This window comes from Sciurus vulgaris (genome assembly GCF_902686455.1).
Source record: "Sciurus vulgaris genome assembly, chromosome: 17".
In the NCBI taxonomy this organism is placed as follows: Eukaryota; Metazoa; Chordata; class Mammalia; order Rodentia; family Sciuridae; genus Sciurus; species Sciurus vulgaris.
The window spans coordinates 68542317-68603934 of record NC_136478.1 but is presented as its reverse complement, the minus strand read 5'-3'; the positions used below and the strand labels follow the sequence as shown (position 1 = coordinate 68603934).

Below are 61618 nucleotides of genomic sequence, written 5' to 3'. Positions count from 1 at the left end.
GTATTCATAGAGGCTATTTGGTCTAGGATTGCATAGTGTCTGATTTGGGCACAGCTAATATTGATATCCCCTTAAAGAAAGGGTTTTGGAAACCTATACGCCCACAATGAGCCTATAGGGGGAAATTTGCAATACCCAAGATCTGAACTGCTAAAGGGGAAGATACATGAACAACATGAAAAACAAGGGAAGAAAATGATCCAAACAAATCTAGATTCTATATTAATAGAATCCAATGACCATATGTTTGAAGAAATGTCAGAAAAGGACTTCAGATTATACATGATTAAGATGATTCGTGAAGCAAAGGATGAGATAAGAGAGCAAATGCAGGTAAGCTGAAAGAGCAAGTGCAGGAAGCAAAAGATCATTTCAACAAAGAGATAAAGTTTCTCAAAAAAAAAATAAATAAAACCAGAAATCCTTGAAATGAAGGAGAAAATAAACCAAATAAAAAACTCAATGGAAAGCATCACCAACAGAATAGACCACTTGGAAGACAGAACCTCAGACAATGAGGACAAAATATTTAATCCTGAAAATAAAATTGCCCAAACAGAGAAGATGGTAAGAAATCATGAACAGAATCTCCAAGAACTATGGCACATCATGAAAAGACCAAATTTAAGAATTATTGGGATTGAGGAAGGCACAGAGATACAAACCAAAGGAATGAACAACCTATTCAATGAAATAACATCAGAAAATTTTCCAAACCTGAAGAATGAAATGGAAAATCAAATACAAAAGGCTTACAGAACACCAAATGAACAAAATCACAACAGATCCACACCAAGGCACATTATAATGAAAATGCCTAACATTCAAAAAAAAAAAAAGATAGGATTTTGAAGGCCGTGAGAGAAAAGCATCAGATTACATATAGGGGGAGACCAATACGGATAGCAGCCGACTTCTCAATCCAGACTCTAAAAGCTAGAAGGGCCTGGAGCAACATATTTCTAGCTCTGAAAGAACATGGTTGCCAACCATGAATCTTTAACCCAGCAAAAATAACCTTCAGATTTGAAGATGAAATAAAATCCTTCCATGATAAACAAAATTTAAAAGAATTTACAAATAGAAAGCCTGCTCTACAGAATGTTCTCAACAAAATTTTGCATGAGGAGGCAATGAAAAACAACAATGTAGGTCAGCAAAGGGAGGAACTGCCTTAGAGAAAAACCACTCAAAAGCGAAACCAAGCCAACTTAAAAACCAAAAATAAGACAAATGACTGGGAATACAAATCATATCTCAATAATAACCCTGAACGTTAATGGCCTAAACTCATCAATCAAAAGACATATACTGGCAGAATGGATTAACAAGAAACACCCAACAATATGCTGCCTGCAAGAGACTAATCTCATAGAAAAAGACATCCACAGACTAAAGGTGAAAGGATGGGAAAAAACCTACCATGCACATGGACTCAGGAAAAGAGCAATGGTTTCCATCCTTATATCAGATAAAGTGAACTTCAAGCCAAAGTTAGTCGGAAGTGATAAAGAAGGACATATCATACTGCTTAAGAGAACCATAAATCAGGAAGACATAATGATACTAAATATTTATGCCCCAAACAATGGTGCATCCCTGTATATCAAATAAATCCTACTCATTTCAGGAATCACATAGACCACAACACAATAATTCTGGGTGAATTTAATGCACCGCTGTTACCACTAGATATATCTTCCAAACAAAATCCAACCAAAGAAACCATAGAACTCAATAACACAATCAATAACCCAGACTTAATAGACATATATAGAATATTCCATCCATCAACAAGTGTATTCATTTTCTTCTCAGTGGCACATGGAACCTTCTCCAAAATAGACCATATGTTATGCCATAAAGCAGCTCTTAGGAAATGCAAAACATTAGAGATACTGCCTTGTGTTCTACCAGATCATAATGGACTGAGAGTAGAAATCAATGAGAAAATAAAAAAGGGAAATTAGTCCAACACTTGGAGACTAACTAATATGCTATTGAATGAAACATGGATAACAAAAAACATCAGGGAGGAGATTAGAAAATTCTTAGAGGTCAATGAGAATGACGATACAACATATCGAAATCTCTTGGACAGTATGAAAGCAGTACTAAGAGGAAAATTCATTGCTTCAAGTGCATTCCGGAAAGGAATGAAAAGTCAACTAAATGACCTACCATTACATCTCAAAGCCCTAGAAAAAGAAGAACTGAATAACAGCAAATGTAGTAGAAGACAGGAAATAATTAAAATCAGAGCTGAAATCAATGAAATTTAAACAAAAGAAACCATTCAAAAAATTGACAAAACAAAAAGTTGGTTATTTGAGAAAGTAAAAAAAATTGACAAACCTTTAGCCACACTAACAAAGAGAAGGAGAGAGAAGATTCAAATTACTAAAATACATGATGCAAAAGGAAATATCACGACAGACACCACTGAGATACAGAACATAATGAGAAGCTACTTTGAAAATCTGTATTCCAACAAAGTAGAAACTACCGAAAACATTGACAAATTTCTAGAGACATATGCTCCTCCCAAACTGAACCAGGAGGACATACATGCTTTAAACAGATCAATATCAAGCAATGAAATAGAAGAAGCCATTAAAATTCTACCATCCAAGAAAAGCCCAGGACCACACGGATTCTCAGCCCAGTTCTACAAAACCTTCAAAGAAGAACTCATTCCAATACTTCTCAAAGTATTCCAGGAAATAGAAAAGGAGGGTACCCTACCGAACACATTCTATGAAGCTAATATCACCCTCATACCCAATCCAGGAAAAGACACATCAAGGAAAGAAAATTTTAGACCAATATCTTTGATGAATATAGATGCAAAGATCCTTAACAAAATATTGGCAAACCATATCCAAAAACATTCAGAAACTTGTGCACCACGATCAAGTGGGGTTCATTCCTGGAATGCAAGAGTGGTTCAACATTCATAAATCAATAAACCTAATCCATCATGTCAATAGACTTAAGGATAAGAATCATATGGTTATTTCAATTGACTCAGAAAAAGTGTTCGATAAAATACAACACCCCTTCATGCTCAAAATACTAGAAAATAATAGGTATAGTAGGAACATACCTGAACATTGTAAAGGCTATTTATGCTAAGCCCATGGCCAACAATATTCTCAATGGAGAAAAACTGAAACAATTCCCTTTAAAAATGGGAACAAGACAGGGAAGTCCTCTTTCACCACTTCTATTCAACATTGTCATTGAAACTTTAGCCAGAGCAATTAGGCAGACTAAAGAAATTAAAGGGATAGGAATAGGAAAAGAGGAACTTAAGCTGTCACTATTTGCTGATGACATGATTGTATATTTAGAGGATCCAAAAACTCCTCCAGAAAACTTCTAGACCTCATCAATGAATTCAGCAAAATAGCAGGCTATAAAATCAACATACATAAATCTAAAGCATTTGTATATGCTAGCTATGAAACAGATGAAAGGGAAATGAGGAAAACAACCCCATTTGCAATAGCCTCAAAAAAGATAAAATATTGGCAATCAATCTAACCAAAGAGGTAAAAGATCTCTACAATGAAAACTACAAAACATTGAAGAAAGAAATTAAGGAAGACCTAAGAAGATGGAAAGATCTCCCATATTCTTGGATAGACAGAATAAATATTGTCAAAATGTCCATACTACCAAAAGTGCTATACATATTCAATGCAATTCCAATTAAAATCCCAATGATGTACCTTACAGAAATAGAGCAAGCAATCATGAAATTCATCTGGAAGATTAAAAAAACCCAGAATAGCTAAAGTAATCCTTAGCAGGAAGAATGGAACAGGAGGTATCGCAATACCAGAACTTCAACTGTACTACAAAGCAATAGTAACAAAAACAGCATGGTATTGGCACCAAAATAGACAGGTAGATCAATGGTACAGAATAGAGGACACGGACACAAACCCAAATAAATACAGTTTTCTAACACTAGACAAAGGTGCCAAAAACTATGCAATGGAGAAAAGGTAGCCTGTTCAACGAATGTTGCTCGGAAAACTGGAAATCCATATGCAACAGAATGAAACTAAACCCCTATCTCTCACCCTGCAAAAAACTCAAATCACAATGGATCAAGGACCTTGAATGGATCAAGAGACCCTGCATCTTATAGAAGAAAATATAGGTCCAAATCTTCACCTTGTTTGCTTAGGATTAGACTTCCTTAACAGGACTCCCATAGCACAAGAATTAAAAGCAAGAATCAATAACTGGGATAGATTCATACTAAATAGCTTTCTCTCAGCAAAGGAAACTATCAGCAATGCGAACAGAGAGCCTGCAGAGTGGGAGAAAATCTTTGCCTTTTGTACTTCAAATAGAGCACTAATTTCCAGACTATATAAGGAACTCAAAAAACACTACACCAAGAATACAAATAACCCAATCAACAAATGGGCTAAGGATATGAACAGATACTTCACAGAAGAAGATCTACAAGCAATCAACAAACATATGAAAAAATGTTCACCATCTTTAGTAATAAGAAAAATGCAAATCAAAACTCCACTAAGATTCCATTTCACCCCAATTAGAATGTCAATTTTCAAGAATACAAGCAACAATAGGTGTTGGAGAGGATGTGGGGAAAAAGGTACACTCATACACTTCTGGTGGGGTTGCAAATTAGTGCAGGCACTCTGGAAAGCAGCGTGGAAGTTCCTTAGAAAACTCGTAATGGACCTATCATTTGACTCAGCTATCCCACTCCTCGGTCTGTACGCAAAGGAGTTAAAATCAGCATACTACAGAGATACAGCCACAACAATGTTAGCTGCTCAATTCACAATAGGCAGATTGTGGAACCAACCTAGATGCCCTTCAATTGATGAATGGATAAGAAACTGTGGTATATATACAATGGAACATTACTCAGCTGTAAAGAATAATAAAATTATGGCATTTGCAGGCAAATGGATGAAATTGGAGAATATCATGTTATATGTGATAAGCCAATCTCAAAAATCCAAAAGGTGAATGATCTCACTGATAAGCGGATGATGACACATAATGGAGGGTGGGAGGGGTGCAAGAATGGAGGAAGGAGGGATTGTATAGAGGGAAAAGAGCGGTGGAGGGGTGGGGGGAAGGAAAAATATAAAGGAAAGAATCAAACATCATTGCTCTATGTAAATGTATGAATATGCAAATGGTATGCTGTTACTCCATGTACAAACAGAAACAACATGTATCCCATTTGTTTACAATAAGAATAAATTTAAGAAAATATTGAACAGTGAGGCTTTGTGATAATGGAACTTTGGCTACTGGTGCAGAAATAAGAATACAGTTCCTTAGTGCTGAACCCGGTTCAGGTATACTCAACTCCCAATTTAAACCGAAATCTAATATGTCTTTCTCCAAGACCCTCTATCTCTTCCTAGACTCTGCGTCAATATCAACCACTACAGATCACTAAGTGACCCTACCTGACCCCTGCACTGGGGACGGTGCAATCACCGGTCAGTTGCGGTCGTAGAGCAAGCTGGCAGGTGAGTCAGGTCGCCTGCATCACCTATGTAGCAGGCTGACACCCAACCCACCTGACTTGCCGAGCTAGGTGGTGGGCAGCCAACCCACCCAACCACCAGGCCAAGCACAGATGCCATCACAGAGTGACCCCGCCTGACCACCACCACGCCAAGGTCTGTTGCCATGCGGAGCAAGATGGCAGACCAGTGAGCCCACCTGCATCACGGAGCTATCCAGAGGCTACTTTATAGGCTGGTGCAGACATTTTGAATTATTCATGAGGGTGTGACCATCATCATTGGAAGGGCAGGTTCCTTCCTGAGACACCTACAGGAGGCTAGCGAAACTTTGACAAGACCCAGGAGTCAATAAGAGGAGATATTGAGAGACTTGGGACCAACTCAGAGCCACCAGGTGAGTAATTCCTACTGATCGGGCTCCCTGGATGGAGCAGTAGTCCCAAAACACACGGAATTTCTTTGAGTAGAGTGACCCACTGAGACTCCCCTGCTGGAGCTGAGAACCCAGTCAACCAGGAGCACTGCAGAGGAAGGCCGACACCAAGAGGCTTCGATTCAGAGTGAGGGACCAAGGCCCAGGTGGTAGCTCCAGTCCCTAGGGAACATAGCAGAGGAGGGTTGCTCAGAGAGAGAGTCCCTCACAGGGACAGGCTCCCTAACCCTGGTGGTAGATCAAGACCCCTGGGAACATCACAGAGGAGGGCTTCCCAGTCCAGGTGGTAGTTCTGGACTGAAGAGAACTGCTCAGAGGAGAGCTGCCCAGGAAAACTTCCCAATGGGGGAGTCTTCCCTGCTGGATGAGGCTTTCCCACCAGGCAGTAGAGCCAGAGACACAGGCCCAGATCAGATGTGCCCAAGTCTGCAGTCAAGACCCGCTTTGGCTGACCATCAATCAACAAATGGAGGCACCTTTGCCCACTCACAGGGAATATACCCCAACTGAAGGCCACCACCACTAGAGGGACAACCTACAAGTGGAGCACAGCAGTATCAAGTTCCTCCAAGCCTTGAGGCTACTAAAGGCTAAGAGGTGAGTTACTAAAAATCTACAGAGAAAATATTAGTCAATAGAGGAAATCTGCAATATCCCAGAGTTTCACAACTAGAGGGATAGGTACCTGAGCAATATGAGAAAACAAGGGAAGGAAATGTCCCAAACAAATCTAGATGGTATAGCAATAAAATTCAATGACAGCATGGCAGAAGAAATGTCAGAAAGGGGGTGCAGAATGTACATAATTAAAACGGTCAGGGAAGCAAATGAGGAGATGAAAGAGCAAATGCAGGCATTGAATGATGAGATGACAGAGCAAATGCAGGCAATGAATGACTGCACCAATCAACAGTTAAAAATGCAAATACAAGAAGCAAAAGACCATTTCAATAGTTAGAGATATTGAAAAAAAAACAAACAAACAGAAATCCTTGAAATGAAGGACACAATAAACCAAATTTAAAACTCCATAGAAAGCATAACCAATAGAATAGAACACTTGGAAGACAGAACCTCAGATATTGAAGACAAAATATTTAATCTTGAATACAAAGTTGACCAAACAGAAATGATGGTAAGAAATCATGAACAGAATCTGCAAGAATTATGGGATATCATGAAAAGGCCAAATTTAAGAATTATTGGGATTGAGGAAGGCTTAGAGAAACAAACCAAAGGAATGAACAATCTATTCAATAAAATAATATGAGAACATTTCCCAAATCTGAAGAATGAAATAAAAAATCAAATACAAGAGGCTTATAGGACTCCAAATACACAAAATTACTACAGGGCCACAGCTAGGCACATTATGATGAAAATACTTAATATACAAAATAAAGAGAGAATGTTAAATGTTGCAAGAGGAAAGAATCAAATTACATTCGGGGGAAACCAATACAGATATCAGCAGATTTTTCAATCTAGACCCTACAAGCTAGAAGGGCCTGGAACAACATTTTTCAAGCCCTGAAAGAAAAAAATGCCAACCAAGAATCTTATATCCAGCAAAACTTACCTTCAGATTTGACAACAAAATAAAATAAATCCTTTCATGATAAACAAAAGCTAAATGAATTTGCAAAAGTAAAGCCAGCACCACAGAATGTTCTCAGCAAAATATTCCATGAGGAAGAGATGAAAAACAATGATGTAATTCAGCAAAGGGAGAACTACCCTAAAGGAACAGCCAAATAAAGGAGAAACCAAGTCGTGTCAAAAAAATGATTCAAATGACTGGGAATACAAATCATACCTCCATAATAACCCTGAATGTATGGCCGATTGGATTAAAAAGAAAGATCCAACAATTTGATAATGCAAGAGACTCACCTTATAGAAAGAGATGTCCACAACCTAAAGGTGAAAGGATGGGTAAAAACATACCATGCACATGGACACAGCAAAAACCCAGAATATCAATCCTCATATCAGATAAAGTGGACATCAAGCCAAAATTAGTCAGAAGGGATAAAGAAGGACATTTCATACTGCTTATGGGAAGCATAAATCAGCAAGACATAACAATCATAAATATCTATGCCCAAAAGAGTGGCTCATCCATGTACGTCAAACAAATCCTTCTCAATTCCAGAAACCAAATAGAATACAAAACAATAATTCTAGGTGATTTTAACATACCTCTCTCACTACTGGATATATCCTCCAAACAAAAATTGAACAAAGAAACCATAGATCTAAATAACACAATAATTTAGACTAAATGGACATTTATAGAATATACCATCCAACAAAGAGCAGATACACTTTCTTCTCAGCAGCACATGGATCCTTCTCTAAAATAGACCATATTCTATGCCACAAAGGTAATGTTACAAGTTCAAAAAGATAGAGATATTACCTTGTATTCAATCAGATCATAATGGATTGAAATTAGAAATAAGTGACAGAGTAAAAACCAGAAACTACTCCAACAACTGGAGATTAAATAATATGCTATTGTATGCTGAATGGATAACAGAAGACATCAGGAAGGAAATTTAAAAATTCTTATAAGTGAATTAGAACAAAGAAACATTATATCAAAATCTCTTGGAGAGTAGGAAAGCAGTACTTAGAGGAAAATTTATTTCATGGAGCACATTCAATAAAACAAGAAAAAAATCAACAAATAAGCGACCTAACACTACAGCTCAAAGTTCTAGAAAAAGAAGAACAGAGTAACAGAAAAAGTAGTAGAAGACAGGAAATAGTTAAAATCAGAGCTGAAATCAATGAAATTGAAACAAAGAAACAAAAAAAATTGACAAAACAAATAGTTGGTTCTTCGAAAAAATAAACAAAATTGATAAAGCCTTAACCACACTAACGAAGAGAAGGAGAGAGAAAACCCAAATTACTACAATTTGGAATGAACAAGAAAATATCACAACAGACATGATTGAAATACAAAATATAATTAGAAGCTATTTTGAAAATCTATACTCTAACAAAACAGAAAATCTTGAAGATATCAACAGGTTTCTAGAGACATATGAATTACCTAGTCTGAACCAGGAGGACATACACAAATTAAATAGATCAATTTCAAGTAATGAAATAGAAGAAGCCATCAAAAGCCTACCAACAAAGAAAAGTCCAGGACCAGATGGGTTCTCAGCCAAGTTCTACAAAACCTTTCAAGAAGAGCTCATTCCAATACTTCTCAAAGTATTCCATGAAATAGAAGAGGAGGGAACCCTCCCAAACTCATTCTATGAAGCCAATATCACACTGATACCTAAACCAGACAGAGACACATTAAGGAAAGAAAATTTCAGACCGATATCCTTAATGAACATTGACACAAAAATTCTCAACAAATTTTTAGCAAATTGCATACAAAAATGCATTAAAAAGATAGTGATCTCCCTGATAAGTAGATGATGACACACATAATGGGGGTGGGAGGGGTTAGTGTTAGGGTTAGAGTTAGGGTTAGGGAGGGAGGAAAGAATGGAGGAAGGAAGGAAAGTATAGAGGGAAAAGAGGGGTGGGAGGGGTGGGGTGTAGGGAAAAAATAACAGAATGAATCAAACAACATTACCCTATGTAAATTTATGACTACACAAATGGTATGCCTTTACTCCATGTACAAACAGATAGAATGATCGCACCAATCGACAGTTAAAAGAGCAAATACAGGAAGCAAAAGATCATTTCAATAAAGAGTTAGAGATATTGAAAAAAAACAAACAGAAATCCTTGACATGAAGGAAACAATAAACCAAATTAAGAACTCCATAGAAAGCATATCCAATAGGATAGAACACCTGGAAGACAGAACCTCAGACATTAAAGACAAAATATTTAACCTTGAAAACAAAGTTGAACATACAGAGAAGATGGTAAGAAATCATGAACAGAATGTACAAGAACTATGGGATATCATGAGAAGGCCGAGGAAGAGATGAAAAACAAAGAAGCAAATCAGCAAAGGGAGGAATTATCCTAAAGGAATTGTCAAATAAAGGAGGAAACAAGTTGTGTCAAACAAATAAACAAATAAAATTTAAAAAATGAACCAAATGACCGGGAAACCAAATCATATCTCTAAAATAACCCTGAATGTTAATGGCCTGAATTCATCAATCAAAAGACATAGACTGGCAGATTGGATTAAAAAGAAAGATCCAACAATATGTTGCCTGCAAGAGACTCACCTCATAGAAAAAGATACCCATAGACTAAAGGTGAAAGGATGGGGAAAAACATACCATGCACATGGACTCAGCAAAAAAGCTGGAGTATTCATCCTCATTTCCGATAATGTGGACTTCAAGCCAAAGTTAGTCAGAAGGGATAAAGAAGGTCATTTCATACTGCTTAAGGGAAGCATAAATCAGCAAGACATAACAATCATAAACATCAAACAGTGGCTCATCCATGCATGTCAAACAAATCCTTCTCAATTTCAGAAACCAAATAGACAATAACACAGTAATACTAGGTGATTTTAACACGCCTCTCTCACCACTGGACAGATCTTCCAGACAAAAATTGAACCAAGAAAACATAGATCTCAATAACACAATCAATTATTTAGACTTAACGGACATTTATAGAATATACCATCCGACCAAGAGCAAATACACTTTCTTCTCAGCAGCACATGGATCCTTCTCTAAAATAGACCATATATTATGCCACAAAGCTAATGTTAGCAAATACAAGAAGATAGAGACACTACCATGTATTCTATCAGATCATAATGGATTGAAGTTAGAAATAAATGAAAGAGTAAAACACAGAAACTATTCCAACATCTGGAGATTAAACAATATGCTATTTTATGATGAATGGATAACAGAAGATATTAGGAAGGAAATTAAAAAATTCTTAGAGGTAAATGAGAACAAAGAAACATCATATCAAAATCTCTGGGACACTATGAATGCAGTACTTAGAGGGAAATTTATTTCATGGAGCGCATTTAATAAAAGAAGTAAAACTCAACAAATAAATGTTCTAACACTACAGCTCAAAGCCCTAGAAAAAGAAGAACAGACCAGCACCAAAAGTAGTAGAAGACAGGAAATAGTTAAACTCAGAGCTGAAATCAACGAAATTGAAACAAAAGAAACAATACAAAAAATTGACAAAATAAATAGTTGGTTCTTTGAAAAAATAAACAAAATTGATAAACCTTTAGCCACACTAACAAAGAGAAGACGAGAGAAAACGCAAATCACTAAAATTCGGAATGAACAAGGAAATATCACAACACACAGGATTGAAATACAAAACATAATTAGAAGCTATTTTGAAAATCTATACTCCAACAAAATAGAAAATTTCTAAGACATCAACAGGTTTCTAGAGACATATCAATTGCCTAAACTGAACGAGGAGGACATAAACAATTTAAATAGACCAATTTCAAGTAATGAAATAGAAGAAGCCATCAAAAGCCTACCAACAAAGAAAAGTCCGGGACCAGATGGGTTCTCAGCCGAGTTCTACAAAACCTTTAAACAAGAGCTCATTCCAATACTTCTCAAAGTATTCCATAAAATAGAAGAGGAGGGAACCCTCCCAAACTCATTCTATGAAGCCAATAACACACTGATACCTAAACCAGACAGAGAATCATCAAGGAAAGAAAATTTCAGACCAATATCCTTAATGAACATCGACGCAAAAATTCTCAACAAAATTTTAGCAAATCGCATACAAAAACATATTAAAAAGATAGTGCACCATGATCAAGTGGGTTTCATCCCAGGGATGCAAGGTTGGTTCAACATCAGGAAATCAATAAACGTAATTCACCATATTAATATACTTAAAGTCAAGAATCACATGATTATTTCAATAGATGCAGAAAAAGCATTTGATGAAATACATCACCCCTTCATGCTCAAAACACTAGAAAAAATAGGGATAGTGGGACCATTCCTTAACATTGTAAATGCCATTTACGCTAAGCCCATGGCCAATATCATTCTAAATGGTGAAAAACTGAAAGCATTCCCCCTAAAAACTGGAACAAGGCAGGGATGCCCTCTTTCACCACTTCTATTCAACATCGTTCTTGAGACTCTGGCCAGAGCAATTAGACAAACCAAAGAAATTAAAGGTATACAAATTGGAAAAGAGGAACTCAAACTATCCCTGTTCGCTGATGACATGATTATATATTTAGAGGAACCTGGAAATTCCACCAGAAAACTCTTAGAACTCATAAGTGAATTCAGTAAAGTAGCAGGTTACAAGATCAATGCCCATAAATCCAATGCATTTTTATACATAAGTGATGAATCTTCAGAAGAGAAGTTAGGAAAACTACCCCATTCACAATAGCCTCGAAAGAAATAAAATACTTGGGAATCAATCTCACAATAGAGTTGAAAGACCTCTACAATGAGAACTATACAACACTAAAGAAAGAAATTAAAGAACACCTTAGAAGATGGAAAGATCTTCCATGTTCTTGGATAGGAAGAATTAATATTGTCAAAATGGCCATACTACCTAAAGTGCTATACAAATTCAATGCAATTCCAATTAAAGTCCCAATGACGTACCTTACAGAAATAGAGCAAGCAATTATGAAATTCATCTGGAAGAAGAAGAAACCCAGAATAGCTAAAGCAATCCTTAGCAGGAAGAGTGAAACAGGGGGTATTGCAATACCAGATCTTCAACTCTACTACAAAGCAATAGTAACAAAAACGGCATGATATTGGTACCAAAATAGAAAGGTAGATCAATGGTACAGAATAGAGGACACGGACACAAACCCAAATAAATACAATTTTCTCATACTAGACAAAGGTGCCAAAAATATGCAATGGAGAAAAGATAGCCTCTACAATAAATGGTACTGGGAGAATTGGAAATCCATATGCAACAGAATGAAACTAAACACCTATCTCTCACCATGCACGAAACTAAACTCAAAATGAATTAAGGAACTCGTAATCAGACCAGAGACCCTGCAGATTATAGAAGAAATAGTAGGTCCAAATCTTCACCTTGTTGGTCTAGGATCAGACTTCCTTAACAGGACTCCCATAGCACAAGAAATAAAAGCTAAAATCAACCACTGGGATAGATTCAAACTAAATAGCTTTCTCTCAGCAAAGGAAACTATCAGCAATGCAAAGAAAGAGCCTACAGAGTGGGAGAATATCTTTGCCAATCGTACTTCAGATAGAGCACTAATCTCCAGAATCTATAAAGAACTCAAAAAAGTCTACTCCAAGAATTGAAATATTCCAGTCGACAAATGGGCTAAGGAAATGAATAAACACTTCACAGAAGAAGATCTACAAGCAGTCAACAAACACATGGAAAAATGTTCAACATCTCTTGTAATAAGAGAAATGCAAATCAAAACCACCCTAAGATTCCATCTCACCCCAATTAGAATGGTGATTATCAGGAATACGAGCAACAACAGGTGTTGGCGAGGATGTGGGGAGAAAGGTACACTCATACATTGCTGGTGGGGCTGCAAATTAGTGCAGCCACTCTGGAAAGCAGTGTGGAGATTCCTTAGAAAACTTGGAATGGACCCTCCATTTGACCCAGCTATCCCACTCCTTGGCCTATACCCAAAGGACTTAAAATCAGCATACTACAGAGATAACAGAATGAATCAAACAACATTACCCTATGTAAATTTATGACTACACAAATGGTATGCCTTTACTCCATGTACAAACAGAGAAACAACATGTATCCCATTTGTTTAAAATAAAAAAAAAAAAAGATAGTGCACCACGATCAAGTGGGTTTTATCCCAGGATGAAGGATGGTTCAACATTTGGAAATCAATAAATCTAATTAAATATATCAACAGACTTAATGTGAAGAATCACATGGTTATTTTGATAGAAGCAGAAAAAGCATTTGATAAAATACAGCATCCCTTCATGCTCAAAACACTGTGAAAAATGGGGATAGTGGGAGCATTCCTTAACATATAAGGAAAACTTAATATAACAATTGTGGTTTTCCAAGAGCAATTGTTATACATACATCATGTTTTCAGCTGTTCAAAAACTTCCTCCTCATTGTGCCTAATACAGAACATTGTTTAGGAATTTCATTGTAAAGTTGGGTATGAGTGTGTTAGGGTTTATGGTCAACCTCTTCACCTTCTGCTCAATTTTTCTATTAATATAAAACTGCTCTAACCAATAAGGTCAGTTGACTGTATATATTTGAATTGACAAAAAATGTATCTCAATAGTTTGAATACTCAAGATTTCATGCTGTACATACTCCAGTGTGTGCATATGACTCCTGTTGTACTATCACTTAACCTCATTGATTCTTTGCTAACAGGTTTACTGAACTCAGGTATTGATTAACATGTTTCAGAGTGTGTCCTCTGAAATTGGCAATTTTGCTGCTATTACTCCAGTTGTGATGCTTTATGTCACAAGGCTCAGGATATGGCATGGAGAACAATTCCTGTGACAGGTGCTCTCGCACTTGTGTTCCTAACACAACCAAGTGGCACCTGTGGTGGCTGTCCTGGTGTGGATGGAGTACTGTCTCCCTGCACATAACTCACCATGGGGCCGTGCCTGCTTCATTAGAGTTCTCTCAGAGCTTCTGCATTAATAAAATGTCTAGATATTCCCACATAATTGACATTGGCCATAGAATAATTCTTTCCAAGCAAATGGAAACACATTAAGATGAAAGGTTAACATACCAATATTTGAGAAGATAATGGGAATTTAGAAAACCAAACTAAACACAGATCTGGATTGTTTGAAGAATCCCACTCACTACTGTAAGGAGACCTGGCGTTTCACTGCACTGAGTCCTGCCACAGAGCCAGTCTCAAGTTCCCTGTCATACCCTAATCAGAGCATGGATTTAGACAGATATTTGCCTCAGCTGAACGATTTTCCTGGTCATTGTACAATGTCATCTCAGCACTTTGCCTATGTTGTGAAAAGTGAAGAAGTGGCCACGTACTGCCTTTCTAGCAGGATCTGATATAATTCCTGCTTTTACAAATTCATGCAAACCTCACTAAATGTGCTTTTAAAGAAAAACATGCATTGTTCGCAGTGGGAACACTGGACATTGGGAATGTTTATTTTTGTTTGACATGAAACATGCAGCCTGGGCCTCCTCTCCTTCTGCAGGACTGTCTGACTGGGACAGCAGGGAACTGACAGGATGGCATCCAGAGATGTGGTTCTAGGAATCATCTTACTGTCACTGACTGTGGTTGGAGCCCTGGGCAATTCCTCTCTTCTCCTCCATTTCCTGGGCCTTGTCTTCACCAGGTGCAGGGTGCGACACACAGAATTGATTCTGAAGCACTTGACTGTGGCCAACTTGTTAACTGTCCTGTGTAAAAGAGTTCCCCAGTCTGTGGCAGCTTTCAATTTGGAATTTTATCTTGGTGATTTTGGATCAAACTACTATTCTACCTGCACAGGGTGGGCAGAGGTGTGTCCATTGTAACCGTGTGCCTTCTGAGTGTCTTCCAGGCCATCACCATCAGCCCCAGTAAATCCTGGTGGGCAGAGCTTAAAGTCAAAGCTCCAATGTATATTGGAACCTCCATGTACCTGAGCTGGGTCTTGTACCTGCTTATAAATATCATTATTCTTATGTTTATCACTGGAAAAAGAAACCACAAAAGTGACAAATCTAAAAAATTTTGGATACTGTTTTAGTGTTCATCATAACAGAGCAACAGACTCACTGCAGGCAGCTTTGCTAAAATTCCCGGATGCTGTTGTGTGTGGGTCTCATGCTGTGGGCAAACAGTTCTGTGGTGCTCATCCTCTACAGACACAAGCAGAGAATGCAGCCCATTCATAAGACCAGCTTCCCTAGGTATGTCCCTGAATCCAGAGCCACCAAAACCATCCTTCTCCTGTTGAGCACCTTTGTCTATTTTTACACACATTCCTGCATCTTTCACGTTTGTTTGTCTGTTGTTTATAATCCAAACAGGTTCCTGGGGAATATGGCTGCAATAGTCTCTGGGTGTTTCCAAGCTGTCAGCCCCCTCCTAATTATGAGTCGAGATGCCAATTTATCCAGTTCCTGTTTTGTCTTGATACATAATAAAAAAGCCCCCTGATCTTATGACAGATATGTAAACTGTAAGTTTTTGCAGAATCCTTACTTCCTTATTCATTTTAAGTCATAAAATCTGAAGCACACATATATAAATGTATATCACATGGGGATGCTGTTTTTCCCACATGCACTCATATTTCAGCCAGCCTGCTGCTGCTTGCTGAGTGGCCTGAGTCATCTGGCAGGTAGTCCTTGGTGAGCTTCCTGCATGCTGACGACTGTCATGGTGCATTGTGGGGGATTGTACCAAGGTGCCTTTTCTCCAAGGCCTGAACTCCTGCCAGAAGCAAGTCTGAGTCATCTGTGTGAAGCGTCTGCTCACCAGGCATTAATTCTTCCTCTGTGCCTATTTTAAGCCTTTCTTTTTCCCTCCTTTTCGCTCTCTAATTTTTTTTTTTGTTTTGATGTGAGTGTCTGGATAATTAATGGGAACTTCATCTATGATGGCATCTCCCCTCAACTTGGCTGTTGACATCCCCAGGAGTGAAGTAGAAAACTCAAGGCTCTCCAGCATAGAGGACGAGGGTGTTGACCTGCCATTTCAGAAAAGCCCTCCAGAGGCTCACAAGGCACTGCTCTTCCTTTGTGCTGTTCTTCATTTTTGCCCCCCCCCCCTTGTCAAGGGCTCCCTCCTGTTCTCAGGCAGCATCAGCAGAAGTGTAATACCAATCTGTCCCATTCCTGAGCCTTGGAACTCTGGTGTTCCTGCCAGGACTTCACCATCTGCACATCTGCTGTGCATGCAACAGGATTGCTCCTGAGCTCCCATTCCAGAATTCAACTACTGACACCCAATTCAGCCCTGGGATGACTCACTGTGTGACCACACCCAACTTTAGGATGTTGAGCAGAAAATAAGACTGAGGCCTGAGGAATTCTGCAGTTTTCACATGTTTGAATAAAATATCATTCATATTTCCAGGTTCCATCCCCAAAATATACACTGAAATTATGAGTTAGCTTATTAGACATGCTCTGTTCTCATCTCTTTTCCTGACAATTTTACATGTGAAGATGTGTCATGGATGATTATTGGTCTTGAATGTCTGGAGAGTAGCAAATTATCATAAAGTGGTGAAGTGTCAGCACTGTACCCTCCTTTATAGGCAGCACGACTTGCAAATTGTCTTGTCAGTTTCTTCTTGAAGCCAATGACAGTATGCAGAATGCCTAGTTTCTTACTACTAAGAATTCATTTAAAAATATCTAAATTTTTTTGTCCTCACACATATTTGCATCTTCATGTCCTGCTGCAAGAACTTGGTAAATCTGATATCAGCATGGGATCCCTTTGCAATATTTTAAACCTGCTCTCTGAGTGACAGTATTTAGGAATTTTTAAGCCACAAAGGTACATGTGTATATACCAAAATATGAACAGTTTATTTTATTAGTAGTTTTTGAACAGCTCTGATGTGGGTTTACAGTAGGTTAGCTTGGATATGACATGTACATCAAATCTCCTGTGTGATTGATGGGACATTCAGACATTCAGGGGAGAAATTATTGCATTGTCAGAGGTGTAACTTGATCTATCCATTCTGGTTGGAATAGATTTTCTGGGTGGTATTGTAGGCAGAAATGTTGTGTTTGGGGGATGCAGATAACTGGGGGTGCGCACTGGAAAGTGACATCTTCCCTGTGGACCCTCCCTGCCTCCCCCAGCCTCTCTGCTTTCACTGCTGTGAGGTGAGCACATTCCCTCCACCATCCCATCTCCCCATGATGCTCTTTGTCACATTGACCAGAGCTATGAAATCGTCCTCTGTGGACCAAGACCTCTAGAAACCATGAGCACAAATGATCTTTTCCTCCCCTAGTTATCTCTTGTTTGATGTCTTAGTCCCAGCAATTAAAATCTGATTAAAGCATCCTGCATATAATTTGGGTCAGTTCTTCCTTTGCTTATCAAGAGCTCCTGTGTTTTATTCCTTTAAGAAATAGACTTTTGCCTTTTCCCTAATGAGAAATGGGGACAAGTGTTTTGGGTTTAGATTTTATAGCTCTATAAGTAGCCCTTAGTGCTATAGTGACTTTCTTCTAAAGTCTTTCTCAAGACTTGTCTTGCCCTGTAACACTTGTTCTGGATTCTGAGCTTGAAAACGACATATGCATACAAAAGAAATTAATATATCAAAATATATGGAAAAAACAAAATCCTCAATACACCTTTATTTTTAAAATTTCTAAGTATATTCATACATAAATATACATGTGTCTTTGCATACACATCTTTGGATTAGTTTTATTATGCATCAAACAATAATTCTAGACTATTATGTGTAATGTAACATTCAGATTTAAATCCCTATTTTAACTATGGCAAATGCTTTAGCAGAAAATCTGCTGTCAGGTTTTATTCCTAATTTTTTTATTCATTTGTAAAGTTATGTGGAATGTGTTTCTTCTGAATCTACTTTGATGTGTTAGTGTTAGGTATGTCATGGGAAGGAAATATCAGTGTTTGTATCTTCAAACACTATTTGCCTGTGGCAAATGAAAACTGTCATACAAATCTATATGGGACATTTCTTTCCATTGGACATAATTAAAACAATGGTCAACTAATATCATCATGATACCTGTTCTATTTAATTTTTCTATGTTGTTTGTTTTTTCCAAACTGCTGCATTTTATCTTTTCAATAGCAAATCACAATATGCACTTTTTAATACATTCACTGTTCACCTTCATATTATGTGAAATTAGGTAATAATCTTTTGCTACATCTGATTTTTAATACATAATTTTACGTGTTCTTATGTACAAGTTGGGCAGTGATGTTCAGTGAACTTTCACAAATTGAGCACATTCCACGGCATGCAGCTCCTACATACGAAATCAGCATCCTCAGTCTGAGATGCTCCATTGATTCTCTGAGAGCATCCCCAAGAGTGACACAGTAGTGAGAAGTCACAGCCCGGGTCACTGTCACCTCTCTCCTACTTTACACAAGTGATGACTCAGCATAAACTGTTTTGTATTTGATGCAAAAACTTCCATGTGCTCTAGTATTAGTACCTTTTCATATTTTGGTGCTGGAAATCAACTGCAGAAACATCAAATAATTAAGCATTCTTCTTCTATTAATGAAGTGTTATTATGTTTTATCTTCATACATTGTTGTTGCACATTCTACTGAAGTTCATTGTCATAATTTTACCAGCAAGAATACAATTTGCTTAGCTCAGACCCCAGTACTTCTCCTTTCCTCCCCTCATTTCTTCTCCTGTTCCCTCTCCTCCACTCTACTCATCTTCCATTTATTTTTATAGTCTATTTAAAATGAGTGCTTTATAGATACTGATGAAGATGAAATTCACAGGTATATTTATGCATAAAATGCATGCATATTACAGGTGCATAAAACACTTTGTTCAATTTCATTCACTGTTTCTCAATTTTCCCAGTCTACTTTCCAACACATTTTCTTTTTCTAATCTAATTATCTCTTCTCTTTTTGTGGGATTCCTTTCACCCACATTTTATTCTGTAGTTAGTTTTGTCTGCCTTCCTCATAGGAGAGAAAGCAATCTACACTTGGCTTTCTGAGTCAGGCTTATTTTATTTAGCATGATGTTCTGTGTCCACTCATTTACCAGCAAATGCCATGATTTCATTCTTCATTATGGCTGAGTAGTAATTTGTGCATATAAACCATGTTTTCTTTATCTATTTGTCTGTAGACAAGATTCTGGGCCAGTTCCATAAGCTGGTTATTGTGAATTGTGCTGGTATAAACACTGCTGTGGCAGTATCTCTGTAGTATGCTGATTTTAGATAAATATGAGGGAATGAGATAGCTAGTTTATAGGTGGTTCAAACATTAGTTTTGTGAGGAAGCTCCATCCTGCTTTCCAGAGTGGTGGCAGTCATTTGTAGTCTCAATAGCAAAGTACAATGTATCTTTTCCTCCTCATCTTCATTTCTAATTTTTTATTATATTTGTTTTTGAAAATTTCCATTCTGATTGGAGTGAGATGAAATCTTAGTGTAATTTTTAATTTCTTTTACCCTTATTGCCAGAAGATTGAATTTTATTCATGCAGTTTTTGTTCATGATTTCTTTAGCTGTGTGTGTGTAGTCTTTTTGCCCCTTTTTAAATTATGTTATTTCTTGTTAGTGCTTTTTGAGTTTTGATACTGGATATTAACTCCCTGAGGAGCAGGTGACAAAGATCCTCAGTCTATATGGAGAGCAGTACTGAGGATGAGTTATAAAGCCTTCCAAAGGGAAGTGAGGGACAGGCCATCTGTAGGCTCCTATTTCCGTGTCATGCTCACAGACCACAAGCATCAACAACCCTCTGGATAATTCTTTCCTTAAAAACATCCTCATCGTGATTCACTGCTAAAGCCAAATCTGAACTTGTCTAACTCTAATGACCATGTTCTAGACACTGTGCCCTGTGATGTCTCACTGCCTCATCCCAGATTATGCTTGTTGGACATGTGAAAGGTATTGTTGAGTCATGTCTCTGTGCTCATCAAAAGAACAGATAGGTGATTTTGATGCCCCAAAATTCATTGTTTTCAATCGCCGAATAAGAATGTAGATCATATCGAAGAGAGAGATGATCTGAGGAGTCTGGAATCAGAATCAAAGCATGAGTGTGGAACTGGGACCTTCTAATCCATAGGGAAGTGTCTATGTATCTGACATGGCTATAGCTGAAAGACTTGTGTGTTAGTCCTCCTCAATGTCTAAATCCAAGAGGTCAGGGACTTTATAGAGATAAGATCATTATTGCACAGTTTTGAGTCCTCACAAGCATTTCACCAATATTGACTCATTTGCTGTGTGTCCTCATGCCATAATGTGTCATAGTGGGTGGTTGGCATCATGGCATGGGTGTATGAAATTATATAGTGACTTTGGAAGTCAGAGAGCGGCCTGGAGTCCTACTTCCAACTTGCCTCCTATGAGAGATGTTTCACACTCCCTTGGGTTCTTCCTCTGGTGACCTTAGAATACCTAGGACTGCCTGGGTTTCTAGAACTGCACAGAACCATGTTCAGACCAAGATGTAGAAAAGAGGAACAGATGAAGTACATTTGAAAAAGAGGAAGAAGATCCTATGTTACCACAAGTGTTTTTCAAACTGTTCTATATGTCCTTCTGTTTGGTTCTTGTGTGCTTTTGTAATAGTTTACATATGTTAATCACTGGACTCTTTATATTTGTTAAAAGTTCTTGTAATTTGGACTTTGGGGAGAGTTGAAATGGTTCACAACATGGTAAGTCTGGCTGTTCCAGAGATAGCAAACTCCTAGAGATAGAAACTGGCTCCACAGAACATGGGATTCATATGAAAATTCACCTTCCCATGGCTGTAGGTAAAAGCACACAAATAGTAAATAGGGTGAACAATTCAGAAATTTTCATTATGTATTGTATATGTTGACTGTACTGTATTCAGAATAGGGGTTTTGCCACATGATTAGATTATAACTATTCTTGACCTGGGGAAATATGTGTGTATCTATGGGAGATGAGGGATAAATAAATTTGCTCTATTCTGTGACCATCTTGCTACATGTCATGGTGTCCTGTTGTCTGCATTAACATGCACACTAAAGTTTACTTCAAAAATTTGCAAAGAACATGAGTAGATGTATTTTCAATAAAGACTGTGTGCTCAGCAGATATGTCAATTATACTCATAGTCAATAATCAGAAAAAAATGAAGAAATCATGAGAAGATATTCCCTCACAAGTGTTGGGAAAACACTTAATAGAAAAAAGACCAGAGAAAATAAGTGTTTTCAGGAATATGGAGCAAAGGTAGCCTTGGGCAGATTATGTGGGAGGTTGTGTAACCTGGCACACACAGCATGGAAAACTGTATGAAGAGGCCTCTGAAAACTAAGAGTGAGACTTACATGTGGTGCAGGAATCCCACTCCCTGGTGTGCATCTGAAGGAGAAGGATTTGCATCTCAGTGAGACATTTTCACCGCCATGGTCATTGAAGCACTATTCACGACAGACAAGAAAGAAACAAGGTGAGACATAGTGTCCACCAGTGGATGCATGTGTGAAGGTGAGTTGTTGAGTCCATTACCATCAGAGGATTGTTATTGAGACTTCAAAACAGAGAAATTCTGCCACCATGCTGACATAATTGAACCTGGGGAATCACAGGAATGTCTCTATGATCTTGCTCATGTGAATATACAGTAGTCACCTTCAGAGAAAGAGTGGAATGAGTGTGTTAAAGAGGTGGACAAATAGGAACCTGGGGCCTGGTCAAAGTGCACAAAATGTCATTACAATATGAATGTACTCTGGGAATACTCGGTACAGCATGGAGATTGAAGTTAGCATTACAGTGCTGTGTGCTTGAAATTTGAAAAAGAGATCTTAAATGTCCTCATCACATACAACGTTAAATATTTTGAGTAATAATCCATGGAAATCATTTCACAATATCCACTTATATCACGATTGTCATATTGTACACCACAAAGGTGCACAAATTCAATTGTCAGCACCATTTGTTGAAAGGGATATCTTTCCAATATTGTATGTTTTTGGCACCTTTGTCTAGTATGAGATAACAGTACTATGTGGATTTGTCTCTGTGTCTTCTATTTTGTTCCATTGGTCTACCTATTTTGGTGCTAATACCATGCTGTTTTTGTTACCATTGCTCTGTAGTACAGTTTAAGCTCTGGTGCTGTGATACCTCCTGCTTCACTCATCCTGCTAAGGATTGCTCTGACTCTTCTGGGTTCCTTGTTTTTCTTGTTTTTGAAATTCCAAATGAATTTCCTAAGTGCTTTCTTTATTTATATGAGGTACATCATTTGGATTTTAATTGCAATTGCATTGAATCTGTATAGTGCTTCTGGTAGTATGGTCTTATTGACAATATTAATTCTGCCTATCCAAGATCCTGGGAGAACTCTCCATCTTCTAAGGTATTCTTTAATTTCTTTCTTTAGTATTCTGAAGTTTTCATTGCAGAGGTCTTTCACATCTAGTTTTAGATTGATTCCCAAGTATATATATATTTTTTTTTAGATGATTGTGAATGGGGTAATTTTGCTAATTTCTCTTTCAGAGGATTCATCACCTATGAATAGAAATGCATTAGGTTTATGAGTGTTTATTTCATATCCCGCTACTTTGATGAATTCATTTATTAGTTCTAATAGTTTTCTGATGAAACTTTTTGATCCTCTAAATATAGAATCATGCCATCAGCAAATAGTGACAGCTCAAGTTCTTCTTTTCCTATTTGTATCCCTTTAATTTCTTTGGTTTGCCTAATTGCTCTGGCTGGATTTTCAAGGATGATGTTGAAGAGAACTGAAAGAGGCCACCCCTGTCATGTTTCAGATTTTAAAGGGAATGCTTTCAGGTTTTCTCTATTACGAATGATGTTGGCCTTGGGCTTAGAATACATAGCTTTTATAATACTGAGTTATGTTCCTACTATCGCATTTTTTTCTAGTGTATTGAGTATGAAGGCATGCTGCATTTTATCAGATTCTTTTTCTGCATCTATTGAATGACCATATAAGTCTTACCTTTAAGTTTATTGATGTGGTGGATCACATTTATTGCTTTCTGGATGTTGAGCCAACCTTGCATCCCTGGGATGAATCCCACTTGATCATGATGCACTATCTTTTCCGTATGTTTTTGTATGTGATTTGTCAGAATCTTAAAGAATATTTGTCCCTATGTTCATCAGGGATATTCGTCTGAAGTTTCTTTCCTTAATGTGTCTTTGCTTGTGGTATCAGGGTGATACCAGATTCACAGAATGAGTTTGGAAGGGTTCCCTCCCTTACTATTTCATGGAATACTTTGAGTAGTAATGGAATTAGTTATGCTTTGAAGTTCCTGTAGGACTCAGCTGAGAATACATCTGGTGCCCGTGTTCTCTTGTTTGGTAGGATTTTGATGACTTCTTTTATTTTATTGCTTGAAATTGATCTGTTTAAATGGTGTAGGTCCTCCTGATTCAGTTTGGGTGGAACACATGACTCTAAAAATTTGTTGATGTCTTTGAGATTTTCTATTTTTTTGGAGTATTGATTTTCAAAATAGCTTATAATTATGTTTGGTATGTCAATAGTTTCAGTTGTTATATTTCTTTTTTCATCACACACTTTGGTAATTTGAGTTTATTTTCTCCTTTTCTTTGTTAGTGTGCCCAAGATTTTATCAATTTTGTGTATGTTTTCAAACAGCCAACTTTTTGTTTTATCAATTTTTTCAATTGTTTGTTTTGTTTTAACCCCATTGATTTCAACTTGATTTTATTTATTTCCTGTCTGCTACTACTTTTGGTGTTGATCTGTTCTTCTTTCTCTAGGGTTTTGAGATGTAGTGTTAGGTCACTTATTTGTTGACTTTTTATTCTTTTATTGAATGATCTCATTGCAACCATATGCAGCTAAATGATATTAAAGCTCTATCTCTTACTCTACACAAATCTCAATTCAAAATGGATAAAGGACCTAGGAATTAGACCAGGGATCCTGCACCAATTAGAAGAAAAAGTAGGCCAAATATTCATCATGTCAGTTTAGGATTGTACTTCCTAAACATGATCCCCAAAACACAAGAAATAAAAGCAAGAATAAATGGAATGGATTCAAACTGAAAAAAATTTTCCCCAGCAAGGGAACCAATCAATTATGTGAAAAGAGAGCCCACAGAGTGGGAGAATATCTTTTATCACATGCACTTAAGAGAGAGCACTAATCTCCCAGAATTTATAAAGAACCCAAAAAACTTAACATCCAAAATACACAAAATGTAATCAATAATGGGCTAAGGAAGTGAGCAGACACATCACAGAACAAGATATATATCTAGTCAACAAACATATGAAAAAAATCAACATCTCTAGTAATTAAAGAAATGCTAATCCAGAAAACCCTAAGGTTTCATCTCACTCAAATTAGAATAGCTATTATCAAGAATACAAGCAACAATAGGTGTTGGAAAGGATGTGGTACACTCATACATTGTTGGTGGGATTGTAAATTGGTGTAGCCACTCTGGAAAGCAGTATGGAGATTCCTAGAAAACTTGGAATGCACCCACCATTTGAACCAGCTATCCTAGTGCTTGACTTATATTCAAAGGACTTAAAATCAGTGTATTACAGTAAGTCAGCCACATTAATGTTTATAGTTGCTTAATTCACAATAGCTAGATTGTGCTATCAACTTAGATGCCTTACAAGAAATGAATGGATAAAGAAACTGTGGTGTATATCCACAATGGAATATTATTCAGTCATAAAGATGAATAAAATTATGATTTTAGCAGGTGAAAGGTTGGAGTTGGAGAATATCATGCTAAGTGATATAAACCAATCCCAAACAGCCAAAGTCTGAATATCCACTGTGATATATGGATGTGGATACATCATGGGTGTGGGGCGAGAGGTAAGGGAAGAATGGAGGAAAATTTGAATGTGTAGAGCAAAAATGAGGGGAGTAGATGTGCTGGGGGAAAGACGGCAGAATGAGACAAACATCATTACCTTATGTACTTTATGATTACACAAATGATGTGACTCTACATTGTGTACAAACAGAGAAATAAAAAGTTGTTCTCCATTTGCATACAATGAATCAAAATGCACTCTTTTGTCATGTATAAGAAAATTTAACAAACCATAAAAACCTTAAAAATAAATTACCATATGATTCATTACATGTATAGACAAAGGGGAGTTCAAATGTCAGTCACACTCCCATAAAGCAGGGCTGACTCTAACCACATTCCCCTCTTGTTCAGGCAGTCTTAATTCTTCACTCTGAGCCGTAGCCATGCACTGAACCTCTCCCAATACCTCAGAGTCATGAATCCATTCCACGCTCCAACAACCACACACACAGCAGTGTCCTTGCATGTGTAATGTCTCTTCTTATGTGAAGCAACTCTTAGTGCATTTCTTGGGACAGCTTTTCTACCTTCTATTACACTGAGAAGACACATCATCAAACCCTTCCTCCTCTTTTATCACCTTCTCAACTCCTTTACATCATTCCATCCCCAAGTCCACTGGGCCCAATACCACCAAATGTGCACATCAACTCTCAGTCATTCTCAACACCCAATTCAACCTCAAAACTGATGGCAGCCAATGCCATGATCCTCCATCTTTCGCCTAGGTGCACTAATGTTCATGTTATTTCTTCCATGTGTGCTTGGTTCTTAACAAAGACATGTTACCTGCTTTCACTGGTATCTCTCCTGACCCTGGTGACACCACATAGTTCTAGAGTCTCATATTAGTCTTGAAATCTAGAAGGGTGTATCATTTAATTTGCATTTCCTGTGTTTCTTTTGCACGTTTAGCCATGATGGCCTCCTCAGTTCTCTACCCATTTCCTTCCCCAGCTTGCTCATTGCTCTCTGTCTAATAGGTCTCTTTCAAGGCCCATTGTGTCTCCCTAGGCTCACCTTTTTGTCACACTCTGGGCCTGTTTTTGACAATGGCTTAATCCAAGACTTACTACCTCAGATTTCATCCCTATGTGTTCATAACTTCCCACCATGTGTAGCTATAAACACCTCAGAGGCATTGAATCTTCAATGACCTTTACCATTCAGTGACCTTCAACATGTTTTGCATTTGCTACCAACCCCCATGCCCTCCTTTATTCCTGTGTCACATGTGTCCCATGTCTCTCTTTCCTGGTGGACCCTATGTCCTTATGTTGTATCTCCTGGCCGAAGCATTCCTCCTTCTGGAACTAAGACTTCTAGGCCTGCAGAGCATAAGGTTGCAGGGGTAAGAATCAAAAACTTTCGTAGTGGGTTACTAGGGGTAATGGTGAGTGATATCATTCCATTTTTCCACAACTTGAATCCTGAAACTGTGAATTCTAGAATAGGACAGTATCATAGAGTGGATGATGATTCAGAGTATAGACAGCCTTTTGAAGAACTTTTTCCCAGGCCTACCAGATATTGTCACCTAGCCAGCAGTGTAAGTATATCTTCAAGAGTCCATTCCATTGTTCTATGAAACCAGCTGCTTCAGGATGTTGGGGAACATGGTAAGTCCAGTGAATCCCATGAACACGTGCCCATTGCCTCACTTCTTTGGCTGTAAAGTGAGTTCATTGATCTGAAGCAATGGTGTGTGGAATACCATGAGAATGAATAAGGCATTCTTTAAGTTCATGGATGGTAGTTTTGGCTGAAGCACTATGTGCAGGGAAGGCAAATCCATACTCAGAATAAGTGTCTATTCCAGTAAGGACAAACCACTGCCCTTTCCATGAGAGAAGTGTTCCAATATAATCAACCTGCCACCAGGTTGCTGGCTGATCTCCCTGGGGAATGATGCCATATCGAGGGCTCTGTGTCAGTTTCTGCTGCTGGCAAATTGGGCACTCAGCAGTGGCAGTAGTCTAATCAGCCTTGGTGAGTGGAAGTCCATACTACTGAGTCCATGCATAACCACCATTTCTGCTACCAATGTTCACTTTGTTCATGAACCCACTGGGCAGTGACGGGTGACTGGGGAAAAATGCTGACCACATATCTGGTCATCCTATCTACCTGATTATTCAAATCCTCCTTTGCTGAGGTCACCTTTCAGTGAGCATTTGCATGAGACACAAATATCTTTACATCCTTTGCCCATTCAGAGAGGTCTATCCATATACCTCTTCCCCAAATGTCCTTTTCGCCAATTAATGTTCTTTGCACTTCTGTGACCAATTAGCCAAACCATTGACGATGGCCCATGAATTGGTATACCATCACACATCTGGTCATTTTTCCTTCCAGACAAAATGCACAAACAGATGCTCTGCCTGAATTTATGCCCATTGTGAAGATTTCTCTTCACCACTGTTATTTAGGGTTGTTACAGAAAGGGGACTAGTGCTACAGTTGTCCCCTTCTGGATGGTACCAGTATATTGTGCAGAACCATATGTGAACCAGGCCCTCGGTTAAGCATTCAGTTCCAAACAAGTCCTAGTAGCAGGCAAAAAGTTGTTTCTCCAAGGGAGAGCAGTTGTCTAAAGATGATGGCAGGGCCTTGCTCCAACATCCCAAAAGCCTCCTCTGTGATTCAACAATGGGGGCCTGCCAAAGGCTCCAGATTTTATCCCTATGTGCTACCGACACTTAGGTACCATTGAGTGTGCCATGTTCTATGCCCCAAGTTGCAGAGTTTTCTGTACAACAATATGGACCTGTTGCAGAGAACTCTCCTGTTCTGGATCCCACTCAAAAAAAAAAAAAAAAAAAGCTTTTATAGTCACTCAGTAAGTGTGCTGAAGTAACACACCCAAGTGAGAAAAGTACTGCCTCCAAAATCCAAATAGGTCCACCGGGCATTGTGCTTCTTTCTTATTTGTAGGAGGGGACAGATGCAACAACTTATCATTTACCTTAGAAGGAATATCTCAGCAGGTACCACAACACTGGACTCCTAGAAACTTTACTGAAGTTGAAGATTCCTGAATTTTAGTGGGATATATTTTCCATTTTCTGATACACAAATTCTCCACTAGCAAGTTCAAAGTGGCTGCTATCTCCTGCTTAGTTGGTCTAATCAATGCAATATCATAAATACTATGGACAAGTGTAATACTTTGTGGAAGAGAACAATGATCAAGATCTCTGTGAACTAAGCTGTGACACAGTGGTAGAAAGTTGACATACCGCTGAGGAAGGACCATGAAGGTCTATTGCTGGCCTTGCCACCTGAAAGCAAATAGTTTGTGGTGGCCCTTATGCATCAGGATAGAGAAAAATCCTTTTCCAAATAAATAACTCCATACAAGATTCCAGACGGTGTATTAATCTGTTCAAGCAAGGAACCCACATCTAGTACAACAGTTTCAATTGGAATCACCACCTGATTAAGCTTATGATAATCAACTGTCATTCTCCATGACATATCTGTCTTCTGCACAGGCCCAATAGGAGATTTAAATAGGGATATTGTGGAATCACCATCCCTGCACCCTTCAAGTCCTTGATGGTGGCACTAATTTCTGCAAACCTCCAGGAATGTGGTACTGCTTTTGATTCACTATTTTCCCATATAAGTAACTCCTGAAGCTTCCATTTGGCCTTTCCAACAATAATAACCCTGACTCCACAGGTTAGGGAACCAATGTGGGAGTTTTGTCAAGTGCTAAATATATCAATCCTGATTATACATTCCAGTACTGGGAAATTTACCACAGGATTAGTTTAGGGGCCAGTGAACCCACTGTAATTCAGATCTTGGCCTAAACTCCATTGATCTCCTGACCTCCATAAGTCCTTACTTTTAATGGAGGACCACATTGATACTTCTCGTCTTCTGGAATTAATGTCAATTCAGAGCCTCTTTCTAGTAGTCCCTGAATGGTCTGATCACTGCCTTTCCCCAGTGCACAGTTACCCTGTTAAAAGGCCTTAGGTCCCTTTAGGGAAGGATGGGAGAAACATTAAATAAGTTTTTTGGTACTACACCAGGGTCCTTCCTCAAGGGGACCTGGCCTCCATTTCATTCAAGGGGTTCTAGATCTGTAAATTGACTCAAATCTGAGATGTGATTGAGGGGCCGTGATTCTCTGCTCTTATGATCTAGGGCAGACTTATGTACATTTGCCCTGGAATTTTTCTGCATACATAAGTAAGAATTTGGTGAGTTGCCCACATATTTGTCTTCTAGAGGTACCATGATTAGTCAATGCCAGAGATCTACATGAGTCAGAACATTGTGTCCATTACTTCCTTTTTGCTGTGCATTATGGTAACCATGACCACCCCACCCCATCTTTGATAATTAAGGGTTGCCACTTAACCTCTTCCTCCCTGAGATCCAATTGTTCCTATTGCATTTAAGTCTTCCAATTGATGGCAGCTCCCACAGTAAGGTCTGCAAACAAAGAAGAGCAATGACAGAGCTCTTCAGGGGTGCTGGTGCTCCCATCACAAATTTGTTCTTTATGATTTTGGTGAATTGTGCATCGTCTGGACTGCCCAATATGAAGGAGAAGTTCATATATGACAGATCCACTCCAGTATTCCAATCTCTCTGAGCTTCTGAATTCCCTCATCAACAGTAAATCAAGAGACATCAGGCATTTCCAGGTCATTTACACTAGGACATCTTTGGATCCATACTTCAGTTAACCAGTCAAACAATGAGAACATTTATTAACACCTGGAGTGATTACATTAAGTCTGAATCTCTGCTTAATGGACCCGTATCAAAAAATTCAGACTAATCTAAGTTTATGTTCCTTCCACCATTATCCCACACCCTCAAAATCCATTCCCACATATGTTTCCTAGACCTCTGCTTGTATGAATTAGAAAATTCAAGAAATTCCTTGAATGTTAATAAACATTGATCAGTGTGGAAGGGAGCTAAAGAAAGTGATTTTGAGGTTTTATATATAAACTTGTGAAAAAATGCAAGACATTTTAATGATGAACTGTTGGATTATAAGAACTTTGACCTAATTGGTGCATTAATTCTCATAGGGAATAACTGGGTGGAACCTGTAGGCAGGTTGGGAATGGCTGCAGTATATATATCACTGGGAGGCATGCCTTTGGGATTTATGCTTTGTTCCTCGTGAGCAGAGCTCTCTCTGTTTTTGATTGTAATGACCTGAGCTGTCTTCTTCCATCATCTACCATGTTCTTCTCAGAGTAATGGAGTGTGCCAGGTATCAACTGTAATCTTTGAAACTGTGAGGCCCAAATAAAACTTTCCTCCTCTGCGTTGTTCTGGTCAGGTCTTTTGGGCACAATGATGGGAAAGCTTACTAAACAATGATGAAAACTGAGAAGTATGGTAGGCTTTGATGTGTTTTGTTACTGTATAAATTCCTGAAGAATGCAATGTAGAGGAGTGGCTCACAGTTTCAGAGTTTTCTATGTGTTGTGCATTCTTCCACTAGTTCCCCCTAAGGTGAGGTGAACATCATGATAAACACAGTAATCTATATATCTGTCATCAGCCCTCAAAGAAGACTACACTCACTACAAGTGAGATCTCATCTTCCCTTTCAGAATCACCTCTGGACCAACCCATGTCCACATCACATCACATTCTGCTGTACCATGTGGGCTGGGACTTAAGACTTCTATATATATGAATTTTGCAGAGTACATAATTCAAGCCATGAACCAATAGGCTTGTATAGATATCATTCAAAATGCATATTTTCAAAATGAAGCTGTGGATTTGCAAGAAAACAAGAAAGTTTCCTAGAGAAGTAGAATAAATGGGATTATTTCTTCCTCAAGCAAATGTTAAATTGTCTATTAAAAGTTCCACCTGCTTCCAGGAAGTCCACTAACTTTATAAGGATGAAGAAGTTAACAGTTATGTCCACACAGAAGGATGGATGGCTGGGTTTATAGCAAGTTTACTCTAATGGCCCAAGAAGAGAGCCACCAAGGTGGTCCTCAACAGATGTATGGAGTGAAGAACTGTGGTCATCCACACAATGGGATATCATTCAGTGGTGAAGAGCAATGGGCTATCAAGCTGTGTAATAACATGGAAGAACTTAAAAATGCATATGCCTGAATGAACAGGATGATCTAAAAGGCTACACATGGCAGAACTCTTCTATAGGTATTTATAGACAGACCATGCAAAGCTCAGTGGGCATTAGGTGACTGGAGGATGGGAAGGAATGGATATGTGCACCACAGGGAATCAATATGCTGCTGCAACTTCAGTGGGATATAGCAATGATGGGTCTATAACATGATACATTTTCCAATTCCACAGTGAACTCCAAAGTAAACTATGGATTGTAGCCAATAATTGTCTAAATGTAGTTTTATAACTGTGATGTAGAACATACTAATCAAAGATGTTATAGTTATCAACAATGTGTGTCCACAGAAGTGGTATAATGGGAATTTCTAACAATAGACTCATTTGTTCTGTAAATATAGATTTCTTCTAAAAATCAAATATTAATCTAAAAGATACATTGTGCATTAAAACAAAATGAATATTACCTTGGAAATGCAAGTTGCATTCACTATTTGATAAGAAATATCATGCAAAATATGACCCAACTAAAGGAGAAAACCTCATTAGGGCACGGATACAAGACTAAGAGCACTGGACAGCACTCCACGCTTATCTGTGGTAAAAATTCACCGGATGGTATAAATGGACACTTTCCTGATAGTGCTAGTAGTGACTGCTTTCTGCAACCCTGCCCAGTAGGAAATAATAGTCCTACAACCGTAAAACTACTGCAGGAACCCCTGGCCCAGCGTCCTGAGGAGCTTTGGTCATGGAGGCAATGCCTGACCAGGAAGACGTCTCCCAGCTCCCTTCACCTGTGCAGCCCTGAGGTGACTCCTGTCCGGCAGTGGGAACCTCACTTAGATGATCAGACAGGTGGACAGTGATTCCATTCAAGTGTTTCTTTGTACCAGGAACAACCCTGAAGTTATCCCAGGAAATATGGTTTCTGTTATGTGCCCAACTTTATCAAGGTCACTGGATGACCTGTGGTGAGCATGTACCCTAGGCCTCTCAGTGGTCCTATGGAAGGTCCAGATTGGGAGGATATGCTAAGTCCTGGAGGGTGGACACCATTCACTGTGTCAATGTTCAGTGAAGCAGGAGGGTCCAATTGACTAACACGGATCCAGGGAAGGACTGGGATGGCAAACTCAGGTGAGCAACTGAGGGTCAGGGCCACAGGACTCACTGGGAAGTAACGGTATCAGGTTTGAGCCCAGGTCCTCCAGTCTTCTGGGGTTCAATTTCCTGTGGGATACAGGGGAAATTTTCCAAAGCCAGAGCACTTTGGGAGATTCAGGACTGTGGGGTTTCTTTGAAGACTGGCTTCTTGTATCCACTTGCTCCAAGGACATGTGATACCTCTGTTAGCCAGAGCACATACACTTTCAGATGTGGTGGTCTAGCCTGAGATGCCAGTAAAAGGTCCACAGAGAATTGGTCACATGGGTCACACAGACAGCCCTACACTGAGCCCAGGAGGGGAATTCAGACTCATCTAGGACACCATCTTAAATATAGCTGTTTCTAGGCAGGAGTCATGCCTGGAATATCTTGAAAGTCCAAAGCATCTTATCATATCTTCCCAGATGATTTGGCTATTGGAAACTCCTTCTATTCTGTACTGGGCATCTGTTGGGTGCAGAGCCAACAACAGGTGCAGAGATAAAGCACAGTGAGCAAGGTGTGTAGTGCAGTCAGACTCTGGGAGGAAATTATCTCAGGATGCACCTGAGGTTTTTATCCTTACACACCCAGCTACATCCTCCATCCCTCCATCCCTGTGACCTTAGAAATTCACAAGCCTTCATTATCCTTCACTTCCAACCAAGCTTTCTGCTGACCATTGACCCCCTTTACCAATGACTCTGCTTTACCACCAAACACTTTTTCCTGTCACCAGGACATCCATCCACCTGGAACCCAGTGACTTTATGCCCGTGATTCCATTGCTCACTGTGCCCTATATAGTCATAAGCCTGGAATTGGCCAGAACCCAGTAGAAACTTGTCACATGTTTTGCCTTCTCCAAATCCCTCTCCTTTCCATGCTCTTTGGACCTTATCCTCTATGTTCTCTATTCCGGTGTCTCATATCTATCATCCCAAGTCCCTGTGCCCTCTGCTTACTCTCCTCTATTGTACAGGCATGCACTGTTCCTCCCCCCAACACTCCACTGGTAAATAGTTACCCTGGATATTTTTAGTAAATGCCCTTGAGTGCCAGTGTCCACATGGTGAGGGAGTTCTGAGCAGTCCACTGGAGAAAGCTGAGTCCTGAGCCTCCCAGCAAGACACCAGGCAAGTTCCAGAGTGAGCTTTCCCCAGATTGTGAAGAACAAGTTCCACCTTTCTACTCATCCCTGTTCCCCCCCCTTATTTCATCTGCATTATCATCCTATGGAAGTATTTTTTTGGGAGGGAAAAATCTTTTCATTTCACACATACCCAGCTACCAGCTTGCTCTAGTTTTACACCTTGAAAACCCAGCATTTACCATGTGACTTCCATAGCCTCTAAATATTGATGTTTCCTTGGAAATTTATGATACCACCTGAGAGATTTACCCTAGCAAATTCTCCTTTGTACTCAACTCAGGCTTTTCCATAACATAAGACATAGCCTTAAAGAAGCAAAGCCATAAAACTCAAGCTCCTTCTAATTTCCACCAAAGAGGCTAATTACACCAGAAAAGCTCAGTGACTCATGTGGCTTTCTCAGAAGTTATCAGGTGTTGATGGGCAGGAACAGAGATACTAGGGCAATCAAGGACAAAAAAATTTCTGTCTTATAATAATTGTTTTCCTCATAATCTCTCCATGGTGTTGTTGCCCAGGAAGCCATGTGTACCTCCCATGGCCCTTTGCATTTTCTGTGGGACTTTGCTGACACTTCTCAGGACACTACCTCCTCCAGCAACTTTATTGTTCACAGATGAATTGGTTCTCCTAAGACTACAACCTAGCATCAAAATACAAATGCACTCTGATTTAGAGAGAAGGAAGTACTGCTTTGTAAGTGTGTAGGTAACAACCTGCCCATCTGTCCATCCCTTTGGAAGAGAGCATGGATATTTTCACAAAATATGAAAGTGATCTTTCTGTGACTCTTGTATACATCCCAAAGATGAAAAGTGATTACTATATTAGAAACTAGGCACTTCCTTCCATGTGGCACATCAGGCAGCAGGAGGATTTTACTCACACCACATTCCCATTCTCCCACCAACTGCAGTCTGGGTGGTAAAGATTGGACCTGGTGATTGCTCCCTGGGAAAGGAGTTGACATCACACCTGAGGATCCCTGCACACAGGAAAACAAGCATTTTAAGAAGAACTGCCTTGTTCTGTGCACCTGAGAGAGATGTTATTTTTATTTCACAATGAAGAAAACAAATCTCTCATTTATTCCAGTAATTGATGATAATAACTCTGTCTGCCCAACTCTGTTTTTACAAGGATCCAACAAAAGAAAATTTGGAAAAAAAACTTCTGTAAGTTGTAAATGAACCAATAATGCTAAGGAGGATTATTGTACAACAGTGTCCACACTCATTTCTCCACTGCATTTGTATCATGCAAACTTTCCAGGATTTTGACAGTTGGTCAACCATTGAGATTCAACTGACTTTGAAGGACTGGGAACAAATTCTTTCCATTTGCCTCCACCATCATAAACTAGGATTGTTGACTATGGAGTGCTCTGCACAGGATCAGAAACACCAGCTCTTTTCCCCTCCACCATGCCCATGTGGTCCCAGTCATTCAGCGGAGAGGCCCTGTCCCCTTTAAGTTGAAAATGTCAAGTGACACTTTAATTCTTTCTCTATTGCTCTTTTCAGTATGAAGGACAATGAAACCAATTAAAATTGTTCAAATATATTAAGTATGTACTTAGGAAACAATTAGGCACTTTTTGACTAGTATTCTGGAACTCAGTACAGAACTGGGATGCTTTTGCACTGATTATTACCGAAGATTATCCCAAGTTTGCTATTTTTTTTATTTTGGATACAGGGTCTTGCTGACTTGGGGAGGCTGGCCTTGAATTTGGGGTGCTCCTGTTTGGCTTTCTGAGTGGCTAGGATTTTTTCATCTGCCACAGCACCCAGAAGGACTTTGTATCTTTCATGCACACAAAGCAGAGCCTGGAGAGGGTGGCCTCAGTGGACTCACGCTTTATGAGAATAAAATGACTGACAGTGGGAAAACACACTGCAATCAGGTCATTGGTGCTCACCAGCCACCCTGTGGGGATGGAAAGGAGACCAATATGAACATTTAATAGGGAGGAGAGGGTGTGGAAAGTCACAAATGTGCACACCAGGACAAGGATTCTCTGGGTGGCTCGTGACTCAGGGCAGGATCTGGGGGAAACTTTGATGCTGTGAATGTGCTGAACCTGCTGCCTGTGTCTGTGCAGAAAGAGAATCATTGAGCCACTGGACCAGATTATGAGCACAGAAAACACAACTTCAGGAAATACAAACAGTGCTGCATATAATGAGTTTGTTAATTTGTCACACCCTGCAGAAGTACAGTACCCAAAATCTCTTTTCTCTGTCAGGTTTTCACGACTCCATTTGCTAAGCATATAGAGAGGAAAAATGGAGTTCACCACAATGTACAGTATCCAGCAGAGGGAAATGGAGAAGACAATATATTTTGGAGCTTTTCCTTTGAGATTACTCCAACAAGAGTCCATGGCACCGATTGTGATGTTCCAGAAGATGCTCAAGAGGCAGGTGATGAAAATGGACACACTCCTGCCCACTCATTGAATGTACAAAATAAGTTTGCATCCAAGGTCATTGAAGAAATGCTTCAACCCAAAAGCTGTCATTGTCTGGGGAATACCTGTAGAGAGAATGACCAAGGAGTTGGCTATAATCAAGTTCCAGAGAATTTTATCTTTGGATGTTAATGTACATTCATTGCATGAAAGGACCAAATAATGATAAAGCAGAGAAATTTCCCAGAAGCCCAACTGCAACTTGTGATAAGAATATCAGTCCTATTTCTGTATTCCTGGAGGCCATTCTGTCATTCAGCACATAGTCCTTTACATTATGGCAACTGCAATTCTTCTGAGCAAAATGAGTCATTATCAATAGCTGTGCCCAAACACCGAGTTCAGCCCCTGGATGCAGTTGCAACCTGTGGAACTGAGGCAGAAGAATATATGGAGTATAGAAGTTTGAAGCCTTTCTGAGGAACCTAGTGAGATACCTATCTTAAAATAATGTGACATCAAGACTAACTTTCATTGCATGCAACTCTGGGATTGCAAATACCTTAAGATGCATCTGTTGCTTGGGAGAATTGACAGTGTGCCTCATAGAAAAATGAGTCTTGGTGATCAGGTGATGCTAACCTGGGAGGGGCAATGAAAGGTGAGAGCAAATGAATAGAAAGAATTTAGCATCAAATGATTCAGAATTAACTGATATTTGCCAGTAACAAGGGAAAAATAACTTCATTTGCCATACACACCATACAACAAATCAAATCTCAGGGAATTTCTAACCTTAACTTTAATGATAACCAATGGATATTTATCATAACAAAAAGAGTGTTTCTGTGATCACAAGTAAGAAAATGTATATTGAACAGAACAAAGATGTCAATCATTGTTGAAATGATAAGGTATATAAAGTCAAGAATTAACTTTCATCAAATGCCATACACAGCATGAGTTTGATGTATCCAAGTGCTAATAGTCTTAACAATGCACAATAGAATTAAAAGAGGCAAACCTTTCCATTGGGTACTGAAAAAATGCATCATTCAGTGAATAATTAACATGGGGGAAAAGTTCAGTGTCTTCAATATAAACTGTCCCCCAGTGTAAGAACACACCCACCAGAATCTAAAATAAAATGGTGGTTAATACCATGATTGGCAAGGATGAACCTAGACCAGGAATCTTGTGAAATGGTAAGGAGTATTAAAATTGGTGCAAGCATTTGGCAAAATTGGTTTCATCCACTTATTGGATCAGATATTATCCTCTAAACCAGAATTTCCAATCTGATGAATGATCTTGCAGTCCTCCAGAAATTTCCCTGTGTCCACATTGTATTAATGAATGCGAGACTGTACTGAGGTTTAGTTTCACAAGGGCAAAAGGGGAGGAAGGAGGCAAGGGAATGAGAAGCAGTAGGGACAGATGCAGTGAATTGTAGGCCATGCTTTCATTATCATGTCAAATTGAGCCCCCACTTTTTATGTTACTATAATGCACTTATAAAAATTTAAATACAAATGAGGAGGAAAAACTGTTTATAAGGAAGCAAAATAGATGTAATAAAATGCTGTGCTTATTTATTTAAAACAAATGAATGGAAGAAAATTACATCTAAACAAAGACAGTTCCACAGCAGAAATATCCATTGGTTATCATACTAAAATAAATATATACTGAGATCTATAAAGAAGTCACTGAAAAATATTACTTTGTTCTGAAACTATGAAATATGAATTACCAATATCTGATAAAGTAGTTTAGGATAAAATGAAATCCTGACAGATTTTAGACTATAACATCTCCTTTACCTTGACACCTACATTAGTAAAACTCTCAGTACAAAAGCAGGATTTTTGGAGGACATTTCAATACAAAAGCTATGTCAGTAGAAGCTGGAGAATGTGAATTCCATGCTGAATGAAATAAAAAAAAAAGAAAATGTCATGAATTTGATATTAATGTTAGAATATTATTAAACCACAGGAAATACCACAGATTTATTTGGCCCAAGACCCACTGTCCAGTTCTCATCCTTATATTCTTACCTTCTCCTGTGTGTCCAGCAGGGAGGGAAATCTTGCCATAGTCACTACAGCACAGAGATTCAGAGGAGGCATGATTCCTGTCTGCAGCAGGTGGATTGTAATGTAGAGTTGTAAAAGAACATCTTTTATTCCAGAAACAGTCCCAGGTGTTGGTTCCCACACAGGATGAGGTGATCCTCACAGTTCCATCCTCATCTTTACTACAGGCATGAAGGCATTACCCACACACAGCCATTGAGGTAGCTAAAAAATTATTATAGAAGTCTGTTTAAAGTAATGTGAAGAACAGATTAGTTGCTAAATTCAGTCCTTAAGCCCCTCCAAATGAGAATTCGCTATCAATGGTATAACTCGCCTATAAATATACCCAATGATTGTTTTATTGAAAATCATTGGGAGCTAGGAGGAACTACCCTTAGGTCAGAGACATGAATCCTTTACTAACTCAGTGCACAACAAAAGAATCATTCCTCTCCCTTCTTCACAGTGGCACTGAGTCATTTTATACTCCAAATATTTTTTCAGAAGTGAGAACTTCCTCTAATTTCTCTCTGTACACCTTCTGCCTCAATGACAGAAATTTAAAATACTCACTGTGCTTCTCATGTGCAAGGTGCTGTGCTCAGTGTGAGGTCCTGACATTCAGCATGGAGGGAGGGAGGCGGCTGCACCCTGAGATAAAGTTCTGTGCTCCTGTGAACCTCACTTCCACTCAAGTCTGCAATTATCACTTCACCTATCTTGGCAATGACAGTGCAGGTCTGGGGAGCCAGGTACATTACTGGAAAGCATTCTCCAAATTTGCTAATTAATAAGGAAATTATGAGTTCCTTGTTAGTAACTTCACAATAGTATTGCATTCAGAAGAGCCTGCTTCTTTGGCCTGATCCCCATGGACTGGCAAGGTCTCATGTGAAAGGATCAGGGAATATTGAGGTGTGGTCTGTGAAGGACTTACTGAATGTATGTGTGTCTCACTGAACTCCAGGCTTGCCCGAGTCCTTGACCCCAATTCTTGCTGATTTTGTCTTCCTTCACCTCCTTCTTCATCCATTCCCCTCTATGGAGAGACTGTGACCAAAAACCAGATCTATCCTGTGGCCCTGTGGCCTTATAATCAGGCAGGCCAGGCTATGGAGAGTGCAGACCACACCCAGAGCAAGTGCTCCTGATTGTGACATCTGATGGTGTCATCACATTCCTGCATGTAACACCTGTGTTCTCTCGTACAGCAGCAGTGGACATGTATGACCCAGCTGGAGAACACATCAGCCCAGCATCAACAGTAGCCAGCAGAGCAAGAGTGGAACACATAGCATCTATGCATGAAATGCACAGGTTCACATCCAATCTTCAAACCTGCAGGAGATGATAGAATATAAGGAGATCCTGTGTGGACTCCCTGCAGCCAGCCACAATGACCTGCTGGGATGATGATCTGGACCCCTAGGCTGTGCTCCAGGCTGTGATCATGCACCCTCTGTTGGAGAATGGCTCTCCCACCTTTATTGCCAATTAGTTCATCAAAAATTTCCAGGAACATTCTTGACCCAGGGTCTGGCCACACTAGAGACAAGACAGATGAACAGGCCCTACTATGAGTAAAATTTCATCAGGTGGCTCCATGGCAAGGAGTCTCCTGTCCTGAGGGTCTATGAGAACTAACCTGTGGGTGATAATGTGATGGGGGAGCCAGGGTTTGCACCATATTTTACAAGGTTCAGAGGAGATACAGGACAGCTTGATCAGCTATCAGGAAGTGGGGACATGGGAAAAGCCCCATCCTTGGGACACTGGGCCTTGAGTCTCCACTTTCCTTAATGCCTCAGCTGAGTTGAGCCACTCATCTTCCTGATCTTCTGTCACTGATGGGCCTGAAGCCCTTTGCTCAGCCTTTCAGGGGAGAAACCCAGATTCACAATAGATCAGCAACAGTTCACAGTAGATAAGCTACAGATACGCTCTGTGAGTTATGCTGCTATCAAGGTTGATGTGGCTGCATCAACTGCCACATTTATCATCAGTTATCACCATTTATCATCAGCAACTGAAGTATGCTGATGATAAGTACTTTGGCTGTACCCTGAGGAGTGGGATAACTGGTGAAAAGGTGCTTTCACTCCACGGTGTTGTGACAAATCTCATACTGCTTTTCAGAGTGGTTGCACCAACTTCCATTCCCAAAACAATGTATAAATTTATTGGCTTGTTTATCTTTCACAAACACCATATATTCCCCACTTTTTATTTAAATGCCCTGTTTTTGCCTGCCTCTCGATTAACCTCATCACACTGTTGGCAATTAAATTAATTAGTTATTTATTTCAGGATAGGAATAAAGAAAAAAATAGCATCAAAAATCTTTTTTTTTTTTTTTTAGTTTGCACATTTTGAAGTGGTAGCCTTTTATACTATTCAGAAGAAAAAAAAACACACACACACACAGCATCTGAGAAAGGTTTCTAATGAGCCGAGAGTAAAAGTAAGATAATAGCATTAAAATTAATATTACATGTCATCGGATTCACTTCTATAGTTCGATGTAAGTTAAATTGGAAAAGGTGATATGAACATATTCTAGGACAATAACTTTATGCACATTACCCCAGCAGTGGTAGACATCTAAAGAGAATACTCTCACAAGCACAGAGTTGTTTGTAACAGGCCCTCATAAATAAAATCACCAGCATTAGACTGATCAGCTATCAAGCTATCATTTTTATGAAGCATCACATTCATGATACAGGTGTTGAGAATCAATAAGGATCCAGGTCCTTTGCCCTGGTGTTGAGGACTCAACATCCAAGATATGCTGAGGTAAGAGAAAAGCATTTTATTTACAGGATAGAAGAGAGAGATAGAGTGACTCCTCCGCAGATTCAGAGGAAGGTGTCCAAGCTGAAGGTTGGTGCCCCAGGAAGTGGGGACTGTCCTTTTCACACATTGTAGATTTCCTTTGTTCTTATGCCCCCTTTGCCTACTTGACAAAAGTGTGGAGTGAACAAAAAGTGGAACAATCGAAGGGCCACCCTGATGTACAGGCAGAAATGGAGCAGTTCAGGGGCACTCACTAACAACTCTTTGGGAAGGACAGTTTCCTGGAGGCACATAAACTTGGCCACATGTTGGAGGAGGGGGATGTGTCCTTCAAGCTTATCATTTTATTTCATTTTATTTTGTTCCAGTCTCCATCCACTTGATCTCACTGGATCATTCATTACCTACACTGACTGCTTTTTGCCCCCCAGCCTTAAGACCAAGTGCTGCTTTCTCATCCAAACAGCACTAGATGGTTGTCTGAACATCTACAGTGCGTCTGCAGAGAAATAAGGAGCACTCATTGGTAATGTTATTACTGGAGATAGATAAATCATGAAGTTCAAATTTCAGTCCATTGTCCTTGCAGTTTTCTCCTCCATCCTCTATACATTGCCACCTGAGAGGTTTGAGGGAAAAAGAGCATCCAGGTTCACCACCACTGCTGACCTATTTGCAAGTCTGGAGATTAAGAAGAGCACCCTTAAGTTTAGTAATTACCTAGAGGAACTCATGAAACTCACAGAAATCTGTTAGGCTACTGGTCATGGTTCACTACAGGGAAGGGGTACATGTTACAGTCAGCCCATGGAAGAAGTTGATAGGAAGAGTCCAGGAGAGGCTCCCAATATGGAGCTTCCAAGCATCCTCCCTGTGGGGTCACATATGCACTTCTTTCCCACCATGTGAGACATCACTACTGGATACTGTCAGTCCGGGCATCTCATCTAAGTCATAGTTCCCACAGCTTCCCCTGGAGTCTGTCACACACTGTCTAAATGTCTGAGTTTAACCTCAGGTCTTGGGCATTTACCAGAGGGCTCAAAACCCAGCACGGGTCACATCAATAGTGTCTGGTGGCCAAGCTCCAAGCAAACACAGTCATTCCCTTCAAGCTTCACATTTCAATGTCTGAAGACCACCAGCCAGTAACTAAAGGCAAATGCCAGATCTCACTTGAAGAAGACTAATATTCTACTTCAGTTCACCTCCTGGTCTCTGCTGAAGGCCCCGTTACAGCAAAGTGAGCATGTTTCCTGGAAATCTGCATTTCATACAGCACTGCCAGGACCCAGACAACCATGGGATCATGCAAGTATGTCCAGCACTTGGAAGAGCCAGAGAGAGGCAGAGAATTATTTAAAGACATGAAGATTCCATCCTATGAATTTATAACATGCATTAGCACATCCAGGTATTAAGTTGATTACTCATTTCCCCTCAACCTACCAACAGTACTTTGAGTTTCCTAAGTTTTCCGTACATAATCTATTTGCAAATCAAGGTGCAGAGTCATATGGCTCATCACATCCTTACACACACACACACACACACACACACACACACACACACAAATGCTTGAATGCCCTCATACGTGCATACTCACATGCTCCCTGTCAAATGCTGACACACACAGCTTTCCCAGGATCTCAGAGTTACCTCATAACTTCATTAACATTTCAAGTGCAGACATCAACACAATGCTTATAGCTCCACTCACTTTCACTCATTCAGGCACTCCGCCACTTGTTGTGTGTGTGTTCCACAGTAACTTTTGCATTCTATAAAGTTGTGCACATCTCCAAGTCTGTGAATGCCAGAATATGGGTTGTCATAGCTGCCCTTTATGTTGTCCCCAACACCAACATATGACACCAGGACAATATTTTCCATGTATAGCATGTAGGTGGTATTTTAATTATTGTTACATGATGTCATGAAAAAGTTGGAGAGTGTGGGGGTGTGACTGAGTGTGATAGGGTTAGGGTGGGAGAGTGTGGAGTACACAGGTCACAGGGTTAGGGTGGTGCTTAGGGCCTGGCTGGGGCTTAGGGGGTTGGACAATGTAAAAGGAGATAAACTGCAGCAGAAATGGCACAAGGGTTAAAGGGCATTTCCAGACCACACTGAGCAGTGTAAATTCATGATGGGTCACAGTGTGCAATGCAGCAGAGGGAATAAGACATGTTTGTGTGCAGTATTGGGGTACAGAAGTCATGGTACTTTGTCATGTATTCTTTGTCTCAGTCGGTCACTGTCCTCCTTGGCTCCCTGGTATTCCCATGTACCTTTGGTCTTCTGCATGCCTTACCACATGCCTGGGTGGCTCCCTATTCCAATATCCAGTTCTACCTTGCCTCTCTTACACCTGCTAAGAAGGGTCAGGCCCAGGGTGTGCCTCTTCCCTGACTGAAATATTAACCACATCTTCCACTGACCCTGTTCTACTTTGTCCAATTCCATGATCTGTGGGAGTGAAGTCAGGTTTTCATAGGACGGCAAAGTGCTGTTACAGTGAGCAGTGTGCAAAGTAGGCTCAGGCTCTGGGGTGAATAGGACTCAGAGGGACCTTGAGGGGCACCTCTTCACACATTGAACTACATCCTCTGTCCCTCCCCCTTGTGATGCTTAGAAATTCTCTAAGTCTCCATCTTGCTTCACGTTCACCCAATATTTCTAGTATGTATTCCCACCCATGCAATATCATGGTCTTTATATTTAAAAAAAATGAATGCACTGTATTTAGAGATAGTAGTGTGACTGATTGTGACATCTTCACAGACATATATGCATGATTTTCTCCCTTTTATGTCTCTAGTACCATCATTCCTCTCCCCCTTTTCTACCCACATCCCCTTTCTCTACTCTTTTGAACATTTATTTGTCAGTTTTTTCACTGCTGTGAGCAAAAAGACTTGACAAGAACAATTAAAGGAGGAAAAGTTTATTTTTCGGTTCAGGGTTTTAGTACTGTTTGGCCATAGATGGCCAACTCCATTCTTCATGGTTGGAGGTGAGGCAGAATATAATGCACAAGTGTGAGGTGAAGAAAAACCACCCACAACATGGCAATCGAGAAGCAGAGGGAGGTGAAAATGTAATCCCCAAAGCCATGCCTCCATGGACCACCTCCTCCACTATACCTCACCTGCCTTTAGCTACTACTCAATTAATCACTATCAGAGGATTAAATCACTACTGGGTTAAGGCTATCACAATCCAATCATTTCATCTTTAAAATCTTCTTGAATTGACTCACGTGAGCTTTGGGGGATACGTCATTACTAAATCATAACATTCCTAACATTCCACTGCTGGCCTCCAATAACTCCTGACCATCTTACAAAGCAAAATATATTTAGTACCCATGGTCAGTGCCTGTGTTAACATGTTGGAGTGTTGCTTCTATGTTTTTTGTTTATCAGATGTATTGTTTCATAAAAATTCCTTAGACATTGATGAACTTTGTGATGACTTTTGTGCAGGGTGGGATGTAGGGGTCTAGATTCATTCTTCTTTATGTCCATCCAGTTTTTCCAGCAGCAGTTATTTTCAGTGACTACTATTCTCCAACATAAGATTTTAACACCTCATCAACCATCAGATGATTGTTTCTATGTGTAGTTTTCTCTGTCTTCTGCTCTATTGGTCTTCATATCTCTTGAGATGCCAATGCCATGCTGTTTTGACACTAAAACTCTGAAATATAATTTGAGATCAGGTATTGTGATACCTAGCTTTATATTGAAATGGACTTTAACCTCCTGGACTTGCTGTCTCAATTTATTGCTCAGAAGTTCTTTAGCTCACAGGATATTCAAATAATCATCTTTTAATAGTTTTTTCCCTGGAATTCCTCCACTCATTTAATGTTGGATTATAAATTTGTGGATAAGTCTTGTTTGCTTGTTTCCTTGTGGTTTCAGTGGTGTTGGGTGCACATCTTTCGAGATGAATTCTCTTCCTCTTTCATGACTGTTCTTTGGCATGTAGTCATATTTTTGTGGTAAGTCTGTGTTGTGGGTATCATTTAGCTTCAACACTTAGCTTTAGTGTAATCAAGAGTGAGCTTCAACCTCCAGTTTGCTTAGTTTGCTACTGTAGAACTGCTGATTCAATATGCTCTTTGAGAGCATACAATATTATGGGTTCTCTGAGATATCGTAGACCCTCTTCCTGCATTGGTGCATGAGCAGATTTTGACCTGAGGTCCCCTTTAAGTATTCCTATTTGGATCCTGGTCATTCATTTGGGTTTTCTCCTCTACTTCATTTGTAAAAAAATATTTTTGGAGCTTGAAGTTGGCTAGTTATTGTGTATAGGGAAGTTCACTGTCACTTGGCTGAGTTGTAGATGCAGCTCAACAGAAGGGTCACTATCCTGTAAACCTGTAGTGTTCTGAACACCTCACAGCACATTTTAGAAAGCAAGAAGGAGGCCATAGGGAAAATAATAGCTGAGGAGAATCCTGGTGTGTGCCAGGCATGGATCCAAGGTATGGATTGGGATTGAGCTCAGGACACTGGGCTCTCTTCATGTCACATGAGTGCACTCTGTGATGACCCAATGCCTTTTGAGCCTTTCTGGTCCCCAGTAGAAGTCTGCTCTTCCCTGTAGTACAGTATTGTAAACATGTAACCTGAGCAGTGGCCTGGCTATCTCATTAAGATGATTGGTTCTCACTCCATATATAAACTATTGCACTTCCTGAATAAATTGAGCTATTTCATAGAACCTGGTTCTGTGTCTGAATTAAGAGACACCATCACACTCACTCCCTTCTTGAGAGGTCAAACTGCATTTGACAACAAATAGCAACTAGTACACAACCTTAAAATAAATTTCTGGACCTGTACTAATTGCCACACAAAGAGGAATGTTGGGGTCCATGTTTAACACCAGCAGCAACAATAACCAACCATGACCCAGATATAGTTATGAAAACAGAAGGGTTTAGGCAGTCAGGACCTCATGGCGAGTGAGGAAGTTGAAGGCAGGGTGAGGACAACTGAGCTTGGAGAGGGTCTTCACAGGAGGTCACCTTCCTAGTGGACAAACATGCTGAGACACAAGTGGGGGACTAAGTCAGACATACATGTACATACTAATTCCAGCAAGTTGGATATGCAATAGACAATCTAAAACAGACATGCAGACACAGGGACCCCAATTAGTAGTAGTGAGGAGAGTGTGGATGGAGACAGAGTAAGGAAAGGAGGAAATTGTACAGACCATAAGAAAAACAGCCCAAAACTCCCCACCTGAATTCCTGGCTCTGGGGTCCCTTCTCTTCAAAATGTCTCTGCCACTTTTTTAACAATTCTGCTTCTTGCTTGCTATCTCTGTGCCCTGTTTCTCAATATTTAGCTGAATGGAGACAATGAACCCAGCACATCTAGTGGGTAACACTAGTGTTAATCTGCAGAACCAGCTACATCAGCTAGGGTAGTAATAACTGCAACAACAGCAAAAAGCAAACAAAAAAATACTAGTGCATGGAAGACTCTACCTCTTCAAAGTCAAAACAAGGCTAACTAACAAATGAGTGAACAAAAAAATGAAAGCGGGAAAGAAAACCATATGAATATATGTTCATATGAATTTGTGTAACATATAAATATATTATGTTTCTATTAAATAATTACATATATAAAGTGTATCCTCAATTCAATCACTGCAACAAGAACACACACAGAATGGGGGGTGGGGGAAGAATGGAAAAAATTCTTAATGAAGAATAAAGAGCTTTTCTCCATTAGGTGGTCAAAATGTTTCACAAAGGTAAAGTTCCCTGACCATGCTGTTGTGTTCTTTCCATTTGCCTGGGGCTTCACCTCCCTTAGACCAAGCATGGGAGGTTGTTAATTGTGACCACTTTGTGCCTCGCTGAGCTGCTGGCTGGTGAGGCTACAAACTGGAGCAGCTTGCAGTAGCACTTGGCTTCCTTGTCCCAGTAGAAGGTAGGGACAGCTGGCTAGTACTCCCAGTGGGAGTTTTGTCTGGATGGACTACGTCAATGTGCTACCAGAGCAGAGCTGATGCAGAGCTCTAACTGGGAAGTTCAAAAACCTGGAGTGGACTCACGACCATCCCATATCCTCATGAGCACATTCCTCTGTGCCAGTTTCACGTGGGCTCTGCCAGGCACACTCTGGACCCAGTGGTGGGCATTAGCAGGGACAGCACAAATGCCTTTCATGATTTCCCAGGCTCCTGTCACAGAGGGCTGCCACACAGGCATCTACATTGGCTATCCTCCCATCTCAGCTCAACAGCAGACACCTGGAGCTCTGTCCCATCCTCAGCCTGATGCAGCCTGTCTCGGCTGGGTCCATCAGCCTCCCTGATCACAGGTAATTTGCCACATTTATCCACACTGCTCTTCTGCCTCCCACCCCTCACTCTGTCGTGAACTGGTGGCACTTACATTGTCATGGGCTCGTGGCTTGGCTGGAGTCTCTAAGATATCATTTCTTATTCAGTGTTCAGTGCTTCTGAATTTTGGTGTCTCTATGATGATCTAGCTAGGTCCTGGTGAATGTCAGTGAATTCCCTTAGTCACCATCCTCACTGAGAAGCAGGAAGCCCACTGTTTGGGTCTTGATCTGTGGAGCAACTGGAAAATGCACCCTTCCTTCAACTAACCACTTTTCTGACCTTCTCTGGTTCCCTTTTGGCACTACCCCTTTTTTTCCCTGTTGCAAGGATGAAAACCTGACTGTCCTCAGCTTCATGTGCTCTTGCGTACTGTCACTGTGTCTTCCTTCTCCTGGCCTAGTATCTACTCCAAGACTCCACATTTCAGCCCATCCCCTGTGTCCTCTGCCAACACCCTCAGCCCCACAGTGCTCAACTTTCAAGTGTCCTCAGTTCCTACATGAACTGCTGGCTGTCCTTAACCACTAGCCACCACCCTCTAGTCCCTGTTGTTGGCTCCTGGGTGCTATAGCTCATATATAACAACATTACCTCACAATATTTTCCTGCTTCCTTCTCCTTCTTGTGCACATCCTTCCTCCCTGCCCATGTCTATCTCCTCCCCAGTATCCACCTCCATTTTGTACACTGTGTACCTGCCATGATCCATGATCATTCAAGTTCTGCCTCCTCCCTCTGTATCCTCTTTCCCCATAGCATACATGTATCACATGTTTTCCACAGAAGCTTTAACCACATTTGCCCTTTAATTCTGCACTGCCATGTTCCCCTTGTTTCCTGTGACATGCTGAAATCCATATCCTCCTAGAACCCAGTATGTTGATACTCTTAACTTCCTTGCAGGCAATCTCTCTTTGCAATCTTAAGCCTGACATTGACTTTGTTCCCTGAACCAAGTGTACTCTTGTTTGTCTTTGATTCCTCTGAATTCTCCTTTCTTTTCATGTCCCTACTTCAGGCTCTGCATCACCAACTTGTACCGCTGGTCCCTCTTTCCCTGTGCCCTCTTGTGTCATGTGTCATACAGACATACACAGTCACTCCCTGCATACTTTACTGTTAAACATTGGCTACTGGAGGTTGATAACAAATGCTCCAGTTGATGTGTTCACACAGTGATCAAGTTCTGAATCAGGTCAAATAAAGGAAAATTATGAGAAATGGGTTCATCAGTGAGGCACCAGACCAGTTGGAGAATGAAGATTCTCCATGAATCTGTTTTTAGAGCATATCAAGGATCGTTCTGATCCCTCCAGCCTCTGCTGGGTGCTGATTTTCCCCGTGCTGTAGCTGCACTCTGGTTGCCTTCAGGGCGGCCTTGCAGCTGAGGAGATGGGTATTATCTATTGGATGTCCAACTTACTGGAATGAGTATGTAAGTGTCTGTCTGACTTTGTCCCCTGCTTGTGTCTCAGCACTTTCATTAGTGCCTGTCATAATTGTTTTACTTTATTACAACTTCCTGGCCTTACTTTATAGCCTGAACTTTATCATACATATGTGTACATGTTTAAGGTTGCAGTCTGTAGGATTCAGCAGCATGCTTGTTTTCAGAAATGCTTTGGGGATTTGTACTGCAGCCCCTGAATGAGGAAGGACTTGTGCGTGAGGCTCTCCACTGCTCAGTGCAGCTGATCCCAACCCAAAGGGCAAGATCCACTACCCACTCTGCTCTGGACCTCCCCCTTAATCACCTCCATCTCTGAAAACACAAACAGTGCACTTAAAAATATGTATGAATATGTTTAAATTCCACCTATATTACAGCTAGTTCTTCAAACTTGTTTCAACCATAAACAAAACCTCTCTTTAGTATATAAACATATGAGATAAGCATATTCATTTTTCTACAATACCTACCACTCATTTCTCTACTACTTTTGGTTCTGGCAAGCATTTTCAGAAGTGATTATATTTAAAATGGTGATGAAGGAGTAGGAACTAATCCATTCAGTTTTCCTCCAGCAACATGGAGGTACTCTGTATAGGATGTGGACAAACAAGTTCATTTCTCTCCATCATGTCCATGGGCTTTCCATATTTATCTAGAGGAGGACCCCAGTGCCCTTCAGGTTTGACCACAGAAACACAAGTGATACTTCCATACGTTTCTCTGTTGACATTTGAACAGGGAATAGTGAAAAAACATTGCAAAGTATGCAAAAACATATAATTCATATGCTTATGATCAGATTCAGTAATTTTGTATTCCTTAAAAGCAGAGCCTGGATAGAACGGAGCCATGTCCGAAAAGAAAGGGGCTGACAGTGGGAAAACACAAGGAGGTCAGTGCATTGATGTTCACCAGCCACCAACTGGGATTAAAATTAAACGTTATACAAACATGTAATATGGAGGAGAGGGTGTGGAAACTCACAAAGGTGCACACAAGAACAAGGATTCTCTTGGTGGCTCTTGACTCAGGGCAGTATCTGGAGGAAACTTTGATGCTGTGAATGTGCTGAACCCTCTGCTTGTGCCTGTGCAGAAGAAGAATCATGGAGCCACTGGACCAGATTATGAGCATGGAAAATACCACTTCAGGAAATACACACAATGCTGCATATAATGATTCTGTGATTTTGTCATGACCTGCAGAAGAACAGTACCTAAATATCTTTGCTTTGTTAGGTTTTCACTCCTCTGTTTTCCAACTGCATAGAGAGAGAGAAAATGGAATGCACCACCATGTACAGGATCCAGCAGAGGGAAATGGAGAAGCCAATGTGCTTTGGGGCTTTTCTTTTTATATTCTTCCAACAGGAGTTCATGGGGCTCACTGTGATGTTCTGGATGACGCTCAAGAGGCAGGTGATGCCAATGGAAACACTCCTGCCCACACGCTGAATGTACAAAATAAGTTTGCATACAAGATCACTGAAGAAATATTTCAAAGAAAAAGCTGCCATTGTCCTGGGAACACCATTAGTGAGAATGATGAGGGAATTGGCCACACTCAGATGCTGGAGAATCAGATCAGTGTACCTTAAGGGGTGCTCATTGCAGGAAAGAACTAGATAGTAATAAAGCTGAAAGAGATTTCCCAGAATTCCAACAGCAGTCTGTGATAAGAACATCAGTCCTATTACCACATTCCTGGAGGCCATTCTGTCATTTAGCACATTGTCCTTTCCCTTATGGTCATAGTCATTCGTGTGAGTGAAATGACGCCTTAAAATTTTTTTTGTAGCCAGACACAGGGGTACACAGGTACCTGTAGCCTCCTGCTGTTCAGGGAGCTAAGGAAGGACAATTGCTTCAGTCTTAGTGTGAGAACAGCCTGGAGCATATAGTGACACCCATCACAGAATATGATATATATTTTATACCAGGAGTAACTTTCCTTGTGTGCACCTGATGGATTGTAAAGATATCAAGTAGCACATATGGATGGCAGGATTTCCTAGATTTTTATAGAGATCTCAGCATGAGGAATCAAGTGTGGATAACCTGGAGAAGCAAAGAAAAGTATGAGAAGGGGACAGAAAGAATGAGTCAACATTTCCAGAACATACTGAAGTTTGCTAGTCATACTGAAGAACAGGCAAATTCAGTCACCACCCACACCATATGATGAATAAGTTCTCAATGTACTTCTGATCTAATGTTTAAAGAAAATGTATCTTTTATAATAAAAATATTTTTGTAATCTTGGGTATAAAGTTTATTAAATAGCATAAGCACTTAAAGTATATATATTTCATATGAAAAATTAGATCACATAATTACAAGCTCATTCTCCTCCCTACCATACTATAAACACTGCAGAAGTTTCAGGTGGGAGTGATGTTACAGAATGCACCATAAATTATAGTGGACAACATATTCCAGTAACACCTACAATAGAAAAGACATTATTCAATGAATAAACACATGGGGAATATGTTTGGTGCCTTTGTTCAGATCACTCCTGATATCATCAACAGCAACAGAAACTGAAATAAAGATAGTAAGAAATACCAAGTTTTGACTGATGGATGTAAACTAGGAATCTCATACAATGGCAATGCATGCTGAAATTGGTACACATATTTTGGAAAGTCTTTTTGATTTCTAAGGAAGACTGATGTAACCTACAAGCCAACCACTCCTGTTGAATATATGTATCCCAAGTCCAATTTCTATTCATATCATGGACTACAAATTCCAGAATTTATTTCCCAGGAACTGTCATAATAGCTTCAACTTAAAGGCCACTCAGATGCATCAAATTCTTAGCAGAATGACTCAATCTATTGAGTGGTATTCACATAATGGAATCCCGTAATGCAGTGCCACTGAGTGCCAACACCACATTCACAAAAATCACATGGACTGAAAGGAAAGCAAAATATAAAATACTTCAGCTGTATGAATTCATTTGTTAAAAGTACTATACAGGTAAAAGTCACTTCAACTTGGAAATTTTATAACAGATCCAAACCTAAGTCCCAACAATTCCATTCATACAAACAACTGAGATGTCTCCTTGAGGCCTATTGACTTAGGAGAGGCAAATGGGGTCTTCTGAGAAGCTGGCAATATTGTGTTTCTTTAACTGTGTGTTGCACAGATAAGTTTGTTTTGTTGTGAAAATTCACTGAGATGTGCACTTATGACTCCTGTATGATTCTTTCAGTAAAAAAGTAAAATCACCCAAAATGTGAGCTTTGTTACATTGTATTTGGAGCCATCCTGGATTGGCATGAGGTTAGGGGCATAACTCATGTTATTAACTCAATTTTCCACAAAAGAATTGCTCCTCTCCCTTCTCTGCACAGGCACTGAATCTGTTTCTTTGCCAAATCCTTTTCCAGAAATGAGCACTTTCTCAGACTTCCCTCCTTACACACTCTACCTCTGTGACAAAAATAGAAAATACTCACTGTGCTTCTTGTGTCAAGGTGTGGGACTCAGTGTGAGGTCCTGATGGCCATGGAGGGAGCCAGGCAGCTGCACCTGAGATAAAAGTCTGTGCTCCTGTGACCTCACTTCCCCTCAGGCCTGCAATTACCATGTCACCTGTAGAGGCAATGACAGTGCAGGCCCGGGGAGCCCAGGACATTGCTGGAAATCTTTCTTCCCACTTGCTAATTACTAAGGAAATTATGAGTTCCTTGTTAGTAACTTCAGAATAAGTGTTGAGACATTTGGGAGAGGCTGTTGTTTTTGCATGGCCCTGTGAGGTGACAGGGTTTCATATGGAAGGTGCAGCAACACAGACTTTCCTGATTTCTTCTAACCAAAATCTTGTTAATTCTTAATACTCAGATATTTAAGGCTCATTATTCTAAACAAAAACATAAATAACAAAACAAAGGAAAACCAAACAAACAGAATGAGAGAAGTAATCTGAGGAGGATATCTAAAGGAAAAGGAAAATGCTAATGTCACAATTTACATTAGAAAACACTGGTCTAATTTGTATAATTGAATGTGAATTAAATTGGACGTGATGATATGAACATATTATAGGAATAATCACTTCATAACTATTGCAGCAGTGGCAGGAAGCCTAAATAGAACATTGTAACAGTCTCTCACAAAGATCACCAGCATTAGCAGAGGCTCAGGGAGCAGTTTCCATCATTTTTATGAAGTATCACATAAGCAAATGCTACCATCCTAATCCACAGCACTGAATAGTTCTCAGAACATTACACATAATTTTGCAGAGAATATTTATAGAGTATGCATTAGGTATGTAATTAAGGAAGAACTGTACATTTTCATGATTGAAAACAAACCTTTCTTTTTGCACAGTTGACATGTGGCCCCTATCCATTTTTCTGTGAGGGGTTGAAGCTAAAACAGAAGGTTTCCTCACATAGGACACTGTGCACACCACACCTATGAGGAGTCTGAATCTAGATCACCCTAGGACATTTTGGCAAGTGAAGACTGTGGCCCCCAAAGGTCCAAAGGGTCCTGGGCTTTTTGAGGTGGATGGCTTTTAATTGTTGCTTCAATTTCATTGTTTGATACTTTGTATTTATCTATCTATATTCTCTTGGTTCAATTTGACTATGTCTTTAGGAATAGTTAGTATATTTAACATTTTCTAGCTTATTGGAATATAAATTTTCAAAATAGTTTCTAATGATCCCCAGGATTTCAGTCTTATCTTTGGTGATACCTACTTTTTCAGCTCTAATTTTGTTAACTTGGGTCTTTCCCCTCTTTCTTTTGATTAGATCATCTAAGGGCTTATTAGCTTGTTTTTGTTTTTGAAAAAACATTCTTTATTGTATTGATCCAGTGTATTGTTTTGTATTCTTAATTTTATTAATTTTTTTTCCTACCAGGGATTGAACTCAGAAGCACTTGACTACTGAAGCACATCCCCTGCCATATTTTTAATTTTATTTAGAGACAGGGTCTCACCGAGTTTCTCAGCATTTCCCTTTTGTTGAGGCTGGCTTTGAATGTGACCTCCTCCTGCCTCAGCTTTCCTCAGTCCCTGGGATTGCAGGCATATGACACCACATTCAGTTTGTTTTATTCATTTTGTCCCTGATCTGAATTATTCCTTGTCTTCTACTGATTCTGGGATTGTATTATTCTTCATGTTATAAGATCTTGCAATGGAGCACAAGCTTATTTGGGGGGCGGGGAACTCTTTTTTTTCAGTGTAGATACTCTGTGTTATAAATCTTCCACTTAGAACAACTTTCAAAGAATCCCAGAGATTTTCATACATTGTACCTCTCTGTACTCATTTGTTTCTAAGAATTTCTTTATTTTTTTCTATCATTTTTTTCTATGACCATTCTTTGTTTAAATGTGTATGATTCAATCTTATTTGCATTTGTACCCTTGGTTTGTCCTATACAGTCTTTGTAATGTTGACACAGTTCCTTCTATCTATCCCTAGGTACTCTAGTACTTAAACATAAATTATTGCTGGACTTTTTCAAATGTTTTTTTTCCCCCCCCCAAGGCCATCGAGATGATCCTATGACTTTTCTTCTTAAGTCAACTAATGTGGTGAATTATATTTATTGATTTTCGTATGTTGAACCAATCTTGCATCCTGCAATGAAACCCACTTGATTGTGGTGCAGTATTTCTCAATGTGATTTAAATATGGATTGCCTATATTTATTAGGAATTTCTACATCTTCATTCTTCAGGGATATTGTTATGAAGTTTTCTTTCTTTGATTCATTTTTGTCTGGTTTTGGTATCAGGATGATAATGGCTTAATGGAAAAAAATTAGCAGTGTTTCATCCCTTATTATTTAGTGAAATGATTTGAGAAAGCTTGTCATTAGTTCTTTAAGTGTCTGTAGAAGTTTTCTGACAATGCTTCAATTTCATTGCTTGGTATGGTTGTGTTTGTGTTTTCTATAGGTTTTCAGTTTTCTATATGTTCATGGTTCAATTGGGGTATATAACATGCTTTTAGGAATATGTCATATGTCTTTAGGAATTTTTCAGTTTCTGAGATTTTCTAGCTTATTGGTATATACTGTTTAAAAATAATTTTTAATGAACCTGTGAATTTCAGCCATGTCTGTGGCAATATCTCCTTTGTCAGGTCTCGTTTTGTTAAGTTGGCTTTTCATTCTTTATTTTGATTAGTTTGGCTGAGGATTAATCATCTTGTTTATTTTTTCAAAGAACTGTTCTTTGCTGCATTTAATCTTTTATTTTTATTCTCAATTTCATTAAATTTGATTTTGTTTTCATTTCCTGTCTCCCACTGATTTTATTATTAATTTGTTCTTCTTTTTCTAGGATCTTTAGTTGTAATATTAGATTATTTATTAGCAACTTTCTAATTTAAAATATAGGAATTTAGTATTATAAGCAATCCCTTTTGGAAATGTATTCATTCTGTCCAAGAGATTCTGCTCTATTATATCTGTAACCTCAATTATTTCTTAGAAACTTTAAAAAATTTTTTTCTCTGTTTTGTACTAAGATCCTTTTCTCATTCAAAGTATATTGTTTAATCTCCTGGTGTTGTAAAGATTTCTGTTTATTTATCATGCCATTGATTTCTTAATTCATTTCTTTGTGATTTATTAGTATGCCAGATATTATCTCTATTTTTTTGCAATTGTTATGATTTGCTTACTGCCCTAAAGTATAGTCTATTTTAAAGTATGCTCCATGAGACATTGAGAATAAAGTGAATTCAGTTGTTGATAAAATGAAATATTTTCTAAATGATTTTTTGATAAATAGTGTTTTTAGTTGTGAAGAATCTTTACTTGGTATACATCTGCATGATCTATTAACTGGTAAGAGAGTTGCATGTTGAAATTGTCCAGTGTTATTTTATTGTGGGCTGTTAGAATCTTAATATTGAGAAGGGTTTCTTTTATGTCAGTAGAGACACCATTGTTGAGGCATATATCATTATATCTTGTCTTTCAATTATTTCCCAATATGAAGTCACCTTTTGAAGTCCTCTGATTAATTTTGTCTTGAAGTCTATTTTGTCTGATGTAAGAATACCTACCCCTGCTTGTTTTCTGTTTCCATTTTCATGTATAATTTTTCTCATTCATTCACCTTCTGTCTGCAGATGTTTTGTTTATCAGTCTCGTGTACACAGCATATGGTTGGAGGATTTTAAAATCCAAACAGCTAGGTTGTGTTTTTTAAAATTTATTTATTTCTTCTAATTAGTTGTACATGATAGTAGAATCCATTTATACATTTTGATAGACCATACATAAATAGAGTGTAATCTCACATTTTTCTGATTATACATATTGTGGGGTCACATCAGTCATGCAATCATACATGTGCATGAGGTAATAATGTTTGCTTCTCTCTACTATCATTCCTTCCCCTATGCCCCTTCCCCTCCCTTCACTCTCCTCTAACTAATATAAAGTAATTCTATTCTTCCCTATGCCCCCACCCTTATTGTGAATTAGCTTCCAAATATCAGAGAAATCATTCAGCCTTCAGTTTTCTGGGTTTGGCTTATTTCACTCAGCATGATATTCTCTAACTCCATCAATATTCCAGCAAACGCAAGAATTTCATTCTTCTTTAAAAATAAGTAATATTCATATATATATTTTTTTCTTCATTTATTCATTTGTTGAAGGGCATCTAGGTTAAAACTGAACATCAAAAAAATAAAACCCCAAAAATTCCAATCAATAAGGGTGCTAAGAAACTGAACAGACACTTCACAGGAGATGATATGCAATAGATCACAAATATATGATAAAATGTTAAACATCTCTAGCAAGTAGAAAATTGCAAATCAAACCTAATCTATTTATTCTCACTCCAGTCCAAATGGCAATTATCAAGAGTATAAGCAACAGTAAATGTAGGTGACGATGTGGGGAAAAAGGTACACTCACACATTGCTGGTGGGAGTGCAAATTGGTGCAACCATTATGGAAATAAGTATGGAGATTCCTCAAAAACTTGGAATGAAACCATCATTTGACCCAGTTATCCCACTCCTCAGTTTGTACCCAAAGGAGTGAAAATCAACTTAGTACTGTGACACAGTGCATCAAGTGTTATAGGTTGTGTTTGGGTTGAAAATTTTTCATGTTCTTATATTAAATGATCTTTATTTCCTGCCATTTTGATTTCTGATATCTTCTGTGACTCATTATTTATTCATACATGTATTATTTAATCTCTAGCTGTTTGTTTTGTTTTTATCTTGCTATTTATTTCTAATTTCATTTCTTCTGTATGAAATATTTCATTAAATGTACTTTAGTGCTGGTTTACTTATAAATTCTTGTAGTTTCTTTTTATCACGGAAAAATTCTATTTCATCACCAATTCTGAACTATATATTTCTCATGACTTAGAAATACCCTGTTATCTTTCAGGGATCATATATATATATTTTTTCAAACCATTTTGGATCTTAAGGCTTCAGCTAGTAAATCAGGAGAAATTTTAATTGGCTTGTTTCCAAATGTGATCTGCTATATTTTCCTTGATGCTTTCCAAATTCTACCAATGTTTTCTACATTGGAAATTTTAATTATAATGTGTTGTGGAGAGGATTTTTTTATATTATCAATTTGGGTTTTTAAATGCCTCTTGAATGTGCATTTCCATCTCATTCGCAAGATTTGGAAACTTTCTTCATACTATTTTTTGAAGATGTTATGCAACATTAGTTTTTTTAAATGTTCTTATTAAATATACATGACAAGAGTGTATTTTTACATATTAAACATTCATGGAGTATAACTTATTTTAATTAGTATACCATTCTTGTGGTTGTACACGATGTAGACTTTCACTGGCAGAGTCTTCATATAGGAACACAGGAAGCTTGTCAGATTTATGGTGATCTCTTTCCTATTCCTATCCCTCTTCCCTTCCTACATTTCCCTTTGATCCACTGATATTCTGCTCTTCCTCTCCCACTCTTTGTTGTGTGATAGCATGCACATCTTGGTTTCTTCATCTATGCCAATAACTCTTAGACTTGCCTCAATGTTATCTCATATTCTTCAATATAATAGTCATGGTTTTTCCCCATCTTTTCTTTATTGTCAAATTTATTTTCTAGATTATATAGTTCATCTTGGGGGACAGAAAAACTTTCTCCTTTTCGAATTCATATATTAGTGATGCTTTCTTTAAAAAATGTTTAGTTTAAGAGTCTGCTCTATGGTTCTTTTTCATGATCTATCTCTTTATTGCAATGATCTTTCACTTTTGATATTCTATCTCTTAATTCCTTCATTATTATTTAAGTATGAACTTTCTAAAGTTTTTATCTGATATTTTCTCTTCTGTGTTGTAAGTGAGATCAGGTTTTGAAGTGTTGTGGGCTAATTCAGGTGATGTGTTCCCTAGGTTTTTTTTTTTTTATTGTTTATACTTTTACACCTATGAAGGGATGATTATATCTCCTACTTTTATGCATGGTATTATTAAGTGAACTCCATTCTCTTAATTGCTCCAGACAGGGTGAATATCCAGGTATTGACTCTGCTTGCATCCTCCACTATTCCCAGTATCAAAGTCAGGCATACATTTCAGGTCATGTGTATATTTCAACTCTCTATAGACACCCGTACTCAGTCATCCTGAATCATACGTGTACATAATATGTTGATTCCCATGCTCTCACTTCCATCTTACACACTCTCACAATGCAGACACCAACATAACTGTCATGTTCCACTCAGTCACATACTCACTCACACATTTATCTTCACTTCTCAGCAACTTGTACATATGTATAAATTTCTGCTGATCTACAGGCCTATGAATGTCATAAAGGTGGTCGTCATGTCTGCTCTTTACATTCCTTTCAGCCTACCACACCCTACCAGGACAGCAATCTATACTTGCAGCATTTAAATAGTCTTTTGAGTTTGCTTTTAATGCATGGGGTGTGATGTGTAAAGCCACAATAATCAAATTTCAGGGACCCTCAGCTCCTTCATGAAGTGCATGTGGGACCTTGACCCACTACCCATAAATCAATGGCTCTGCCCTTTGATCCTGGGTGCTTATTTCTACTCATGCCCAAGGTCTCATCATCCTTCAGGCTCCCTACACTTTCCTTTGCATGTCCTCCCTCACTCCCCATGTCTATCATTTCCCCTAGGGACCCCTTCCTTTATTTTAATCCTGCCTTAGTCTGTTGTCCATGCAGGTCTGCCTCCTCTTATGCTCCTTTCCCCATAGCATGCTTCTTCACATTTCCATGAAGGTCAACCCTCTTTGTCTCTTGAACCATGTATTGTCATTCACCCTGTGTCATTGTGACACCTTACAATCCTTATCTGTCCTGAACACAATATCCTTGACTTCCTTGGACACAAATCCTCCTCCCTATCTTAAATCCAGCATTGACTTCAGCTTTTAAGTAAAATGAAATATCTTCTGTCTTCCAACTCTCCACCTTCTGCTCTCACCCAGCACTTTCTATGCCTACCCTCCAGGCTCCCTGTTCCACAGTGTTAGGTCTGTCTTCCCATATCTCTGTGCCCTCTACTCACTCTCATCTATCACAGAGCCAGACACTGTCACTCTTCTAAATGCTTCACTATTACACAATTGCTGCTGATTATTGTTGACATATGTCCCATGAGTTGAAGCCTTTGAACAGTGATCAAATTCTCAGGCAGGTCAAATAGAGGAAAATTATGAAAAATGAGTTTATCTGACAAGTTAAAGAATAAAGATTCTCTCTGAATGTATTTTTTGGTGTTTTTCGGAACCACATTTGATCCTCCAATATCTGCTAGGGAATTGATTTCAGTGTGCTGTAGTAGCACAGTGGTTGCTTGCAGGACAGCCCTGGCACTGAAAAGATAGAAGTAGGATTAAGGTAAATAAAATGACAGGAGTCTCTTTTTCTTGCTGAGGTGGATTTGATTGGCTGGTCTAAATGTTGAAACACATCATTTTTAACTGGAATCTCCAAACTACCATAGGGCTCAGTGGTATATATGGTTCAGAATTGAATTCAGGACCTTGGACTGCATTACCCTGTATAAGACAGGATGGCTGCATGTGATATCCAGTGCACCAGGTGCCAACCTGCAGGGCCACCACCATCCACCTACTCTTATCTGGGCCTCTCTTTATTTCATCTACATTCCTTAGTCATACTAATGGTACAATTTTGGGAAAAATATATTAATTCCATATATATCCCATGTACCTCCAAGATCTGTTTTTCATTTCAACCAACTCTATCCAGAAAATAAGAATACATGAGATAGTCATATGGAGAATTGATTCCTACAGTATCCAGTACTCATTTTACCACCGTATTTTCCACTGACAAATGTTTTGAGGATTGGATGGACATATCTGGTTACAATTGCTTATGCATGAGACTGCTTATATATTGAGGGTGTTATTTGAATAAAGGGGAAGCTGTTTCATGAACCTCTGAAGTGTACGTGTCTTTCGTCCTGCTGGTTGGGCCGTAAGAGAAGCAGCTGCGGAGCTGCTTGGAGCAGGCGGGCAAAGAAGCGGCGGTTTTCCATAGTCCAGTATTCACGTAAATACTCCACACCACATTTCTTTTTTTCACCTACCTTCCTGAGAGCTGCCTGTTTGCTTTCTTGGTTTTACCTTATGGAGCAGTCTGAAAAGTGAACTTCTCTAGTCTGACACATTGAAACTCCTCAGGCTTTGTTTTTCACTCTCAGATGTGGTCATACACTGAACCTTCCCTAATCTCTCCTAGCCATGAATCCATTCCACACCCCAATCACCACACACACAGCTGTGTCCTGGCATATATAATGTTTGGTGTTCTGTGATGCCTCTCATAGTGGCCTTGGGGCAGCTCTTCCACAGAAACTGTCAGGGGGCTCCTGACAAAATCCAATATCAAAACTTTTCCTTCTCTGTTGTCCCCTTCTTAACTCCATTACTTCATCCACCCCCAAGACCACTGCCACTGGGCCCCATACAAGCAAATGTTCAAATGAACCCTCAGGCATTCTCAACACACAATTCAAACTCAAAACTGATGTCAGCCAATACCATCGCCCTCCATGTTTCTCCAGGGAGCATGGCTGTTCATATTTTTTCCTCTGTATGTGCCTGGTCCTAAACCAAGACACCTCCCTGGTTTCACTGGAGTCTATTCTTATCCCTATTAGCACAAAGTGGTTTCAGAACCTCATTTTAGTCTTGAAATCTAGAAGAATACATCTTTTAATTTACATTTCCTGATGTTATTCTTGCACTTTTAACCATTATGACCTACTCAGGTCTCTACCCACTCTTCCTTCTAGAATGGTCTTGTTGCCCTCTCTCTAATTGGTCTCCTCCAAGACCCATTCTTTCTTACTAGACTCACCTTTAGACACATCTGGGCCTGTTTCACATGACTACTTAATCCAGGATCTGATACCCCAGCAATGTTCACAACTTCCCACAATGTGTAGGTATAAACCCCTCAGTGGCATTGAATCTTCTATTATCTTCACCTTCCAGGGACCTTCAATATTTTTTGTGTTCAATTACCATCCCCAGGAGGTGCTTAAGTCCTCTGTAACCATGCACCCCATGTCT

The 61618-nt window shown here is 39.2% G+C and overlaps 1 pseudogene across 1 annotated transcript; it reads right to left on the bottom strand.

Moving 5' to 3' along the window:
• Positions 1–35672: 35672 nt before the first annotated feature.
• LOC306648560 (vomeronasal type-1 receptor 4-like) lies at positions 35673–50745 on the bottom strand (annotated as a pseudogene). The gene is made up of 2 exons: positions 50016–50745; positions 35673–35903 (listed from the first exon to the last, which is right to left on the bottom strand). The product of its transcript is annotated as a vomeronasal type-1 receptor 4-like (transcript).
• Between the last annotated feature and the right edge of the window lie 10873 nt (positions 50746–61618).